The 72089-nt window shown below is 45.7% G+C and overlaps 1 protein-coding gene across 1 annotated transcript; it reads left to right on the top strand.

Moving 5' to 3' along the window:
- Positions 1-15299: 15299 nt before the first annotated feature.
- On the top strand, positions 15300-52225 carry LOC146009417 (transient receptor potential cation channel subfamily V member 6-like). The gene is made up of 15 exons (XM_083149749.1): positions 15300-15509; positions 38760-38857; positions 38948-39070; positions 39545-39685; positions 41219-41317; positions 41545-41717; positions 42938-43084; positions 43187-43399; positions 43488-43574; positions 43663-43739; positions 44442-44607; positions 45510-45576; positions 48030-48298; positions 49308-49414; positions 50741-52225. The coding sequence occupies exons 1-15, from the start codon at positions 15379-15381 to the stop codon at positions 51033-51035; spliced, it is 2193 nt and encodes a 730-aa protein (XP_083005875.1). The 5' UTR covers positions 15300-15378; the 3' UTR covers positions 51036-52225.
- Positions 52226-72089: the final 19864 nt, after the last annotated feature.

Raw genomic sequence — 72089 nt, 5'->3', positions numbered from 1 at the left:
CGGTCACTGCGATGGTTCCTGCATTATATTGCAGTCACTGTGATGCTCCATGCATTATATGTCGGTCACTGCAATGGTTCCTGCATTATATGGCGGTCGCTGCGATGGTTCCTGCTTTATATGGCGGTCACTGCGATGGTTCCTGCATTATATGGCGGTCACTGCAATGGTTCATGCATTATATGGCAGTCACTGTGATGGTTCCTGCATTATGTGGCGGTCACTGCGATGGTTCCTGCATTATATGGTGGTCACTGCTATAGTTTCTGCATTATATGCCGGTCACTGCAATGGTTCCTGCATTATATGCCAGTCTCTGCAATGGTTCCTGCATTATGTGGTGGTCACTGCGATGGTTCCTGCAATAAATGCCGGTCACTGCGATGGTTCCTGCATTATGTGGTGGTCACTGCAATACTTTCTGCATTACAGTATATGGTGGTCCCTGCATTATATGACGGTCACTGCTATGGTTCCTTTTTTATATGGCGGTCACTGCAATAGTTCCTGCACTATATGGCTGTCACTGCGATGGTTCCTGCATTATATGTCAGTCTGCATTATACAGTATGGCGGTCACTGCGATGGTTACTGCATTATATGGTGGTCAATGCGATGTTTCCTGCATTATATGGCAGTCACTGTGATGCTCCCTGCATTATATGGTGGTCACTGTGGTGCTGCCTGTATTATATGGTGGTTACTGCAATGGTTTCTGCATTATGTGGTGGTCACTGCGATGGTTCCTGCATTATATGGCGGTCACTTCGATGGTTCCTGCATTATGTGGTGGTCACTGTGATGGTTCCTGCATTATATGGCAGTCATTGCAATGGTTCCTGCATTATATGGTGGTCACTGCAATGGTTCCTGCATTATATGCCGGTCACTGCGATGGTTCCTGCATTATATGGCGGTCACTGCGATGGTTCCTGCATTATGTGGCGGTCACTGTGATGGTTACTGCATTATGTGGCGGTCACTGCAATAGTTCCTGCATTACAGTATATGGTGGTCCCTGCTATGGTTCCTGCATTATATGACGGTCACTGCTATGGTTCCTGCATTATATGGCGGTCACTGCAATAGTTCCTGCACTATATGGCTGTCACTGCGATGGTTCCTGCATTATATGGCAGTCTGCATTATACAGTATGGCGGTCACTGCGATGGTTACTGCATTATATGGTGGTCACTGCGATGGTTCCTGCATTATATGGCAGTCACTGTGATGCTCCCTGCATTATATGGTGGTCACTGTGGTGCTGCCTGTATTCTATGGTGGTTACTGCAATGGTTCCTTCATTATGTGGTGGTCACTGCGATGGTTCCTGCATTATATGGCGGTCACTGCAATGGTTCCTGCATTATATGGCGGTCACTGCGATGGTTCCTGCATTATATGATGGTCACTGTGGTGCTGCCTGTATTATATGGTGGTTACTGCAATGGTTTTTGCATTATATGGCGGTCACTGCGATGGTTAATGCATTACATGGTGGTCACTGCTATGGTTCCTGCATTATGTGGCGGTCACTGCAATAGTTCCTGTACTATATGGTGGTCACTGCGATGGTTCCTGCATTATATGGCGGTCACTTCGATGGTTCCTGCATTATGTGGTGGTCACTGCGATGGTTCCTGCATTATATGGCGGTCACTGCAATGGTTCCTGCATTATATGGTGGTCACTGCAATGGTTCCTGCATTATATGGCGGTCACTGCAATGGTTCCTGCATTATATGGCGGTCACTGCGATGGTTCCTGCATTATATGATGGTCACTGTGGTGCTGCCTGTATTATATGGTGGTTATTGCGATGGTTTTTGCATTATATGGCGGTCACTGCGATGGTTAATGCATTACATGGTGGTCACTGCTATGGTTCCTGCATTATGTGGCGGTCACTGCAATAGTTCCTGTACTATATGGTGGTCACTGCGATGGTTCCTGCATTATAAGGCAGTCACTTCGATGGTTCCTGCATTATGTGGTGGTCACTGCGATGGTTCCTGCATTATATGGTGGTCACTGCAATGGTTCCTGCATTATATGGCGGTCACTGCAATGGTTCCTGCATTATATGGTGGTCACTGCAATGGTTCCTGCATTATATGGCGGTCACTGCGATGGTTCCTGCATTATATGGCGGTCACTGCGATGGTTACTGCATTATGTGGTGGTCACTGAGATGGTTCCTGATTATATGCCGGTCACTGCGATGGTTCCTGCATTATGTGGTCGTCACTGCAATCGTTCCTTTATTACATTATATGGTGGTCACTGCTATGGTTCCTGCATTATATGACGGTCACTGCTATTGTTACTGCATTATATGGCGGTCACTGCAAGAGTTCCTGCACTATATGGGTGTCACTGTGATGGTTACTGCATTATATGGCAGTCTGCATTATACAGTATGGTGGTCACTGCGATGGTTCCTGCATTATATGGCAGTCACTGTGATGCTCCCTGCATTATATGGTGGTTACTGTGGTGCTGCCTGTATTATATGTTGTTTACTGCGATGGTTCCTGCATTATATGGTGGTCACTGCGATGGTTCCTGCATTATATGGCGGTCACTGCAGTGGTTCCTGCATTATATGGTGGTCACTGCAATGGTTCCGGCATTATATGGCGGTCACTGCGATGGTTCCTGCATTATATGGTGGTCACTGCAATGGTTTCTGCATTATATGGTGGTCACTGCAATGGTTCCTGCATTATATGGCGGTCACTGCAATGGATCCTGCATTATATGGTGGTCAATACGATGGTTCCTGCATTATATGGCGGTCACTGCGATGGTTCCTGCATTATATGGCGGTCACTGCAATGGTTCCTGCAGTATACGGTGGTCACTGCGATGGTTCCTGCATTATATGCTGGTCTCTGCAATGGTTCCTGCATTATGTAATGGTCACTGCGATGGTATCTGCATTAAATGCCAGTCACTGCGATGGTTCCTGCATTATGTGGCGGTCACTGCAATAGTTCCTGCATTACAGTATATGGTGGTCCCTGCTATGGTTCCTGCATTATATGACGGTCACTGCTATGGTTTCTGCATTATATGGCGGTCACTGCAATAGTTCCTGCACTATATGGCTGTCACTGTGATGGTTCCTGCATTATATGGCCGTCTGTATTATACAGTATGGCGGTCACTGCGATGGTTACTGCATTATATGGTGGTCACTGCGATGGTTCCTGCATTATATGGCAGTCACTGTGATGCTCCCTGCATTATATGGTGATCACTTTGGTGCTGCCTGTATTATATGGTGGTTACTGCAATGGTTCCTGCATTATGTGGTGGTCACTGCGATGGTTCCTGCATTATATGGCGGTCACTGCAATGGTTCCTGCATTATATGGCGGTCACTGCGATGGTTCCTGCATTATATGATGGTCACTGTGGTGCTGCCTGTATTATATGGTGGTTACTGCGATGGTTTTTGCATTATATGGCGGTCACTGCGATGGTTCCTGCATTATGTGGCGGTCACTGCAATAGTTCCTGTACTATATGGTGGTCACTGCGATGGTTCCTGCATTATATGGCAGTCACTTCGATGGTTCCTGCATTATGTGGTGGTCACTGCGATGGTTCCTGCATTATATGGCGGTCACTGCAATGGTTCCTGCATTATGAGGTGGTCACTGCAATGGTTCCGGCATTATATGGCGGTCACTGCGATGGTTCCTGCATTATGTGGCGGTCACTGAGATGGTTCCTGATTATATGCCGGTCACTGCGATGGTTCCTGCATTATGTGGTCGTCACTGCAATCGTTCCTTTATTACATTATATGGTGGTCACTGCTATGGTTCCTGCATTATATGACGGTCACTGCTATTGTTCCTGCATTATATGGCGGTCACTGCAAGAGTTCCTGCACTATATGGGTGTCACTGTGATGGTTACGGCATTATATGGCAGTCTGCATTATACAGTATGGCGGTCACTGCGATGGTTCCTGCATTATATGGCAGTCACTGTGATGCTCCCTGCATTATATGGTGGTCACTGTGGTGCTGCCTGTATTATATGTTGTTTACTGCGATGGTTCCTGCATTATATGGTGGTCACTGCGATGGTTCCTGCATTATATGGCGGTCACTGCAATGGTTCCTGCATTATACGGTGGTCACTGCAATGGTTGCTGCATTATATGGCGGTCACTGCGATGGTTCCCGCATTATATGGTGGTCACTGCAATGGTTTCTGCATTATATGGTGGTCACTGCAATGGTTCCTGCATTATATGGCGGTCACTGCAATGGATCCTGCATTATATGGTGGTCAATGCGATGGTTCCTGCATTATATGGCAGTCAAACAATGGTTACTGCATTATATGGCAGGTGCTGTGATTCTACATGCATTATATGTTGGTCACTGCTATGGTTCCTGCATTACTGTATATGGCGGTCACTGCGATGGTTCCTGCATTATATGTCGGTCACTGCGATGGTTCCTGTACTATATGGCGGTCACTGTGTCGGTTCCTGCATTATATGTCAGTCACTGCAATGGTTCCTGCATTACATGGCGGTCACTGCAATGGTTCCTGCATTACATGGCGGTCACTGCAATGGTTCCTGCATTATATGGTGGTCACTGCAATGGTTCCTGCATTATATCGTGGTCACAGCAATGGTTCCTGCATTATATGGTGGTCACTGCGATGGTTCCTGCATTATATGGCGGTCACTGCAATGGTTCCTGCATTATATGGTGGTCACTGCGATGGTTCCTGCATTACATGGCAGTCACTGTGATGCTCCCTGCATTATATGGTGGTCACTGTGATGCTGCCTGTGTTATATGGCGGTTACAGCAATAGTTCCTGCACTATATGGCTGTCACTGTGATGGTTGCCGCATTATGTGGCGGTCACTGCGATGGTTCCTGCATTATATGGTGGTCACTGCAATAGGTCCTGCATTATATGCCGGTCACTGCAGTGGTTCCTGCATTATATGCCGGTCACTGCAATGGTTCCTGCATTATGTGGTGGTCACTGCGATGCTTGCTGCATTATATGCCGGTCACTGCGATGGTTCCTGCATTATGTGGCCGTCACTGCAATAGTTCCTGCATTACAGTATATGGTGGTCACTGCTTTGATTCCTGCATTATATGGCGGTCACTGCAATCGTTTCTGCTCTATATGGCTGTCACTGTGATGGTTCCTGCATTATATGGCAGTCTGCATTATACAGTATGGCGTTCACTGCGATGGTCCCTGCATTATATGGCAGTCACTGTGATGCTCCCTGCATTATATGGTGGTCACTGTGGTGCTGCCTGTATTATATGGTGGTTACTGCGATGGTTCTTGCATTATATAATGGTCACTGCGATGGTTCCTGCATTATATGGCGGTCACTGCGATGGTTCCTGCATTATATGGCGGTTACTGCGATGGTTCCTGCATTAAATGGCGGTGACTGCGATGGTTCCTGCATTATATGACAGTCACTGTGATGCTCCCTGCATTATATGGTGGTCACTGTGGTGCTGCCTGTATTATATGGTGGTCACTGCAATAGGTCCTGCATTATATGCCGGTCACTGCAGTGGTTCCTGCATTATATGCCGGTCACTGCAATGGTTCCTGCATTATGTGGTGGTCACTGCGATGGTTGCTGCATTATATGCCGGTCACTGCGATGGTTCCTGCATTATGTGGCCGTCACTGCAATAGTTCCTGCATTACAGTATATGGTGGTCACTGCTTTGATTCCAGCATTATATGGCGGTCACTGCAATCGTTTCTGCTCTATATGGCTGTCACTGTGATGGTTCCTGCATTATATGGCAGTCTGCATTATACAGTATGGCGTTCACTGCGATGGTCCCTGCATTATATGGCAGTCACTGTGATGCTCCCTGCATTATATGGTGGTCACTGTGGTGCTGCCTGTATTATATGGTGGTTACTGCGATGGTTCTTGCATTATATAATGGTCACTGCGATGGTTCCTGCATTATATGGCGGTCACTGCGATGGTTCCTGCATTATATGGCGGTTACTGCGATGGTTCCTGCATTACATGGCGGTGACTGCGATGGTTCCTGCATTATATGACAGTCACTGTGATGCTCCCTGCATTATATGGTGGTTACTGCGATGGTTCTTGCATTATATAATGGTCAATGCGATGGTTCCTGCATTATATGGCGGTCACTGCGATGGTTCCTGCATTATATGGCAGTCACTGTGATGCTCCCTGCATTATATGGTGGTCACTGTGGTGCTGCCTGTATTATATGGTGGTTACTGCGATGGTTCCTGCATTATATAGTGGTCACTGCGATGGTGCCTGCATTATATGGCGGTCACTGCGATGCTTCTTGCATTATATGGCAGTCACTGTGATGCTCCCTGCATTATATGGTGGTCACTGTGGTGCTGCCTGTATTATATGGTGGTTACTGCGATGGTTCCTGCATTATATAGTGGTCACTGCGATGGTTCCTGCATTATATGGCAGTCACTGCAATGGTTCCTGCATTATATGGTGGTCACTGCATTGGTTCCTGCATTATATGGCGGTCACTGCGATGGTTCCTGCATTACATGGCGGTCACTGCAATGGTTCCTGCATTATATGGTGGTCACTGCAGTGGTTCCTGCATTATATGGCGGTCACTGCGATGGTTCCTGCATTATATAGTGGTCACTGCGATGGTTCCTGCATTATATGGCGGTCACTGCAATGGTTCCTGCATTATATTGTGGTCACTGCGATGGTTCCTGCATTATATGGTGGTCACTGCAATGGTTCCTGCATTATATGGTGGTCACTGCAATGGTTCCTGCATTATATGGTGGTCACTGCAATGGTTCCCGCATTATATGGCGGTCACTGCGATGGTTCCTGCATTACATGGCGGTCACTGAGATGCTTCCTGCATTATATGGCGGTCACTGTGTTGCTCCATGCATTGTATGGCGGTCACTGTGATGCTATCTTTATATTACTATGCTTTCTTCCACACCACCTCAGTTGGCTGGCCACACGTCTTCAGAATCATGGTGACGTTTGCATCCCTTCAGTGGGTCCCTACCATTGCAGAATGCAGCATGGCCCCGTCAGTCCCCACCCCACCAACGTCACTTATCACTGCTGACATTGGCAAGTGTGTATGGACGAGGACGTGCCAATACTGACAACCCAGCCAGACCCTGTCACTATTGTCATTGCTGGGTACACACATCGTGTCGTGTGTTCCCAGCTGTATAAATTCTTATTGTCCATTAATCTATATAGAGTAATGAACTGCTAGTGAGGCAGAGAGCAACGGCAGCGATTTCCATTTCCCATATAAATTGGCTTTTATGTTTTATTTTGAGTCAATAAACATTTAATAGTAATCTGTTCTGAAACCTCCACCGTTGTCAGGGGCGATAGCTTGCTCCACTGCAATATGTACTAGACTAACAGATGGCAGCTCCCACTTCTATCTGGACATTTACATGTTTTACCCATAAATATAACGATACAAACGTCTTACAGCCTAGAAAGTGATTTATTCTTAAAAAAAAAAAAAAAAAGTTTGACGTCCCAACAATATTTTTAACATATGGATGTACAGTATCTTATTCTTACGCGCTAGTCTTGGTATAATGTGGCATTTCCATCAATCAGATTTTATTTCTATCATTTTCTAGGAAGCAGAAGAGAAATGAAAGAATCTGATTGGCTGCCAGGGCAACATCGCCTCTTGTTATTTTTAGCGTTAGTATATTTACACCCAGGGGCAGACTGGGCCGCCTAATTGGCCCTGGCATTTGTGCGTGGGATGCATGCGCTGCTGATCCCGGCATGCAGGAGTGAGGGGAATAGCTGAATGTGATACCCCCTCTCTACTGGACCCAATCGGCACACAGAGAGAGCCGCCAGACCAGTCACAAGTCTGTGCACCGATTGGGAGGAGATGCTTCCTCCTTGGTTGATCACATCGCCCCTCTGGCGTTTGCCAGAAGTGCCAGATGGCCAGTCCGTCCCTGTTTATACCTTTGAGTCAAAGGAAGGGATGATCAAGAACCTCCTTTTTCTCCATGTTCTACAGCTGTAGAAGAATATACCTGATCGTTAAAAGTTCCCAGGACTATTATTATCCGAGTGTGCCTTATCTTCTATTATTTATTGTCGGTCCTTTGACACCTTGGCGGAAATTTACTAAGATGGGAATTCTAGTTCGCATGTGATGTTGCCATGGGCAACCATTTAGAATCTACTTATTTATTTAGCACCTTCTGAAAGATAAGAGATAATATCTGATTGGTTACCCATAGCAACATCTCATGTGAAATTGAACCATACTTGCCTACTTTTGGGGCGGGACTTAAATGCGCGAAATGCAGCGATCGCATCATTTAAGCCCCGCCCCCTCAGAGCGGACCGGCGATTTATGGTAATTAAACCAGCGGGCATGGGGGAGCGGGGGCTATCACTAGAAAGCGGGAGACTTGCCCACCTTCCCGGGGGGCCGGGAGAAGGACCCGATTTTCGGGAGGCTCCCGGCCATTCCGTGAGGGTAGGAAAGCCTGAATTGAACTCCCTTCTTAGTAAATTTCCCTCTTTATTTGTTTTTGAAACACTTATACCCCCTTCACACTGAACATCAAATTATCGGGTGAAGCAGTCCTATCCGGTAATTTGTTCAGTCTGAAAGGGTCAACCCAGGTCTTAAATCCGTTCTTTACCAGGGGCGGCAACCCAGGATTTGCGACCCAGGTTGACCCTTTTGCACAGAAGAAATACCCATGTAATTTAGCACATTTCTGGGTTGACATTTTTAACCCAGTAATTGGCTACTCAGTGTGAAAGGGGGGTCAGACTGCACCCGTCAAAATGACGGGCACTCAAAATGCCAGGTAATTGCTGAATCACATGTCTGAAAGTTGTATTATTGGGGGGGAATTATGGAATTGATCATTTTGTGTGTGGCAGTAAATTAAGCATGGAAATCAGCTATAAGGCTAGACTGAAATTTAGTTGTGTACTAAAATCATGATGGATCCAGAATCTGGAACCTGTGCTGTAACCCCTATGATGTGGACTGTATTTTAATACTTATTTAGTTTACTAATGTGACATACCAAATGTATATATACAGTATTTATATGATGATTGTGTCTGAGAAGGGAACATCATATACCAAATTAAAGGTCTTGTTTCATAGATTTGAAACAAGACCTTTACTGGTATTGGCGTTGGAAGTGGCGTTTCAGAATTATGTGTCAAAACATAATGCATCACCATTGTGCTCTGGAAAATACAACACTTGAGCAATCCTCTGCCCAGCTGAAGCTGGCTAGTTTGTGTTGGTTTGTTTTTCGTCTGGGAGGGTTACATTACAAAATTAGAACCATGAATATCTATATCCATATTGTGTAGCAACAAATATTTTGACGTTTTTCTGGAATCTTTTTTTTTTTTGTAGCTTGTGGAGTCCAAAAATGTTTTTTAAAAAGATTTTGACTGTAATGTTGACTGTATTTTAATTTGCAAACCGAATCCCAGCATTTGTAGCATTTAATCTTCCAGAAAGTTCCGGTCTCGCTACACATGATTAATTCTTGTTTATTTCTGTGCTTCTCATCCAATACCTTTTAATCTTTGGGCAGTGTTGTTTTGTTTCCTTGCTGTGGGTTACCATTGTACCTAATCCAGGGAACACTGCGCGGCGGGGATAGTCCCAGACTTAAAAAATAAAATAATTCACTCAACTGATGATGTATAAAGGTTATTGAAGGACACAGGAAAAAAAAGCGATGTATTAAATAAAAGTTGCATGAGTACAGGCGCATGTCATTAAACTGCCGTACGACAAGTATTCAACGTGAGATACAGGCGACAAAAACATAGTAAATAAAGATCTTTCAGTAGATGTTATGTACGGCATTTATATATGTTGGAATGAATTCAAATTTGGAAATTCCTTTGGAAAACTATTAGCTAATTAATAATAACGAAAGGCTCTTAACCCTGACTGTGCTGGGGAAATGCGCACTTAAACCAAGTCTTTGTGGAACAGTTTATCCCAGTTGTAGGAGATGATTCCCGGGATAAAGTGATCTGAGCATTTGTTAATATTTTTGCACATCTATGTTTAAAGTGTTGGGAAATCTTCAATGACTGTGAAGATCAACAACAATAGTTTGTATCTTGCTATTATACTCTTTCCACAATTCGGGATTAACTATTTCACCACTGGAAATCCTAAAACTGTGGGTTCAAAAATGGTATCATCATGATCTATTATATATATAAGAGGCTCAAGGGTCTTTATTGCCAAACATAGAAACGGATGACAATTTACATAGAAACAAATAATAATTGACAGTCTAACACAGACTGCCATATAACGCAGGACCTTACTGGGGTACCTAATTCTGTGCTCAGATTACATGTGCATTGGGAGACTGACCGCGTCCCAAGAGCTTACATCCTACTGGGAATATTGACGTAAAGTTTTTTGAATTGCGTGCTATCTCTATCCTTCTTTTGATGAATCAGTCGGCATATAAATCTGTCATTATTTTAGCTGCTGTGTAATATCCCATGAAACACTAACATTCTCAGGGAAAAATTTACTAAGGTTTTCAAAAATTGCACACAAAAAAAAGGAAATGTTGCCCGTATTAGCCAATCACATTCTCTCTTCCATTTCTCTATTGCATCCTAGAAAATGATAGACAGATTCCGATTGCAACATCGCCTCTTTTCATTTTTAGATGCCTTAGTATATTAATCTATTAAATTATTTTCCATAAATTCCAGGTAATAAAATAGAAATGTTTTACAAATATTATAAATAAATAAAAATGTCAGCTCATTCAGTGGCAAAAAGGTGTAAACTACTGTGTAATGAGCCAGATTTCTCGGCTTCATTCTGTCCTTCTTACCCCAGCCCCCAACTCTCTGCCGATGAAACAGACCAATTCCCAGCTATCTCTGTACCTTGGCTCCTATGTTTGCTAGTAAACAGAGCAGGTATCTCTTTAATTGTGGACAGAGGTGTGTGTTCACACAGGTACAGAACCGCCCTTGGCCCCGCCCAGGGGCGGATTGGCCATTATATCTACCGGGAACTTTCCCGGGAGGCCGATGGTAGTGAGGCCGAATTTATAGCTGCAGGCAGCAGGGGCAGCAGAGAGCACAAATATACAGCAGCTGCTCACAGAGCCGGCTGCTGTCAAGTGTCAGTCATGCGGGCTCTGAGCTTCTGACTGACGCCTCACCCGCCCACTCAACCATGGAGGCGCTGGGCAGGAGAGGCATCCTCTCTGCTGTCCTGCTATTGCTGGTCCGGCTGCTGCACTTGCCTCAATGTGTATGAGTGCAGCGCCGGAAGCATAAGATTTCAATCCGGAAGCTGATCTGTCCTTCCCCGCAGTGCCTCCCCTGCTCGTCCGCACAGGCTGGCAGTAAAAGTCAGCATCTCCCTGCTGCTTTCTGTTCCTGCTACTAAGCACGGAACGCTTCCCCCTGCACTCCAATTACTAGCCCTCCCCTCTACATGCTGCTGCTGTACGGAAGATGGAGAGCCAGACAGATTTAACACTTTGACATCCTGGTTTTCTACTACAGTAAGCTAAAGTACAAGTGTGTGTGTGTTTTTTTTTTCCAAAGACATATAGGGTCTGTGTGTTTGCATGCATGTGTGTAATATATATATATATTACACACACTGTATATATTGCATATTTTAGATATCTTTTGTACCCCAAATTCCATTCTCCTATCACTGTCACCCCCCAAGGTCTCTACCTCTCTCCCACCCAGCCACTGCTGTTGCTCACAGTGGTCTCTACATCTCTCCCACCTAACAACAGCTGTCGCCCCCCATGATCTCTACCTTACCTCTCTCCCACCCAGCCATCACTGTCGCCCCCGTGGTCTCTACCTCTTACCTGCCCATCCACCGCTGTCACCGCCCCATTGATTTCAGACTGACTGCAGTATCTCTGTGGGATTGGTATGAAATCCCGGCACCAGATCCCGACCGTCGAAATCTCCAAAAGGGGGGGGAAGTGGTTCGGGATAATAGTCTCTGTACAGTGCTGCGGAATATGTGTGCACTATATAATAACTGGTAATAATATTCTCTGTACAGCGCTGCAGTATATGTGTGCGCTATATAATAACTGGTAATAATAGTCTCTATACAGCGCTGCGGAATATGTGCGCGCTATATAATAACTGGTAATAATAGTCTCTGTACAGCGCTGCGGAATATGTGTGCGCTATATAATATAACTGGTAATAATATTCTTTGTACAGCGCTGCGGAATATGTGTGCGCTATATAATAACTGGTAATAATATTCTCTGTACAGCGCTGGGGAATATGTGTGCACTATATAATAACTGGTAATAATAGTCTCTGTACAGCGCTGCGGAATATGTGTGCGCTATATAAATAACTGGTAATAATATTCTCTGTACAGCGCTGGGGAATATGTGTGCACTATATAATAACTGGTAATAATAGTCTCTGTACAGCGCTGCGGAATATGTGTGCGCTATATAATATAACTGGTAATAATATTCTTTGTACAGCGCTGCAGAATATGTGCGCGCTATATAATAACTGGTAATAATAGTCTCTGTACAGCGCTGCGGAATATGTGTGCGCTATATAATATAACTGGTAATAATATTCTTTGTACAGCGCTGCGGAATATGTGTGCGCTATATAATAACTGGTAATAATATTCTCTGTACAGCTCTGGGGAATATGTGTGCACTATATAATAACTGGTAATAATAGTCTCTGTACAGCGCTGCGGAATATGTGTGCGCTACATAAATAACTGGTAATAATATTCTCTGTACAGCGCTGGGGAATATGTGTGCACTATATAATAACTGGTAATAGTCTCTGTACAGTGCTGCGGAATATGTGTGCACTATATAATAACTGGTAATAATATTCTCTGTACAGCGCTGCAGTATATGTGTGCGCTATATAATATAACTGGTAATAATATTCTTTGTACAGCGCTGCGGAATATGTGTGCGCTATATAATAACTGGTAATAATATTCTCTGTACAGCGCTGGGGAATATGTGTGCGCTATATAATAACTGGTAATACTATTCTCTGTACAGCGCTGCGGAATATGTGTGCGCTATATAATAACAGTCTGTGTACAGTGCTGCGGAATATGTGTGCGCTATATAATAACTGGTGATAATATTCTCTGTACAGCGCTGCGGAATATGTGTGCGCTATATAATAACTGGTAATAATATTCTCTGTACAGCGCTGGGGAATATGTGTGCGCTATATAATAACTGTTAATAATAGTCTCTGTACAGCACTGCGGAATATGTGTGCGTTATATAATAACCGGTAATAATAATCTCTGTACAGCACTGCGGAATATGTGTGCGCTATATAATATTACTGGTAATAATATTCTCTGTACAGCGCTGAGGAATATGTGTGCGCTATATAATAACTGGTAATAAGATTCTCTGTACAGCGCTGTGGAATATGTGTGCGCTATATAAATAACTGGTAATAATAGTCTCTGTACAGCGCTGTGGAATATGTGTGCACTATATAATATAACTGGTAATAATGGTCTCTGTACAGCGCTGCGGAATATGTGTGCGCTATATAATATAACTGGTAATAATAATCTCTGTACAGCACCGTGGAATATGTGTGCGCTATATAATAACTGTTAATAATAGTCTCTGTACAGCACTGCGGAATATGTGTGCGTTATATAATAACCGGTAATAATAATCTCTGTACAGCACTGCGGAATATGTGTGCGCTATATAATATTACTGGTAATAATATTCTCTGTACAGCGCTGAGGAATATGTGTGCGCTATATAATAACTGGTAATAATATTCTCTGTACAGCGCTGTGGAATATGTGTGCGCTATATAAATAACTGGTAATAATAGTCTCTGTACAGCGCTGTGGAATATGTGTGCACTATATAATATAACTGGTAATAATGGTCTCTGTACAGCGCTGCGGAATATGTGTGCGCTATATAATATAACTGGTAATAATAATCTCTGTACAGCACCGTGGAATATGTGTGCGCTATATAATATAACTGGTAATAATGGTCTCTGTACAGCGCTGCGGAACATATGTGCATTTGTATGTACTGGCATATTATCCATGCCTTATTTAATTGCAATTTTTTTTGCTTTTTAGGCCCTTTTACAACATAATAATTTATATAGTATTTGTCCTATATATGTAGCTTGTTTTCTGGACCAAGCTATAGTTGTAGCTCCTCATTATGTTATAGTTTTAAAAAAAAAAATAGAAAATAAGGATGCATGGAGAATTGCATCACTCAGTTAAGTTACAGTGGTGGCCAATATTGTGGACACTTTTTGAAAATGGCATTGTTACTGTAGGTTGCTTACTTAATGATACAAACACATAGTGTGTAGTTTTGTTACAAATTAGTGGGTAAGTTTTAGGGCCTGTATGTTGTTTCTCTAGTGTGAATGGGTAGATAGTGGTAGTGCACCTTTGAGGGAGGACTGCTGTGTTCATTTAATCCAGCCGATGCTGAGATACCATGACATATCCATCCATCTGAGTGACTAATGTGAGTGACATTTTACAGTGTCACCAACAAACAAAAGTTAATATTAATCAATCTGATATTCAGACACTATTGATGCTTTAGTTTTGCCTGTCAAAGTATAGTGATGTGGTAATCCCGCCTACTGTTATGTTGGCTCCGCCCATTATTGAATTGTTGCCGCCCACATGAGGCCACTTCCAGAAATATTCCAGGGCCACTTTTAGTCCCCAATCCGCCCCTGGCCCCGCCTACTTGCTAATTACAGCATAGAGACATAATTTATATTAATGTGACCTTATATTTAGTCCAGTGTCACTGTTCCCTGGCAGAGGTAGATGCAAGGCTGTGCCGGGTGCCTGCATTTCCTATCAGGCTCCATGAATGCTAACATTTTGTTTTGTTCTTATAAGACAGGTTGAAGACACTTTGCACCCTGATCTAGAACTTTAGAAACCTTTTAATTTTTTTAAAGGTTTTTTTTTAAATTGTAATGTGATTTATTCTCTGTAATCTGGTTTAACTATCTTGCATCCTAAAACCAGTTTATCAGACGTTTGCTTAATTAACCCAACTGAACTGAAGGCTGTGCTAGTGTGTTTTATGGGACAGTCCAAGGGGACGTATTGTGATAGGGAGTTGGTGCTCGGAATCCTGTGATGCATTAACACTCAGATCTTACTCCCTACAACAGGAAGAGTCAGGGGGGTAACTGCAGGGTTTTTAGGATCAACCGTAGGGATTTAAGGGTGAGGGTGATTTGTTTGAATTTTTTGAAAACCATGGGAATATTTTACTGCAATAAGGCATCCGGGATAACCAGCAACGTCTGGAATGGGATTAAAAGTCAGATCCAAAGTCACGCACCTGAGGGATTGGAGATCGATGAGATCCACTTGCTCCAACAGAAATGGTGAGTAGGAACCTTCAATTCTGGTTATTTCTTTTTTTGTTACTTAATAAATTGCTGTAGAGATTGTGGGGGAAATTTACTAAGATGGCAGTTCTGGTTCACATCGGATGTTGCTACGGGCAACTAATCAAATACTATCTATTGTCTTCTAGAAGGTGCTAAATAAATTAGAGGTAGATTCCGATTGGTTGCTATGGGCAACATTCCATGTGGAATAGAACTCCCATCTAATACCCCTTTCACACCAGAAGCAAATTACCGGATTAAAGCTTTTCAACCCGGGAATTTGCTGAAAGACCAGGTTTTCTGTGGTTGTGAAAGAGTCAACACGGGTCTTAAATCCCGGCACTCCGACCCTGCTCTTGACCAGGGTTGGTGAGCCGGGATTTAAGACCCGCGTTGACCCTTTCACACCTCAGAAAAACCCGGGTCTTTCAGCAAATACCCGGGTTCAAAAGCTTTAACCCGGTAATTTGCGGGTGGTGTGAAATGGGGTGGCTGCACTCGGAAAAATGACCCGGCACTCAAAAACCTAAAAAATGCCGGGTAATTGCCGGGTAACCGGTGTGAAAGGGGTATTAGTAAATTTCTCCTTGTGATATTGTAAACGATTTCCCTTGAACCCCGTGCATATTACGATATAGTGCATACACACACACAAAAAGTCTGTACACACTGTACCATAGGCAATACAGCCGATAATGTTAACAATATCAGAAGTGCCGCAAAAACAAACGACCCCCATGTAAACACTGAACTATATCGTTCATTGCCGTCACTGGAACCCTCGCCGAACATGTAGTCACTGACGATATCATCAGGTTGGACGGCATATTCAGACAATCGGGCTTATCGTTAACAATAATAGTGGGTACATACTGAACCATATCGTTCATTAAAATCAGAGAGTGAGTACCCAGCTTGAACGATTTCAAACGATAAAGATAAAGATATATCATTTGCTTTACCAGTTATTGTTTTATGAAAAATGTATCTTTATCGTTAGACAAAATTTGACTGCATGCACGGATGAGAAAGGGGGTCAATAAAGCCTCACAAAAGCGTGCATTGTTATCGTTCGTAAACACTGAATGATATGCACGATATTATCCTTTATCCTTGTTCTATACCTGGATGCAATTCTTGGTATCTTTATTACTCTGTTAGGGGGTAAAGTGAGCAGTATCACTACTCTGGTTATCAATGTCAATCTCTGCATCCATAGTCTGTGGGTTTGTATAATGCACGGTACTACTTCTGTCTGTAGGCTGCAATGTCAATCTCTGCATCCATAGTCTGTGGGTTTGTATAATGCACAGTTCTACTTCTGTCTGTATGCTGCAATGTCAGTCTCTGCATCCATAGTCTGTGGGTTTGTATAATGCACAGTTCTACTTCTGTCTGTATGCTGCAATGTCAATCTCCGCTTCCATAGTCTGTGGGTTTGTATAATGCACAGTACTACTTCTGTCTGTATGCTGCAATGTCAGTCTCTGCATCCATAGTCTGTGGGTTTGTAAAATGCACAGTACTACTTATGTCTGTATGCTGCAATGTCAGTCTCTGCATCCATAGTCTGTGGGTTTGTATAATGCACAGTTCAACTTCTGTCTGTATGCTGCAATGTTAGTGTCTGCATCCATAGTCTGTAGGTTTGCATAATGCACAGTATTACTGTCTGTATGCTGCAATGTCAGTCTCTGTATCCATAGTCTTTGGGTTTGTATAATGCACAGTACTACTACTGTCTGTATGCTGCAATGTCAGTCTCTGCATCCATAGTCTGTGGGTTTGCATAATGCACAGTACAACTTCTGTCTGTATGCTGCAATGTCAGTCTCTGCATCCATAGTCTGTGGGTTTGTATAATGCACAGTGCTACTTCTGTCTGTATGCTGCAATGCCAATCTCTGCATCCATAGTCTGTGGGTTTGTATAATGCACAGTACTACTTCTGTCTGTATGCTGCAATGTCAGTCTCTGCATCCATAGTCTGTGGGTTTGTATAATGCACAGTACTACTTCTGTCTGTATGTATGCTGCAATGTCAATCTCTGCTTCCATAGTCTGTGGGTTTGTATAATGCACAGTACTACTTCTGTCTGTATGCTGCAATGCCAATCTCTGCATCCATAGTCTGTGGGTTTGTTAGGTTTGTATAATGCACAGTATTACTGTCTGTATGCTGCAATGTCAGTCTCTGCATCCATAGTCTGTGGGTTTGTATAATGCACAGTACTACTTCTGTCTGTATGCTGCAATGTCAGTCTCTGCATCCATAGTCTGTGGGTTTGTATAATGCACAGTACTACTTCTGTCTGTATGCTGCAATGTCAATCTCTGCATCCATAGTCTGTGGGTTTGTATAATGCACAGTACTACTACTGTCTGTATGCTGCAATGTCAATCTCTGCATCCATAATCCATGGGTTTGTATAATGCACAGTACTACTACTGTCTGTATGCTGCAATGTTAATCTCGGCATCCATGGTCTGTGGGTTTGCATAATGCACAGTACAACTTCTATGCTGCAATGTCAGTCTCGGCATCCATGGTCTGTGGGTTCGCACAATTCACAGTGCTACTTCTGTCTGTATGCTGAATCGTGCTACCGTGCTGTTAGTTTATATGCATGGATGATGCACAGTATCTCTTCCTACGGTATTGACAATGAGCCCTTCCATACGTAAGATGGGATATTGGGACTGGGTTATTAATGGTTACGTCACTTTGCATCCTTATGACCGGATTATGTTCTGAGGGGTTTGTACCTAAAGAGTTACAGAATGTCCTTTGTGAATTGGGTTCAGTTACTGATGTAGTAGTTGATAACGATGGTGTTTTTTAGTGCTGTAAATTCCTTGTGGTCTCCATAAACTATAGACCAGCCGTGGCCAGTTTAAGGGGGAAGAGGGCGTATCTGTGTAAACTCCTGGTTTAGAACGTACTCGTCTAACGTTGGGTATAAAATCCATATCCGAATGCTAAATCAGGGATCCAGATTCGGGGGGGGGGATGATGTCACGGTATAAGTCTACAAAAGCATGATTGAAAATAACAAGTAAAATCTGCACTTTTGCAAACTGTTATTTAATTAAAATGCTGGAACTTGTAGTTCCCCAACAGTAGGATATGCACAGATTTCTTATTGTCCACCTGATTGAACCAAAAATGTGGTAAAACCCCCGTTATCAGAATTATTACAGCATTTTTGTATGCTCTAATCCCGCGGATGTTAGAGCATCCAACCCTTTATGGGGTATCAAGTTTTGCCTTGTACCCCCTAGAGGGGCAGAGGGTAACAGGCGGTGCATTGTATATGGGTGATATGTGCGCAGTTGAATGCATACCTCAGGGTTGCCGACCCTCCCGGAATTTCCGGGAGTCTCCCGAAAATCGGGTACCCCCTCCCGGCCCCCGGAAGGGTGGGCAACCCTCCCGGATTCAGGGGGGACCCCCGCTGACCCCCGGATCTGGTCTCAGAGGAGGGGGCGGAGCTAAAATGGCAAAATCGCGTCATTTTAGCCCCGCCCCCTCCACGGAGATACATGAATTCGCTGCTTTACCAGCATGGGGGCGGGGCTTAGTGATGTCACTTGTAAGCCCCGCCCCCTGAGCGGCTGCTGAAACTCTCCTCTCCGGGCTTCTCCCAGAGAGGAGAATCTTAAAGTCGGCAACCCTGGCATACCTGCCTACTTCTTTACACTCCTCTCAGGGAGAAGCCCAGAGAGGAGTAAAGGGGGCAGGACGAGGCTACTTGTCAGGGGGCGGGGTGAGGCTGACATCACCAATCCCCGCCCCCATGACAGTTATCCTCTGCAATCCGCAGGTACGCGGATTGAGGGAGGGGCTAAAATGACACAAAATTACGCAATTCGCCCCCTCCCATTTGATGCAGCGAGTAAGGGAGCTGCTGGGGCTGCACAGCCACATAGGCTGACACATGAAAAGATCGACACATGAAAAAAGAGCGACACATTTTATGGTGTCAGTGTCGGCACCTTATATGTATAATAAGGACGAATCAGTTGCTCACCAGGAAGTTATATACAGTTTACCGTATACGCGTGCCTGAGTCCTGGTGCTTTTTATCGATTCACAGAATTCCTCTATAACGTCCAATGGGGAAGATGTAGTACGCCTGGTTAAGTGACAGAGCGGTGATAACGCACCAACCAATCAGCTGTGTTTTAAAAGAACAGGAGTTGATTGGCTGATGCATTATAACCTTTGACATTATCTGCACTTTCTAATTTCGGGACATATTCTCTAAGCTTCAAAAGTGATAAAATGGAGAGTGATAAACAGCCAGCCAATCAGCTCCTGCCTGACATTTTTCAAACACAGTCTGTGACATGGCAGGTAGGAGCTGATTGGCTGGCTGTTATCACTCTCCATTTTATCACTTTTGAAGCTTAGAGAATCTGGCCCTTCATCTGCCCCAATCCCCCATATAATTACAGTGTGCCTCCTCTGCTTATTACAATGTCCTTTTCCTTGTAAAACCTCTACGCTAATCTTTACAGAAAATAAAAAAAAAGTTATGAAATGAATCTAATGTGCAGCGAAATGTATTGAATTGTGCGGATTCTAATCGCACACTAGAGTCAGACGCATATTCTCTGCAGCCCGATGTAACCTCCCCTCCAGTCATTAGCCACTGGCCAGTTAACATCCTCCCTGCGTGACCGCCAGCCTGTGCCAGCGTCCCCATGAGAGCAGCTGAATCAGAGTTATTGGGATGAGTTTCATGGGAGAATAAAGATGGTGTGATAACAAGTAATACTCTACCCGGAATGCCGCCATTGTAAGGACATCCTTACAATCGAATATTCTTTCATCATCTTCTTTCAAGCTGGTGCTTTTTACCCAGGCCCGGGTCTCCTGGAGGGACCAGAGGCCCGCTTCCACCTCCCACTTTGCAGGGTGCCGGGCAGTGGGGAGAGGGATCCTGCCATCTCTCTCCCTCTTGTTTATTTTTTTACACTGGAATGTGGCCATGCCCCTCGGAGGTCACACCCCCTCCCTGTAGCCACGCCCCCTACTTAATTTACCGGAGCTGTTGGTGCCCCTGGTCCGAGCCGAGTGCTACGATCTGTAGATGAAGGACTTATAGCAGTACCTAGAATCTCCCGTAATTCATCCGGGGGTCCAGCTTTTATCCATGCGGCTCACTTCCCTGCACAGCCCGAGAGGCCCCCACTATAAGACTTTCCTGTTTACTCAAGCATTTCCGTAATACCCTTAAGTATCGATTATGAAAAGCTTTTCTGTACTTCATTGTTCTTATACTGTATTACTTTGATCTTATCAGTTAAGCGCCTTGCGTCCAAGGGGAGACCAATTTTAGAGCATTCATTATTATTGTTGTTATTTATATTATTATCAGTTATTTATATGGCGCCACAAGGGATCTGCAGCGCCCAATTACAGAGTTTATAAACAAGTAGAACAGTAACTTACAGTTCAAGACAGTATAGGACAAGTACAGGGTATATAAACATTCTGTTTCAGCAGCCGATACCGAAATAAGTATTAGGGTAGCGTAAAATGGAGGGATTAGATGCCATCAAAAGGAAGTATGGAGATGGTGTAGGTAAAAGAAGGAAGGGCACATGAGGGAAGAGGGCCCTGCTCGTGAGAGCTTACATTCTAAAGGGGGGGGGGGGAGGGGGCAACACAGGTGGCAGAAGTGAGCATGTAACAGCGAGTTAATAGGAGAGCTGGTTGGGTTTGGTGAAGAAGTTAGGTCTTTAGAGCCCACTTAGAGTCTTGTTGGGAGGTCGGCAGTTTCATGGATGAGAAATATGACTTATTCCACCTGTCACAATGTGGATTTACGGCTGATTGCCTGGGGACACTTAGGTGCTTGTAGAGATAAGAGGGAAGTATACACACACATCATGTAGAACTCCTGTAATAATTGCTTGCAATCACCCGTGTGATTGGGGAGCTGCTCTGTGGTTATGAGAGGAGAGCGCACACACAGAAGCTGACAGTACAGTCAATAGATCTGTATCTACTGTACACACATTCTCAGGTGACCCGCGGCCGTCTGATTGCCGGAAACCATTGCACGCCGCGTTCCTGAAAGATGAACAATAATTAGTATGACAGTCAACAGGAAAACCAGTAGGTCAACAATCTGGATCGACAGTGAAATGGTCAACACACTGAAATGGTCGACATTCACTAGGCCGACAATGGTGTCTATCTGTCGACATTGGACCTTCCATTAACGCCACGCTCGCCATGCTTTAACTTTCTCATTAGTAGTCGACATGGATCGCAAAGTCGGTTAAAACTCTTGCCGACCGATTCGTATGACTTTTGCTTGTGGCGACCTGTTGGCAAATTTGATCTAGTGCATGTCGACACTTTTCATGTGTCGACATAGTTCATGACTGTCGACCTAGACACTGTGTCGATCTATCAACCGGAACCATGTCCAGTTATAGACCTCCCATCTGCCCGGATATGGGCAGGACAGTCCCGATTTGAGGCATACATGCCTACCTTTAGAGCAGGGGTGGGGAACCTTTTTTGTGCCAAGGGCCATTTGTATGGGGAAAAAATCCTTCGGGGGCCATATGTAAAAATGTATTTTACAAATTGTCCTGCTGCAGCCGTCCCACGCTCCGGCGGCTGCCGCTGAATAGGACTGACAGTCTCCGGCTGCTGTTGATTAAGAGGAATCTTGCGAGAAATACCGACCTCTCGTGAGAATTCCCCTGTACTTGACTCCTGGCAAAGCCGCCTAGCGGGTGGGAGGGCCACTCAGACCGGCTATGGGGCCTGCTTTAGAGTCTCCTTTCCAGGAGAAGCCCAGAGAGGAGACTCTCTGGAGCTTTTCCAGGGCTTGCCGGCATTAAGCCCCACCCAGGGCCAGCTCTACCACTAGGCAGCTTTAGGCAGCTGCCTAGAGCGCCAGGTTCTAGGGGGCTCCACCAAGTCTGCCTATTCAAAAAATGAATGATGTTTGTGACGATCCTTGTTGTACTTAATGCAGGTGGCAGCTGTGGAACTTCTAAGACTTCACCTACATACTTTCTCTAGAGGCATACTTCCTTACGTTGCTGCCCTCCCTTCCTGTACTCTGAATGCAGGAGGGGAGGTAACTATGGTAACAGTGTAATGTGGGCTAGGTGAAATGAGGGAGATTGCTAGACTAATGTGGGAGAGAGGGAGATTGCTGCTATTTCAAGGAGTCTCCTGCAGAATGCAGGAGGGGAGGTAACTATGATGTAACAGTGTAATGTGGGCTAGGTGACATAAGGGAGATTGCTAGACTAATGAGGGAGAGAGGGAGATTGCTGCTATGTCAGGGAGTCTCCTGCAGAATGCAGGAGGGGAGGTAACTATGATGGAACAGTGTAATGTGGGCTAGGTGACATGAGGGAGATTGCTAGACTAATGAGGGAGAGAGGGAGATTACTGCTATGTCAGGGAGTCTCCTGCAGAATGCAGGAGGGGAGGTAACTATGATGTAACCGTGTAATGTGGGCTAGGTGACATGAGGGAGATTGCTAGACTAATGAGGGAGAGAGGGAGATTGCTGCTATTTCAGGGAGTCTCCTGCAGAATGCAGGAGGGGAGGTAACTATGATGTAACAGTGTAATGTGGGCTAGGTGACATGAGGGAGATTGCTAGACTAATGAGGGAGAGAGGGAGATTGCTGGGTACTTGTTTCCTAGCACGGCCACAATCTTCTTGGTCGTGTGCCTTAACTTTAAGGCACACGATGCCCACGATGGACCCGATTTTCTTTCAAATCAGGTCCATTTTACCGGCAAATGGAAAATCGGGTCCATCGCGTCGGTCGTGTGCCTTTAATAAGGCACACGACGCGACCGACGCGATGGACCCGATTCTCCATAGGCTTCAATGTTAAAAATATTTTAACATTGAAGCCTATGGAGAAATCGCGTCCATCGGGTCCATCGCGTCGGTCGCGTCGTGTGCCTTAACATGGCACACGACGCGACCGACGCGATGGACCCGATTTCTCCATAGGCTTCAATGTTAAAATATTTTTAACATTGAAATCGTGTCGGTCGTGTCGGTCTTGTGCCATTATAATGGCACAAGATAAGATGGACTTGATTAAGTCCATCTTCACATAGTAATCAATGGGAAAGGGGCCAATATGGGCCATTTCTCATTGTATATGGCCCCGTCATGCCCCCACATTTTAAACGCCACCCCACTATTGACGCCAACCCGAAGCGTGGCGAGCGTCGGCGGTGCGCGTCCTCCGACCTTTTCATACCCCTACTATCCACGTCGGCGTGGAGTTGAGAATAGAATAGTGTGGCGAGCGCAGCGAGCCCCGCGAGGGGACGCGTATAACTTCACAGGTATACGTGTCCCCTCGCGGGGCTCGCTGCGCTCGCCACGCTTCGGGCTCGGTGGCTCGCTGCGCTCGCCACACTATTCTATTCTCAACTCCACGCCGACGTGGATAGTAGGGGAATGAAAAGGTCGGAGGACGCGCACCGCCGCCCCTCGCGGGCTCGCTGCGCTCGCCACGCTTCGGGTTGGCGTCTATCGTGGGGTGGGGTGGGGTGTACGCCGTGACATTTGGGGGGGTTGGGAATATTTTACATTGAATCCAATGTAAAATCGGGTCCCAGGGACCCGATTTACATTTCATTCAAAAAAAAAATCGGGTCCAAAATCGGTCGGTCGCGTCGATCGCATCGCATGCGACCAAATCGCATGCGATGCGATCGACCCGATTTTTCCGACACGACCACCCCGATGTAAATCGGTGTGGCCGTGCTAGGAAACAAGTACCGATTGCTGTTATTTCAGGGAGTCTCCTGCAGAATCCAGGAGGGTAGGCAACTATGGTCAGGAGGTACCGAGGTGTCTCTCATTCAGTGCTTCTCTACAAGAAATGAACAAGTGCTGTGCCAGAAGCTTATTATTAACCTAATGCACCACTGGTCGCAGAGTGTACAAAATTGCTAGGTGATTAGGTGATTGTTGCTAATCTGTGCATGTGCGGTAGTGTATGCGTGAGCCCTGAAACTGCAGTCACATTCTGCAACCACAGTCTAAGTGCTGGTGGGGTGGGGGGCAGTGATGCAGGGCTTTTGTGGCATTGACAGCGTTGGGGGGAAGCAGTCTGGACAAGGCAGGCGTGTCTGGACTGTGTGGGGGGGACACCCCAGCTGTGTGATGTCACATGCAGTCACAGGTTGCTTTCACTTTCTGTTATGACTTCTTTTAGCACACAAAGGAATAATTTGGCCCATCGAATGGCCTCTAGTGGTCAGTGACGGTCCTGCACCTCATACAGATGAGGAGTACTTAGTCTTTTTTTATATACTATATATAAATTATGTTGTAAATGGTCCTGAACAAACTGCTCTATGTGACATTTAAGTCCCTGAATAACACCCGAATCACTGGAGAGTAATTACATTCTGTGTTCGTTTAGGCCAGGGATGGGGAACCTTCGGGCCTCCAACTGTTGTTGAACTACAGATCACAGCATGCCCTGCAACAGTTTTAGCATAGCCAAATAACAAAACTGTAGCAGGGCATGCTGGGATGTGTAGTTCAACAACAGCTGGAGGGCCGAAAGTTCCCCATTAGGCATTGTGCACATTCACTATCTTCTGCTGAGATTACGTATGGCTCCGATTCACACGCGCTGACGCTTGTAACACAGCTGAGGGATTATTTGCAGCTGAGTACACACAATGGTGCAGTTGCGATGAGGACAGCCACCGGATTTTCAGGGGTCTCCCATCAATTAACCAGAATGTTATAGCATGCTGTAGATGGGGTGGCTGGTTTGCTTAAAGGCTTTTGAACTTTCTTGCACTTGTTCATGTTCACATGAGAGCATCATCTTTTGGGGGGACTGTCCCGCTGTCCCATCCTCGGGCTGCAGTGTCTCCCCATGGTGGCTGGCGGATGGGAAGTTAGGAGGCTCCCAGTGGGAGAATTGATACAGTGTGCGTCTATTCCTAGGGCTGGGGACATGCCAGCATCTCACAGAATGTCCCTTTGGTAGAGCCTCTTGCTATATAAACCCCAGGTGTTCCTCCTATAACTTAAGGCCAGTACTTGCACTGGTAGGGATGGCTATTGGTGGTGGTTACCTTCAATGGTGCTGTTGGCGATAACAATCAATGGCGCATAAAACTATTTGGGTTAAACTCTGCCATGAATGGCAAAACCATCGTCCACTGGTACTTGACCGTCGATGTTTGGGAATGGCCGTCAATGGCCATCCCCATGAACTTGCTTCAACAACCACCTCAAGCACAATGCACATGGGAAACGTCTCTGGACTCGGAGGCAGCACAGAGATTTACGCAGCCCCAGGACCTATGTACTATTTTGCATTCACACAGGATTTATCCGCTTAGGTAATTTGTTGGCACAGGATGATTCATAATCCGCGATAATTGTAATTATGTCATGTGCATTTTTATCTTTTTTTCCTGTACAATAGTCCAGAATGTGGTTATTGCTGCTTGTACATACACCGACTCCGACCTTCCTGTCAGAGGGGTGATGCAGCTGGCTGCAATGCTGGCACCCCCCCTCTGCTGCCGTCACTGCCGCCCCCTCTGCTGGTCTCTGTCCCTGCCGTGGTCACGCATAGAAGCTAAATCAAGCACATGTACATACCCCTGGTTCTATGTCAAAGCAGCCAATAGAGGCATCCCGCAGGAGGGAACGCCTGCCAATGGGACTGCTTAGGTGACTGGCAGATCAGACTTCCAATAGGAAGTCACCACCAGTCACAGTGAAGCCAGTACAGTCTCACACCTGGCTTCACTTAGGGGGTTATTTTGGTTCACTCTTTCTGACAAAATCCTTCTTAGATGGACAAAACCATGCTGCACTGCAGGGGGGCATATGTAAAATGTGCAGAGAGAATTAGATTTGGGTGAGTTATTTTGTTTCTGTGCAGGGAAAATACTGGCTGCTTTATTTTTACACTGCAATATAGATCTCACTTTTAAGTAAAACCCCCACCCAAATCTAATTCTCTCTGCACAAGTAACATCTGCCCCACCTGCCGTGCACATGGGGGGGGGGGGGGGGGACGACACACGAGACGTAGCCGAAGATAATCAGTGGACGGTTTCTCCTACATGGCGTGGATAGAAGCCGTAACTCCTACCTTACCTCTGCTCGCTGTTTGTTTTAATTACCAGCATAAAACCAGTTCAGGCTCCTTAATATTTAATTATGTCTCATAATATTTGCATACAGTAGCTTAGTTGGATGCCGTTCAGATCAGGTTGTGTTATGCGCTGGAACTGGCAGTAAAGTGCTTTTAAAGGGCAAGGCAACCTTTGATGTCATAATGATGTCAGTGACGTATTTCCAGCTGAACTTTGTCATATTCTTTTTACTGTCTGTTTATGTTCTGTACTGACCGGCAATGCCTCCGGTGCGAGGTGCCTCTTCTGCAATGCTGCTTTGGAATAAGGCAAATCTTGCTAAATCTGCTTGCACCAACAGTTGCACTATGGCATATTCACCCCAGGTCGCCCACTTCACAGCACCCAAACATGGCGAGAAGCGACACATCACCACACCCACATTTGCTGATGTCATCAGAGCTGGATTAAAGGAGATTTGCCTAAACTTGGAGAGATAGTAGCAAGCACTCAGCTCCTGTCAGTATTCAACAAAAAGCTTGTAGCATGACAAGGAGCTGATTGGCTGCTGATTTACTTTATCTCTCTCCAAGATATGATAAATCTACCCCAAAGAACCCATGGCAAGACGCTGGCTTGGGGTCCCATATTAATTTGTTTGTGGGTGTGTAAGTCATACTTGTCTACACTCCTGGGAGTTGTGGGGTAATCCCCGGACAAATGTCTCCGGAAGGGGGTGGGGCGAAAACCATGCAAATGGAGTCATTTTAGCTCCACCTGCTACCTGTAAATCACAACACTTTGCAGAGGTGGGGGCGGGACATGATTATTTATTTACAGTTATTTATTAACGTTTTATTATATAGCGCAGCATATTCCGTCGCGCTTTACAAAAGGAGACAGTGATACAACAAACAGGGTATTTACAGACAGTCAAAAGGTAGGAGGGCCCTGCAGTTTGGCCAGGGGTCAGGAGGATGGAAAATGTGTGGCCTGTACAGTGGGGATGTGATTGGATAGGAACGGTATATGAAGGTTAAGTGGTTGGTTCTGGAATTTGGTAAGCTGCCTGAAGAGGTGAGTTTTCAGGGAACGCTTGTAGGTTTGGAGACTGGAGGAGTATCTTATTGTGCTTGTTTTCTATATAGCGCAGCAGATTCCGTTAAGTGTCTTATATAGCGCAGCAGATTCCGCTACAGCATCTTATATAGCGCAGCAGATTCCGTTACAGTGTCTTATATAGCGCAGCAGATTCCGTTACAGTGTCTTATATAGCGCAGCAGATTCCGTTACAGTGTCTTATATAGCGCAGCAGATTCCGTTAGTGTCTTATATAACGCAGCAGATTCCGTTAGTGTCTTATATAACGCAGCAGATTCCGTTAGCGTCTTATATAGCGCAGCAGATTCCGTTAAGTGTCTTATATAGCGCAGCAGATTCCGCTACAGTGCCTTATATAGCGCAGCAGATTCCGTTACAGTGCCTTATATAGCGCAGCAGATTCCGTTACAGTGTCTTATATAGCGCAGCAGATTCCATTACAGTGTCTTATATAGCGCAGCAGATTCCGTTACAGTGTCTTATATAGCGCAGCAGATTCCGTTACAGTGCCTTATATAGCGCAGCAGATTCCGTTACAGTGTCTTATATAGCGCAGCAGATTCCATTACAGTGTCTTATATAGCGCAGCAGATTCCGTTACAGTGTCTTATATAGCGCAGCAGATTCCGTTACAGTGTCTTATATAGCGCAGCAGATTCCGTTACAGTGTCTTATATAGCGCAGCAGATTCCGTTACAGTGTCTTATATAGCGCAGCAGATTCCGTTACAGCGTCTTATATAGAGCAGCAGATTCCGTTACAGTGTCTTATATAGAGCAGCAGATTCCGTTACAGTGTCTTATATAGCGCAGCAGATTCCGTTACAGTGTCTTATATAGCACAGGAGATTCCATTACACTGTCTTATATAGCGCAGCAGATTCCGTTACAGCTTCTTATATAGCGCAGCAGATTCCGTTACAGTGCCTTATATAGCGCAGCAGATTCCGTTACAGTGTCTTATATAGCGCAGCAGATTCCGTTACAGTGTCTTATATAGCGCAGCAGATTCCGTTACAGTGTCTTATATAGCGCAGCAGATTCCGTTACAGTGTCTTATATAGCGCAGCAGATTCCGTTACAGTGTCTTATATAGCGCAGCAGATTCCGTTACAGTGTCTTATATAGCGCAGCAGATTCCGTTACAGCGTCTTATATAGAGCAGCAGATTCCGTTACAGTGTCTTATATAGCGCAGCAGATTCCGTTACAGTGTCTTATATAGCACAGGAGATTCCATTACACTGTCTTATATAGCTCAGCAGATTCCGTTACAGCTTCTTATATAGCGCAGCAGATTCCGTTACAGTGTCTTATATAGCGCAGCAGATTCCGTTACAGTTTCTTATATAGCGCAGCAGATTCCGTTACAGTGTCTTATATAGCGCAGCAGATTCCGTTACAGTGTCTTATATAGCACAGCAGATTCCGTTACAGTGTCTTATATAGCGCAGCAGATTCCGTTACAGTTTCTTATATAGCGCAGCAGATTCCGTTACAGTGTCTTATATAGCGCAGCAGATTCCGTTACAGTTTCTTATATAGCGCAGCAGATTCCGTTACAGTGTCTTATATAGCGCAGCAGATTCCGTTACAGTTTCTTATATAGCGCAGCAGATTCCGTTACAGTTTCTTATATAGCGCAGCAGATTCCATTACAGTCTTCTATAGCGCAGCAGATTCCGTTACAGTTTCTTATATAGCGCAGCAGATTCCGTTACAGTGTCTTATATAGCGCAGCAGATTCCGTTACAGCGTCTTATATAGTGCAGCAGATTCCGTTACAGTCTCTTATATAGCGCAGCAGATTCCGTTACAGTGTCTTATATAGCGCAGCAGATTCCGTTACAGTGTCTTATATAGCGCAGCAGATTCCGTTACAGTGTCTTATATAGCACAGCAGATTCCGTTACAGTGTCTTATATAGCGCAGCAGGTTCCGTTACAGCGTCTTATATAGCGCAGCAGATTCCGTTACATTGTCTTATATAGCGCAGCAGATTCCGATACAGTGTCTTATATAGCGCAGCAGATTCCGTTGCGCTTTACAACTGTAGACAGTGATAAAACAAACTGGGTAACAACAGACAGACTTGGAGGTAAGACGGCCCTGCTGCAAGCTTACAATCTATTGATTATGTAGAGACTCATCTTCTGAAGTTCCCAACAGCGTCTCCTCCCTGGGCTTCTTGTTGGAGGAGCTGTCCTTTGTGAGGCACCCCCGTCACTGCATTTTGTAGTCTGCGACAGTGACGCTGGTGGCTGCAGGGTATGCTGGGTGGGATTAATGTTGGATCCTTCATCCAGCTCTGTAGAGTGAATCCCTAAAGCTTCTACTGGGTAACGCTAGCTTCTGCAGGCATTACCCTCCGCACCGAAGGGTAAAAACCACGAAAACTGGGGTTTTATTGTATTTCTCCTTTAGTGCATCCCGCACTTTGTCTGTTTGTCCATTTTTGCTTAATTTGGTCATTTGCTCCCATACATTACCAGATTCTCATTCCAACCAGAAAGATTGGACAGATAATCGTATAGTATTTATCTAGTGTAAGAGACCTATCAACCCCCCCCCCCCCCTTCGTAATTTTGCTGTATAATCCTTTCACAGGTCTATGAGTGGGCACTCACCTGTATCATCAGACAATCCTTCCAATTCCCCGGCAAGTTCATGAGATATCATTAGTGTGTACCTACAGTTATATTGTATTTCAACAACAGGTGTTATCGGGGTCCTGATGGGACAATATATGAAGTGTGTACGGACTATCGACTGTTCTGTCCAATAGTTCTGCTGCTGATGGATTGAATAGTTGTGTATCAAAGATCTGGCAGATTGTAAACAGATGTACGCCCTTTGGTGGCGGTGGCGGTGTGCAATAATGCTCGCCGGGGGGGGGGGGGGTGGGCGGCTCACCTGCTGCTTCTTCAGTACTGCCGGGCGGAGGGGGAACGGGTACTGGAGGCCTAGGAGGTGCTGTGCACGCATGCGCAGCAGCCCTCCCACGGCCATTTTGGAAGTGGGCAAAGTGCCCAGCCAGCCCAGGGGGGAGTGCGGCCGGCCCCTTTTTAATGACTTTTGGGCCGGCCCACCGGGAAATGGCCCGGTTTCCCGGTGGGCAAATCCGCCCCTGGACATGGCCCTGGGTAATTAGTATCCCCCCCTCCTCTTTCGGCACCGTTGCATACCAGTTTGCAGACTGAATTTGGTGGTCATTCCACCCAGTCGGCCACCTTGATACCCTGTAATCCAGACATGTCCAAACTGTGGCCCTCCAGCTGTTTTGAAACTACACATCCCAGCATGCTTTGCTATAGTGTAAGTATTTGCTAATAGCAAAACTGTGGCAAGGCATGATGGGACTGGAGGGCCAGAGAGGCAGAAGGGGGCTGGCTGGGGAGATGCTGGGGGGCCAGAGAGAGATAGAAGGGGGCTGGCTGGGGAGACGCCGGGGGGCCGGAGAGAAAGAAGGGCGCTGGCTGGGGGGCCAGAGAGACAGAAGGGGGTTGGCTGGGGAGACGCTGGAGGGACAGAGACAGAAGGGGGCTGGCTGGGGAGACACTGGGGGGGCCAGAGAGACAGAAGGGGGCTGGCTGGGGAGATGCTGGGCGGCCAGAGAGAGACAGAAGGGGGCTGGCTAAGGAGATGCTGGAGGGCCAGAGAGACAGAAGGAGGCTGGCTAAGGAGATGCTTGGGGGCCAGAGAGACAGAAGGAGGCTGGCTGGGGAGACACTGGGGCGCCAGAGAGACAGAAAGGGGCTGGCTGGGGAGACACTGGAGGGCCAGAGACAGAAGGGGGCTGGCTGGTGAGATGCTGGGGGGCCAGAGAGACAGAAGGGGGCTGGCTGGGGAGACACTGGGGTGCCAGAGAGACAGAAAGGGGCTGGCTGGGGAGACACTGGAGGGCCAGAGACAGAAGGGGGCTGGCTGGTGAGATGCTGGGGGGGACCAGAGAGAGAGACAGAAGGGGGCTGGCTGGGGAGATGCTGGGTGGCTAGAGAGAGACAGAAGGGGGCTGGCTGGGGAGACACTGGGGGGCCAGAAAGACAGAATGAGGCTGGCTGGGGAAACGCTGGGGGGGCTTGCAGGACCGGATTAACATATTGGGGGGGGGGGCTCGGGCTATTTAAGGGGGAAGGGGGCGTGTATGTTTATATTGTAATGTTTTCTATTTTGACTTCCATCTTATATAAGATTGGTGTCACCTTTTTTGAACTAATTAATGTATAATAAAGGAATTTCAACCCATGTGATTGTAATAATAAATGAAGAGACCAGTCCAGGTAGAGAGGATTTTGTCCCTGGAATGGGTCATGTTGGGAGGTATGGGTTGCGTATATTACATTGAAGTCACAGTGGTATAATACATATGGAGCGCCTCTCATTCTGCTCCAGCGCTCACCAAATCCCCTCCGTTGGCGAGCGCTGGTGGAGAGGCACTCCATCTGACTGGGACAGGCGAGCATCTCACACGCACGCGCGTCCCAGTCACTCGGCGGCAGGGACCGGAAACCCTGCCCACATCCGCTTCAGGGAGATGGGCAGGGTTAGGTGGGGTACGGGGAGGTGGCGGGGACCAGCAGGGAGGCGACGGACAGCTCTGTCAGAACGGGGCACATGAGCGTTTCATGCGCACGCCCCCTTCCAGCGGCTATTCTATCACACGCCCCCACGAGCAGTAACCAGCTGCTGGATGGCTGATATCTCTGGTTCTGGGCACAGTAGAGACAAGCTGCTAGCGTCCGTCAAAGGGGGAGAGTCCCAGCTTTTGGAATATACCCTCAGAAAAACTCTAAGTCAGACAGAACCTGAAATATCTGACTGGGAAAAGCAATTAACAGGCTTGGATGGGGACCACTGCTCTGAAGTCAGATATCTCCGGTTCCCAAGGGCCGATTTTTAAAATTCTTGTACCTATGGAAAGAGGGGACCCTCAGCTTTCAGCCTAGGGGGGGGGGGGGGGGTTTCTGGGTACTCAGAACCCCCCCCCCCCCTTCGTGTGCTACTGGGTTCCGGAGAGACAGAAGGTGAGTCATTGGAGAACTGGAGAGACACTGGAGGACTGGAGAGACAGAAGTGGGCTGGCTGGCTATAGAGAGACTCTACAAGGCTTCAGAAATATGGTGGGGGGGATGAGGCTGAAGAGACTGGCGGTGGTGGACATTACCCAACACTGTCACAGTTACTGGCTTTACGCCCTCAGCTTTTCTACTGCTTATGTGACAACTTCGGAGGTCGGGTGGAAGCTTCACTGTGTATTTCGCCGTTGTGGTCCTGGTGTGAACGTATGCCCCTAACTGCAGTTGTGTGTGTTTGTGTTTTTTTAATTATATACAATATATATATATATTTTTTTATTATTATTTTTTTTTTATTACACGTTAGGTAACAGTAAGGGCTGGGACGTATATTGATGCATTTTACTTTAGTAATCAGGTACAAAACTTTCTTCCTATCTGAATATATTATTATAATTCTGATATAAAACTGGCATAAAGGTTTTATAATAAAATGTAGCAGTTGTAAGCTAAAAACAAATGCAGAATATTCCGCACACAAATAAATGCACAAGACACTGACGGAACAGCTGATGACACCGCCGCTCTGTCCACATTATACCTGCCCTTCCCATGTACATGGCAGTGGTTGCGTCATCTGCAGGCACAGTGCTATTTATAGCAGGGTTACTGATATATCCTGTGTGCAATCAATTGGAGGAATGGGAGGAGATAAGATTTTATAGAGCTTCATCACCGCATGCCAAAAGTGCCGACATGATGGTACTGTTAATAGCAATGATTAAAACACAGCGGCGTGACTGAGCAGGTTGCCAGGGCCGTATTAACAATGAGCCTGATTTAGCTTCAGCACCAGGCCCACTCTCCAAATAGGCCAGATTCTGTAGCTGAGAGCCGTGGCATTCCAACAAGCCTGGCCAGGCTTTGGTAGCCCCACGGAAACCGGAGATATCACCAGGCAAAGCTGCAACGGTTTCCCAATAGGATAACATGGGACCCGCTAATTCGGACCACCATCCGGTTCCAACGGCTGCCAGTTCCCCCTTCCGGCATCACAGAAGCTTGCGGTTGATCTCAGTCAAGCCCAAATCGCTGGGCCAGGCTGATACCAGTCTGGTCCATATGGTTTCATTGGATCAAAAGATACAGTATTGCAGGTAAACTGATTTTTTTATTTCTGAAATGTAATTTCATGACTGTTTATGTACTTTGAGGGCAGATTTCTCTGGAACCAAACAGCCCAGTTTCACTGGACCAAAATTATTCGAAGCCCACTCAAAAGTTATTCAATATGATACTGGTCTCATGTAAATGGACCAAGGAAAACAAATGTTGCCAAGCAACAATAATGGGCGCTGGTATGGGGTGCGTGTGCGAAGCAGCTACTTAGAGGGGTGAGCAATCCCTTACAAGGTAGATACAAAAAAAAGGAAAAAAAGTAGCGCTAATAACACCAATGAACATTAATAATATTTAATGACAAGAATTTAAAAACAAATAGCAGTAATGAATAAAACCACAGGATCCGTTCCTATAAATGCCACCGCTGATAATAATTTGTTCCAATGATATCCAAAGGAAGGTGTATGATAGGAACCAGTTAGTTGTATGCTGGTAATAGATGGTTTTGAATAGTTACCACAGTTGCCACAATTGGATCACCAGGAGGAATTGTTCCATTCGGAGTGCATGTCAGCACTGTCTCTCCAAAGTAGGTGAAGGTGCCAGAGTCCAGTGGAAATGAATTGAAAGGAGTGCGCGGTAATGGCGCAAGTGGTGGCTGGTCCGGATCCAGTGAAGTAAAAGTGCTGGGTGCAATGTCCAGGGCTCCTGACGCGTTTCCCTGCAACTAGGTGCAGCTTTGTCACTCCGAATGGAACAATTCCTCCTGGTGATCCAATTGTGGCAACTGTGGTAACTATTCAAAACCATCTATTACCAGCATACCACTAACTGGTGCCTATCATACACCTTCCTTTGGATATCATTGGAACAAATTATTATCAGCGGTGGCATTTATAGGAACGGATCCTGTGGTTTTATTCATTACTGCTATTTGTTTTTAAATTCTTGTCATTAAATATTATTAATGTTCATTGGTATTATTAGCGCTACTTTTTTTCCTTTTTTTGTATATCTCATGTAAATGGGTCAGTTGGTTCCGAAGACATAGCTCACACCAGAAAATGCAGGAACTAGGCTGGTTGTAAATAGGCCCAGCTTGGGAATGTCCCTGCATGATCCTGGGTCCATATTCCCGGGTAAATCCCTACATTTTCTGGTGTGAAATGGGTATTATTTCAAATAGCCGGGACCTGCAGTGCTCTGAATTCAACCGGGCAGCCCCCTTCTCTCTGCCTGGCTGTCAATGGCTGTCTTTCTGCCCGGCGGCTGTCCCCCAGTTACTTCGAGCATGTATTCCCCCTTGGCGACGAGCATGGAACCCCTGGCAATGAGCATGTAGGTAAGCAGCACTTATGCATACCCCCCAACTTCTTGAAGGACAGAAACAGGAAACTCGCGCGGCGTAGCTGCACGGCGCACCGAAAAGTGTGTGTGTGTGGGGGTCTATGCAAATAAGGGGTGTATCATATGCAAATGATGCCACCACTGGGCCACACCCCCTTTTAGTCCTCTTTACTGCTGAAAAGATGCTGTGTGCAGCGCCTATTCCTTCAGACTGGGGGACTACCAACTGCCCCTGCCCCGGGACGATCCCCCCACAAAACGGGACTGTTGGGAGGTATGCTTATGTAGTATAATTTTTCATGGGCATTATGGTGTTTGGCATAATACGTAATGGACATTATGATGTGTGGCTTAACATGGTGTAAATTTTTAATGCGCGCCCTAGGCGCGCAATGCCCCTGTTTATGAAGCATATTGTGCATTATTGCTCAATCCGTTTGGTATAGTTTGTATTTTGGCTCAATCCATGTGGCAAAATGTGAATTTTGGCTTAGTCGGTGTGAATTTTGGCTCATTCCATGTGGCATAATGTGTAAGAGGCAAGTACAGTATAAGGGGTATAAGGTGTGGTAAACTTAGGTGACCACATAAAAGGTGCTGAAATGTTGTCTACCAAGTTTTCGGTTTCAGTATTTATTTTATGACCGGAGTGCCACCTCACCCCGCAAGTATCTTCAGCTTCCTGCGGGTGCACCTTTGGAGGGCACCCGCCAATATATCTCCCTGTATTTTTCCTATGCCAGCCCCATGCCTTTTCCAGGCATATATAATTAGTTGAAAGTATCTACACAAATACAGACACACCCATGAGCAGACCACCCAATCAGAACACTGGTCACGCCCCCCACATTATTAGGTGCTTATTTTCAATGCTGGTAATATCAGCTTTGTGTAGCAGGGGGCGTGGCCTTGATTACACACACCTCCCCCGCACTACTCCCTTTGCAGCTCCACCCCCCCTCCTGCTCCATCCCACATTAGCAAGCCACACCCCCACTTTGCCCCCCTCGCTCCCCTAACACTGCACTTGGCAGACTTTACCTTTCCCAATTGGAGCCCACATACTGTACATGGTAAAGCATGGCAGTCCATAAAATGGGGGGGGGGGGGGGGGGAAGCATGTTGACATTTTTATGTCAACCATTACCGTGTCAACATTTTGTCAGTGTCGACATTTGTACAGTACATCGACTGTTGACAGTTTGGCTGTCACAGTGATCGATGATTCCTAATCCTACCCAAATATGTAGGTTTAGTATAATGTTTATACAGCAATTTACTATTATTATGTGTCCATGTCCTTCATACAAGCTCCCGATTATTCTCTCATCACTTATTACTTATTTATTAGTCATTGTGTGTTGTGTACTAGGATATAACAATGGCGCTGCAGTGTGCCTCTAAGGCAGATGATGGATGAGGAATCTGCATGCGCTGTGAGAGATTACTGCACCCGCTATGTATTCCAGGTCTGTGGTTAGTACGAGCGTCCGCCTGTTCCAGCAGAACAGAAATCTGGCAGCTGCCCTTCTGTTGTGCAGTGCAGTCCAGGTTCAAATTCGGACGCTGGCTGATGGTCTGGCAACTGCGCATGCCTGTTTTCCATAATGCGCATGTGCTGGCCCGGCTGCGAGGGCCTTGTGGCGGGTGGACAACCGAAGTTTCATGGGCACGCCCACAAAAACGGTGGGTGCAACCATAGAACTGCTGCGATTGGCCGGGGGAACATGCTAGGGGTGGGCGTATGACATCAGTACCCAACCCAATGTTGCTTAAATCTTAGCAGCCGCTGAATGACTACTGGGTGACACGGCGGCTACGAGCACCAGAGACAGGAGGAGAAACCATTAGATAATAAGTAACCATTGAATAATTTCTCATCTGTGCAGCCACTTGCCGTACACATCCATTTGCAGCCCTGCACAGGGGCAAGGATGGCGTGGGGGAGTGCATTTGGCAGGGCGGTGTCAACCTGCTCATTGGGCTTGGAACACACGCAGCCCAGGGAGCAGGTCTGAATAGGGCCCTTATTACGGATGTGTATATGCAGCAAAAACATTGTGCCAAATTCTAGTCTGTCTTTGTGAAACCTCTGGAAAGGAGGTTGTGTGTCTAATTTGCTCCCTCATCTCATTAAAATGCACTGAGCACCTTGGGTACGAATTTGTCACAACAAACAAGCACGAGCGGCCGGATCGCCGCCACAATGAGCGAGGCTACTTCAGCATGTTGACCTATGATTGAGTCAACTTTTTTGTCTGTAGACTTTGTCCAAGTAAACCATATAATGTTGACTTGGACATTTTTGACCTATGGATCGGATACCTGGAAAGTGACAGTTTACTACTGTAGGTCCAGTGGTGACAGATGGGGTTACTTACAGCCAAGCATACACTAATCATAGCCCAACAGTTAGGGAAGCCTGCTGAGATCACCAACTGATTCTTCATTACATTGCTATGTTCTGAAAGAAAACGTAAAATGTAGCGTTATCAGAGATGTCATTATGGAGAAGTCATGGTTTTATGGCAGTCGCTGTAAAGGAAATCGATTCTCGGTTGGTGTATGAGAAGATATAGTAAAGTCTACTTTGTTGTCCTTTTGATCTGGTGGGTTCTCCTTGATGCAACAACTGTCCATGGCTTGGATAAATGAGTGGAGGGGTTTTATTCACCACCACCATGATGGATTGTTTTAAATTATTGAACATTCAAACATTGGTCCTTCCTGTCCTCCATCTCTTGACTTGGAAGCACATCAATGTCCAATATGGTTCCTTTGGATGGACCCCAAACCTCCTAACAGAGCTATGTAAAAAAATCTGTCTCACCTCGGAAAACACCCAATGCACGCTCGTGTTTGATTTCCCACACCCAGAAGGTCAATCATGACTAATGGGCTACAGTATATATTCGTACTAAGTCCAATCCATCTTCAATCACTAAATCTTTGTACCCTTTGCACATCCGATCCACTTACCAACGTAGGTCTCATTTACTTTTATCTTACTCCAAAGTTTGCTGTAGAATGTTTATGTTGAATTGTGCCTCCCCATGAAGACATCTAGTTCTGTTGACTGTATCTAAGCAACCATAGTGAAGCTGCCCTTTCTCACAATACTGTAGGTGTGTATAACCATTATTTCTAGAAAATGGTTACAAACTCCCAAGCAAATTTTTTGACACCTGCAGTGTTCCTTTATGTATTTATTACCAGTTTCTTATATAGCGCACACATATTCCGCAGCGCTTTAGAGAATATTCGAACAGTCCCTGCCCCAGTGGAGCTTACAATCTACAGTATATTCCCTAACACATGTACACGCAGATATTCTAGGGTTAATTTTTTAGGAGTCTATTATCCCAGTATATTTTTGGATTGTGGGGGGAAACCGAAGTACCCAGAGGAAACCCACACAAGTACAGGGAGAATATACAAACTCCGCACTGTTAGGGCCATGGTGGGAATCGATCCCATGACCTCAGTGCTGTGAGGTAGTAATGCTAACCATTACACCATCTGTCCTTTCCCAGGATCCGGGAGTCTCCTTTGCTCAATGCTGCTAAAGAGAATGACGTAGGAGCAATTAAAAAGCTACTGGACTGTCCGTCAACTGACCTGCATGTTAGAGGTGAGCAGAATTTTGCGCAGGATTATTAGAAATTAATTGTTTAGTGAGCTTGATAGTTGACAATGTCCATACATTATTCCCGTGTGTCAGGGGCTGTGGGAGAAACTGCTCTGCACATTGCCGCAATGTACAACAATCTGTCAGTGGTGGAATTACTGCTGAAAGCTGCTCCGGACCTCATTGACCAGCCATTCACCTCCGCCTTATATGACGGTAAAATATTCACATTTTGTTGCATGGATTTTCTTAGTTTTCCCTTTGCCTACAGACACTGGAGGTAGCCATTTTGTGGCATGGACCGAGATGGTAGCCATTTTGAGACCGGGATCTAGTAAAGTGGCTTAAAATGTCACAGATTAATATTGGTAATGTCTGCTTAGCTTGAATATATAAATTTAGATTCTGAAATATATATATATTCTGTTTGGTGACCTATGGATTTAGCCCATCAATTGTCATTAAATTATAATTAATGCTAAAAAAAGTCTTGACTTAGTTGACGCGGCACAACACCAGATGAGAAAACCCCATCTAGATGATGTATGTTTTGGTCAACTTCTTCTAGAACCGCCATTTCATTTCTTCATCCCACTTTCTCTACATATTTTATTATGGCTTCGTCATTGGATGTCATCTCTTCATCCCACTTTGTCTTCATATTTCATTATGGCTTTTATTCTATTACAGGACAAACTGCCCTGCATATTGCTGCTGCCAACCAGAACATGGAACTGGTGAAGCTGCTGATTCAGAAAGGTGCTGACGTCTCATCCCCTCGCGCCACCGGGAGCTTCTTCTCTTACGGCACTGATAACCTATTTTACTTTGGTTAGTGACCACCTTCAAGAAGTTACTGACGTGAGCAACTGTACAGAGAATTACAAGTTACCTGCCCTAGGATCAACAGGTCATTGTGTTGTTGGGGGTGGGAGTGTAGGTGGAGGTACTAATACAAACTTCATAAATACATGTATAACTATACTTGTTGGATGGAAATTGGTTTAAAATCCATGACCCCTGTTGCCAACCCAGTTAGGGGGCTCCACAGTAATCTAGGTATGATGAAACAAATGCATGTACAGTATGACTGTAGGCAGATTTTCTGAGGGAACTACATGCTTGTTTCTGGTTATGTTCCTCAGATACGCAGTCAATCATGGCTGATACCTGTTTAAGTGTCAGTCACCATCCAGCACACCGAGATTCCATAAATGTTCAAAGTTTTGCAACTCTGAACCTCCACTCGTAAGTCCAGCTGGTTGGATAAGCTGCAGCCTTGTCCTTTGATGATGAGCTCCTACCATAAGGACCTCTTTATCATTATTCCATTGCAGCCAACTGAAGCTCATCCAGTAATGAAGCTCAGCTAGTCAGACAGGTACAGTTGTGTATAATTGTATGGCAGTGGTAGAACAGGAGACGTATCGGATGAAGATAGAACAAAGGGTCTCCATCTGAATCGTGTTAGTTAGTGAGTTGTGACCATCTTTGGATACCTGGACCTGGCTTCCATCAAGGAGCATGGGTCATTGGGTTGACCCATATTAGGTCAACATGCATTAGGTAGAGCACTGAAGGTCGACATGGATTAGGTTGGAACATGATATACAGTAGGTCGATATGGCTAAGGTTGACAGAGTCGGAAGGTCGACTTTAGCATTAGGTCGACAATGGGAAGGACCACAGTCAAAAGGTCAACATGAGCTTTTCATGTTTCTTTGTCTCGAATGACAATATAGTCAACATGGACACCATCAAAGTGTACCATGTACCACTGCACTCACCATGCATGGGGCATTGCCATTGCTCGGACACACCTACGGGTTAGGGGCCACTCCCATAAAACTCTGCCCCCCACAGGAATAGGACACTGCCCCGTTGTATCGCCATCACACTCCATTGGAACATAAACTGTGATCGCGAGGCAATCGCAGTTAGTGTTCTCACACAACACAGTGTTAGACTGCGATCGCCATGCGCAGAGATGTAAAAATTGCAGGGTAGTACATTTTACAGATCTGCGACCGGGTCGTATTCAGACCCCTGTGGTATAACATTGCCTCTTCTCACACACAGGTTTTCCATATATATTTGTATCTGTCAAAAATGTCCAAATAGAGCATCCTTTCAATCACAAGATACATTTTTTTCATTGTCGGCAACAACATGACCAAGCTTTGGAATTGGGAGATGCAATGTTAAAAATATGATCATTGTTACCATAATGGATACGGTATTATGACTCCAACATGTTCAAATAAATGGTTCCTCCCTAAAAAATAATTTTAGATCATACTTTAGTTCCATTAAGATTAGCGAAAATCTCCTAAAACCAACTATTTTTGTCCCCGTTCTTTCTAGGAGAACACATACTGAGTTTTGCTGCTTGTGTTGGCAATGAGGACATTGTCCGACTACTCATTGAGAATGGAGCCAGTGTCCGAGCTCAGGACTCCTATGGTGAGCAGTGGATTGAGAGATGGTTTTAGTAATGTAGGTTAGCTTGTCCAGCTGTACCTTATATTAGGTCCAACAGTGGTTATAAATAGTTGGGGCTTCTGTTATTTGATGTGTTCCATGTATCTGAAGCACCATTTGTTGACCATATCAACAGCTACGGAGATGGTATACTGATGGATTAAATAAAATGAATTCAATAAATAGATTAAGGCCTTCATATTTTACAGGCAACACCATCCCCCACATCCTCGTTCTCCAACCCAACAAGACCTTCTCCTGCCAGATGTTGGACCTTATATTGTCCCGTGATGAAGAACAAGATGATGTGGACCTTCTATTGGTCCCTAATTACATGGGACTTACTGCCTTCAAATTATCAGCAGTAGAAGGAAACGTTGTGGTGAGATTTTTTTTTTCTATTTTGTAATCTGCATTAAGCATCCACAGTTTTCTGTGTTGAATTTTTTAAGATTATATCCTGCCTTAGAATGTGAGACATTCAGAGCTGGCATCTCCAAGGTTCCTCAAACATTACCCTTGCAGATTATCCCTAAACTAGATCCCACCAATCACTTTGTCCAATCTACCCTATAGAAGTATTGGCCAAAAGCCCACTGGATATTTCTGTTTATTATATTTTTTGCAAAGTCGCCCAATAATCGGATGACGAGTAACAGCCCTGTCTGCAATGGCTGATTTCTTAAGGAGTCTGTCTACTACAACCTGTCCCATCTAATGCTTGGAAACATTCAGTGGCTGAAAATACCTTTAAGCATGTTAGGCCTGATTGTACATGGTCCTGAAGTTGTCTAGATATTACGTGGACACTTAATTACGTCAGCTTGTGACTGTTACAGGTTTTACAAATTGTAAAGAAAGCAATAATTGTTCAACTATAGCTTATCATTTTAAGGGGTCCAAAATAAAGCACACCAGATCAAATAGACACATTGGGGTATATAACTGCTCCTGTATGGGTAGTCTTTAATTTTTTTATTTCTACATAATTAGAAGTCTTTCAAGCTGGCCCCATATTGGTTCTTTGGAGGGGTCCCTTCCCTGGGTTCCATAGTAATTGCTATGTTCAGTAGGGTGCTGTTACTTAGGCTAACTATGACCTAGTGGATGCTTGCTATATACAGTACAGTCACAAGTAGTGGTGTACTACTTAGTGGTGGACCTAGTGGATGCTTGACATATACAGTACAGTCACAAGTAGTGGTGTAGTTAATGGTAGTATGAAAAAAGTTGACTTATACCCCTTTTACACTGCACCTCGGACTTGGGTAATTGCCTGGATGCTGACGTGTCGACCCGGGTGCAGGGTGAAAGCACCAAAGCTTATGAGCAAGGTTGACCAACCCAGCATTTCAACCTGGGTTATAAGAAGGGTTAAACCCGGGTCGCCCATTATAAATAATGTACATAATTTGTATAATGGGTGACCCGGGTTTAAAGTGAAAGCGCCGGACCGATGTCAGACCGAAAAGGGGCATTAAAGTAGAAGACATTTTAATGGCTGAATGTTATAGCGCTTTCTAAAGTTGGGTCTCTAAAGGAGAGTTTTGAAGACTGCACAGTTTAAGAGGTGGCTCTTTCCTTCTTGACTCCCTTCTTCAGATGTTCCAGCATCTGTTAAACAAACGGAAGACTGTCCAGTGGACTTTTGGTCCAGTCAGTTCCATTTTGTATGACCTTTCAGGCATCGACTCCTGGGGAGAAGACCAGTCTGTCTTGGAGCTAGTGGTGTCTTCAAAAAAAAGAGAGGTAAGCACAGTAGGTTGTCAATATCTGAAAGATTATTTTGGCTTATTGACCCGTGAGAAAGTGACTGACTCAGTAACTCACTCTACACAACATTTATTTTAGGCTCGGAATATTCTACATCTCACCCCTGTGAAAGAGCTAGTTAGTCTGAAATGGCGGAGCTGTGGCCGACCGTACTTCTGGTTTTTAGCGGCAGTCTACCTGCTGTATATGATCTGCGTAACGATGTGTTGCACCTACCGGCCTCTCAAGCCTTTTCCAGTCCCTCTTAATAGTTCTCGTGATGCAACTATATTGATGCAACGATCTCTTCATGTAAGTGACTAAGGCAAGAGGGTCAATTAAAAAAAAAAACCCTGTATTTAATTATCTTTGACTTAACATTTTGTTTAAATGCAAACAGGAGGCATATGTATCCTATCAAGATAAACTCCGTCTGGTTGGCGAGCTAATTAGCGTGATTGGGGCACTTACCATTTTACTTCTCTTGGTAAGGCACTTTAATTTTTTACAATATCTTATTTCTTTAATTTAAAAAAAAAAATTGGGGGATAATTTTTTGGTTTGACTATTTTTAGATTCCAGATTTATTAAGAGTTGGAGCCACCAGATATTTTGGACAGACTGTTCTTGGAGGACCGTTTCATATTATCATGTAAGAATCTTAAAGGCAGATATGGTAAACAAATCAGTAACTCCAGTCCCTACACTTCTCATATCCTTTAAAACTCCATAAAATATGATGGCCCAACATTAGTTTAACTATAAAACTAGATCTGGCATATACAGTATGTAATAGTTATTGCCTTACAGCACTGAGGTCGTGAGTTTGATTTTCATGGTGGAAATCAAACTCATGACCTCAGTGCCGTAAGGCACCTAACTGTTTGGAATTTGTAGGTTCTCCTTGTCCTTGCGTGGGTTTCTTTCAGGTACTCCGGTTTGCTCCAACACTCCAAATTCATTCTGGTAGATTAATTGGCTCTTGTCAAAAAAAGTATCCCTATTATGTAAGTTTCCATATATGTTTAGGCCAAACTAGATGCCCATGGGACCATTTAATTAGTGTTCCCATGCTAATGGTGTCGTGGCCCGGGTATCGGGGCTGGGCAGCTGATACCAAAGGATGTCAGCTGCCCGGCTGTTCACGTAGATAGGCACCGCAAATCACCAGAGAGTGACTTAGATTTGTGAGCGCTTAAGACATCGGCATTCGTGCGGGCGGCATTTAGTTGGCTCGCAAAGCTTCAAAATTTGCAGCGTTGCGAGTCAACCAGAATGACCCCCTTGGTCTCTTGTTTTCTCTTGTGTGTCAATTATCCTGTGCCTAATTTTTTCCCTTTCTGTTTCTCTCCAGAATAGTTTTTGCCTGTATGGTGATGGCGGTATTGGTCATGAGATTGACCAGCAGCGATGGGGAGTTAGTTCCCATGTCGATGGGTCTGGTCCTCGGATGGTGCTATATAATGTATTTCACAAGAGGTTTCCAGATGCTTGGACCCTTTACCATCATGATACAAAAGGTTAATAAAGTCCAGCAACTGAGCATAAAATGTTCTGTACCAACTGCAAATATATTGAGAATTCTATAATGCAAGATATCGTTAACAGGGGCGATCTGTCAGAGTATTTCCCTCTATGTAGTAGAAAGGTTGTGGTGGTGGTGTTCCTCTAAAATTCCCGTATCTGCTTTCATATTTCCATAAGTGGATTTAGAAAATAAGACAGTGCCGGGTTTGGTGTTCACAATATTCAACATCGGCTACGTGAACTGCAGGCTGCAGTTATAATTTGCCTAGGGGACCGGGACACTACACGGCCCCTTTGCCCAAGCTTGTACAGTACAGTTCAAGCCGCACCAATCTTCGCGGGAATGAGGAACAGGTGCGTCTCATATGTATGAATACAGTTGGAGCCGCAGTGATGTTCACGGTAATGAGTCTCTACAGTAAGCGCGCCTCATACATAAGCACGTCCCATTCTTGGTGAATGGCGCGGTTCCATCTGTATATCAATCCGCTGCTGGTGGAGCATTAGCCACCCAGCAGTGGCGATATGTATTGTATGTATATTGTATGTCGTGCATCCATGCACCTGAGCGCACAACGAAAGTGGTGCACCAAACCCCTTGCCAAGGCGCGCTGGCGGAAATGCTGAGTTGGAAACAAAGGTAGCATCCAATTGGGCAGATGTAACGCCCATCCTGGCCCATATCCTCAAAAACCAGGCTCAACAATTTAGCATCTCTTGCTTGAGTAAAAAAGTGACAGAAGACATATCGAGGAGACTGTGGTGCCTCCAGTGGAGGCACCATTGTCCATCTACTGCCCAGTAATAGGAGAGGGCTATCTTAGTTGTACAATGTATATCTGGTTTGCTCTTCCAGCAGCACTGATCCTCATGACATATGATCCTGGTTTTTCAGATGATCTTCGGGGACCTGCTGCGTTTCTGCTGGCTAATGGGCGTGGTCATTCTCGGATTTGGTGCAAGTAAGGATACCTATGGAACAAGAAGTGTGGAATGGGTTTGGGATTATTTCTACAAATGCCAATGTGTTGTTGTGATGTCATGTGCATTGCCGCTATTTTTGTCTTATTGGGAGCGAAGATGGCAAGGTGTGGAATTTCCAAAAGAGATTTTATTTTGTGTGGACGGGAGTTGGAGAAGGTGCATTAATGGATGTTGCACACATGGTTTTAAGCTGAGAACTAAAGTTCTTGCCCCATTAGCAGATAGTCACACTTGTGTTGCTGCTGGATGCTGCCGTTTGTCCAGCATTGGCTGACTGGAGGGTTTGCCTTGCAGCTGGGGACTCCATGACCCTAGATGTATCAGTTTGTGCAGCCTTAATTGACCGATGTTTGCTTTGCAGTTGGGGACTCCATGTCCCATGAGGCCGCCTGTCTAGCAGCATTGGCTGACTGATGTGCTTATCTTGCAGCTGGGGACTCCATGGCCCTAGATGCTGCATGTCTAGCATCATTGGCTGACTGATGTGCTTGTCTTGCAGCTGGGGACTACATGGCCCTAGATCAGGGGTGGCCAACCGGTCAGAGGTTTAGAGCCGAAAACTATCTGTAGTCAAGCTTAAGAGCCGACATCATGCGCGCGCCAAAAAAGGGGCGTGGTCTATTTTGACCCCTTGGGTGGGTGTGATACAAATATGCCTCCAATAGTGCAGTGCCATATATACATATGCACCCAATAGTGCCAGATACACATATGCCCCGCACAGTGCCAGGTATGCCCCACACTGTGCCAGGTATGCCCCCACGTTGCCAGAAAGCTGGTATGCCCCCACAGTGCCAAAAAGATGGTATGCCCCCACAGTGCCACAAACTGCTATTCCCCCACAATGCAAATTTCCCAGCAGCAGCACTCACCATTGTTGCTGCTGCTGGGCGGGGAGAGGACAGTCTGGCATCCCCCTGCAGTCCTCCTGTCATGTCACCGAAGGGAGGAGAGCACAGCACAGCACACCGAGCGTCTCCTTCCCCCCTCACTTCCCTGTGACTGGGCCATCCAGCAATCAAAGCTCGCGGGCCGGCTCCTGATTGGCTTCTGGCCTGCGACCTCTGATTGGCGGATGGCCCAGTCACAAGGATGCACAGTAAGGGGTAGGAGAGATGCGCGATGCACGCTCTCCTCCCCTCAGAAGGAGAAGGGATTCGGGGAACCGGCAGAGGGGGGACAGGGACGGACGGTGGGCAGCAGTGGGAGCAGGAGATGCACTTTACAAAGGGGAAAGAGCCGCATGCAGCATCTAGGCCACCCCTGCCCTAGATGCTGCATGGCTACCAACATCGGCACATTGGCGAGCTAGCCTTGCCTAGAGAGATTCTCTCTCTCCAGTGGCTAGGAGTCTCTTGTTGAGGTGCCAAGCTTGCTTCTACTTCATGTCTATTAACTCTTACTTCTAGCATCTGTGGCGCTGAGTTCAGAAATTAATAGTTGTTTTGGTGTCGTGGCTTTTACCGAACTTAGGGCCTAATTCAGACCTGGCCGCTGGGCTGCAAATCTTCGCAGCCTAGAGATCAGTTAGCCGCCTTTCCATGAAATCCTGACCCTGTACATGGCTGCAAATGTCATCGCAAATCTATTCGCAACCACTCCACCATAGAGTGATTCCCCCACTCCTTGTGGGAAAGCTTTGAAAAGTAACACAATAGTAATTGACACCTGGATAACAATAAAAGTTAGGAGTAAATGACTGTGTAGCAGGTGTATACTCTGATCATTTGGAATGTGGTACAGTATATCAAGAGCAGACTGACCTACTGAACCAAAATCATTATAACTTCCAAAATCTCTACAGAACAGAAAATGTCTGCAGACCAAACTTGGAGACCATGGTTAGTAGCTATCAATGCCGGCGAAGTTTGACCATTGGCCCTCTGATTCACTGCTCTTCTGTAGGAGTTCTTCCTGACCCTGACTGGTATATATAAGCCAGTGCCTTCAGATTCGGGCCGTATTCAGCACTGGGAGACATCCTGAGCAAAGTTGTGTAACAGAAATTTGAGTTCAGATTCTCCATGGTCTAGTTGGTGACCACCATGGTAGACTTCCATGGCCCTGGCAAAGTTCAAAAAGAACCAAAAACCTAATCCTGGTCAAACTGTACCACCACAACAAATTTGGTGGAGCTTCAGTAGGTTATCAAGGCAGAAACATTTACCCCACTCTACCATGATGTACTGTACAAGATACCAATATACTACAATATCTCCTGATTCTTTTGCCTATTTTTCAAGAATTTAGAGCAGCTTGGCCTGTAAACATTCCACTAGAGTTTGCGCGCCGGCCAAAACATTTCTAGAAAGGGACCAGATCAGTAACAGACAAAAAGTGATTAGGGGAAAGTTTGGGGCTTTTTCTTTTTTAGATGGACTTTTCCAATCATTAAACGACACATTTCTGTTTTTGCTTCTGTTCTTCGCAGGTTTCTTTGTGATATTTGACACCCAAGATCCAGGAAAATTGGGTCAGTTTATGACCTTCCCGATGGCCCTGTTTAGCACGTTTGAACTTTTCCTCACAATCATTGATGGTCCGGCCAATTACGATGTGGATTTACCGTTCATGTTTAGCCTCCTATTCTCAGCCTTTATTGTCATTGCAACCCTTCTGATGCTAAATCTTCTGATTGCCATGATGGGGGACACCCACTGGCGTGTGTCCCATGAAGGAGATGAATTATGGAGAGCACAGGTGAGGGCAATAAGGGTGATCCACTTTCTGACTGCCCATCTATACAGCATTATTAGAAAGGTCTATGAACATCAAGCCCAGGGGTGGACAAACCGGTCCTCGTAAGCTACAAACGGTTCAGGTTTCCCTGACCGCCTGCGACACTGTAGAATGTGGGGGTTAGGAACGAATGCAGCACATGTTTGAAATTGTGAGAGTTATTGATGACTGTACCTGTGCACCAGCTATACAGTCTGGGAAATGTGACAGTAATGACTGCACCTGTGCACAGCTAGGGGACTGAGAATTGTGACAGTTAGTAATGACTGCACCTGTGCACAGCTAGGGGGACTGGGAAATGTGAGGTTAGTATTGACTGCAACTGTGCACAGCTAGGGGGACTGGGAAATGTGACAGTAAAGACTGCACCTGTGCACAGTTAGGGGGACTGGGAAATGTGACAGTTAGTAATGACTGCACCTGTGCACAGTTAGGGGGACTGGGAAATGTGACAGTTAGTAATGACTGCACCTGTGCACAGTTAGGGGGACTGGTAAATGTGACAGTTAGTAATGATTGCACCTGTGCACAGTTAGGGGGACTGGTAAATGTGACAGTAATGATTGCACCTGTGCACAGTTAGGGGGATTGGGAAATGTGACAGTTAGTAATGACTGCACCTGTGCATAGTTAGGGGCACTGGAAATTTGTGACAGTAATGACTGCACCTATGCACAGTTAGGGGGACTGGTAAATGTGACAGTTAGTAATGACTGCACCTGTGCACAGCTAGGGGGAATGGGAAATATGACAGTTAGAAATGACTACAGCTGGGCACCAGCTAGGTGATCTGGGAAATGTGACAGTTAGTAATGACTACAGCTGGGCACCAGATAGAGGGACTGGGAAATGTGACAGACAAAATACTTTAACTTACACACAAGGCCATGAACCAAACTACACAGATACATACAGAATTATTGACGGTTGGCTTTACATACACTTATGATCTTAATTTGTATTGCTACAGGTTGTTGCCACCAGTATAATGCTGGAACGGAAGATGCCAAAAGCCCTCTGGCCTCGTCTGGGGATCTGTGGGAAGGACTATGACTTGGGAGACGCCTGGTATCTCCGGTGAGCGACCTCTCTGTCTACAGGAAGTGTGGCTTAGTACTTGTTAAACAGGAAGTGAGACTGAGTGCTTGTTATACAGGAAGTGAGGCTGAGTGCTTGTGATACAGTAAATTAGGCTGAGCACTTGTGATACAGGAAGTGAGGCTGAGTGCTTGTTATACAGGAAGTAATGCTGAGCACTTGTTATACAGGAAGTGAGGCAGACCGCTTGTTATAGAGGACATGAGGCTGGTCACTTGTTATGTGGCAAGTGAGGCTGAACACTTGTTATACAGGAAGTGAGGCTGAGCACTTGTTATACAGGAAGCGAGGCTGAGCACTTGTTATACAGGAAGCGAGGCTGAGCACTTGTTATACAGGAAGCGAGGCTGAGCACTTGTTATACAGGAAGTGAGGCTGAGCACTTGTTATACAGGAAGTGAGGCTGAGCACTTGTTATACAGGAAGTGAGGCTGAGTGCTTTTTATATGCATGCTGGCTGCTTCTTTGCTATGCGGTACTGTTGTGGGATGCGGGTAGGTTTGGTTAGCCTATAGGATGGAAGCAGAGGGTTTCACGGCCATTTGTAAATGGCCTCGAATGGATATCTCTCTGGTCATCTGTTTCCTACCTTGTTCTTTGAATTGCTTGGTGTTCGCTTTTCTTGTGGTGGGAAAGAAGGGCTACAGCCACCATCTTTGAAGCTTAGGGTGCTCTCCCCTCCAATACATTGCTTAGGCTGGTACTACCATACTGGGGTAAGTGGCACCACCGGCTTCACTGGGCCTCATGTTGTGTCAATGGGGTTGGTGGTTCACCCTGCACTGGTAGCAGGATAAACCACCAAGCAATGGGCAGTTTATTGCTGCTGCAGCCATTGTTCACTATGACTTGCAGCTGGATAAAGACACACTTCTGCAGCTCTCCATAGTCCTTTGGTGTGTTGTACTCAGTCTACAGATCCACATTCATCGCACACATGACAGAACACATGTGGCATGCCATCATTGTACCTTCATACCCCTGGCTGCGACACACCTCATCCCCATGCTTTCCAATGGTGGAGCATGCATCATAGTCCATTGGCACACTTGCCGAACAAGCTTTGCTGTGATTAGGGTGTTTTCCCCCCTAAATAAATCATGTCCCAAACTATGGTAGCAAAGTGTTGCATACTAGCTATTCCTATTTAAATAATTTCTTAACCTGTCTTGAAGGTACTTCAGAAATTACTAGTTAACATTTGGCCTCAGAGTTTCTGAAAAACAAAGCAATCTGATAGGAGCTACTGTAGATGTGTTTTTTTTAATTCATGGTTTAACAACTTGTCCTCTTTGGTTGTTGCAGAGTCGAGGAGCGAAAGGACTTGGACAAGAAGAAAGTCAAAGACTACGTGGATGCCTTTCAGAGCAGTGAGGAAAATGATGACCTCCCTGAGAAACTCTGTATGAAAACTGACTGCAACGAAGAAAATCCCGCCTCGAAGAAAATATCCATAGCGGAGACCCCCAATTTGCTCCGAAGACTATCTCAGAGCAAGGCCAGTAGAGGTTGGAATATCCTTCGGAAAGCCACACTTGCCCAGCTTCAAGGCAAAGTGAACTACGCTCTAGACATTGAAGAGGAGGTCCATGAAGTGTGAATCCATGGCCAAAGGTGTATTCCTGCCGCTGAGAACAAATTCAGGGATCAGTTTGATCTGCGATTTAATCCTTTTTGGATGCTGCTGCTCTATTGGGTTCTCTACTGCATCAATCTTGGATGATCCTGGCTATCCTGGAGAAAATGTGCCCTTCTAACAAGGAACAGCCATACAAGCCTACTGTAAAGCATTCCAAGAGCAGCGTTCCGCAATACATATGAACAATCGATTCAGTGGTTTCAGCCGCTCGTGAGCTCGTCGTTCAAGCCTGCCCATCCCTGTAATCTTGCTGCTAATTAAACAGATTCTGACATTTTCTTTGTTTGATGAAGACATCCGATGAGCTCTCCCGGTGGATTAACTTCTGCCAACAATCCAGGGACACAGTGAATTCTTCATCGCCACAGTCTTATCGTCTTCGTTAGATAAACATTTACTAGCGTCGGTAAGCCCTGGAAGGAACTTGGCCATGCAGCTGTTGGCACTTTAGTGAAGCTCTGAGATTGCTTTTTTTTATTGAACGTGCTCCTGAAATATCTCAATTGTTTGTATTTTCTGGTTATGGAAGTTCTAAACTTATATCCGTCAACAGCTAGTTGGATCGGTTGACGTTAAGAAGAGGGGGTGACTTTGCTGCAGGCCAAACCTACGTTATTGCTCACCCTGAAACATATGTAATTATTTTTTTACCAGTGGGCTACACACAGGACCGAGTTCTTTACGAATCTGTCTACTCATGGGACCTTAAGTTTGCTCAGACTGTAATAAATGTACCCTATCTTTTCTCAAGTAAGAAGACACTCTTCTAGGAACTTTTCTTTTTAACATTCCATGGCTTCTACAAAACTTCTTGGGAGTACCCCAATGAGACCGGATCTTCTGCTCAGGGCACATTAAAGGGCTTATTTATCAATGAGTGATAAAACTCATTGTAAATTATAAAATTCATTGTGTGTAATAAATGGTGCTTCGGCCAATCGGATGCCAATTGTAATTTTTTTTAAACACATGACAGTTAAGGGCTGATTGGCTGGAGAACCATTTATCATGCACACGTTTTATCACTGAGATCATTTTCTGGTCTACGCTCTCCGAAGAAGGCTCCTTAAACTATCATACTGTATGTCTACATTTAAAGGAAGTCCGAACTATCCGTGGCGGTGCAAACATTACAATAAGGTGTCAATCCAATCAGGTTTTGTGTGTTTTGGTCAAATGATGCCTTTTCAACCCCTCCAAGTGCGTGATTTTTCATTAGGAGGGGTGCACCATAGGATTTTAAATAACTGCTTTTTTTCCCTGAAGGGTTCTCCCATACGTGTTATCTAGAAGTGCGTTTCAGGCCTAAAAAGCAGACATTGTAGGGTATATGGGCAGCCTTTGTAAAAATGTATGCTGTTTATCAGAGCCTTAAGTAGATTTTTTGTTACCCTGTGCTATAAATAGTATTGGCGCCCCACACACACATTTTTCAAACAGGAAAATAGCGGCATAATGCCCTTGTGAGGAAGGGGCTTGACAAAACTGTTCCCAGAAGAAGCCCATTCTATAAAATGTAATATAGCTCAATGAGTTTTGTGACTGACTGCAATGTTGCAGGTTATAGGCGTGAATCCCGGGTCAGCATTTTTAAATGTAATTAAGCACAGTGTGACTGAATAATAAAGAGCTCTCCTGTTGTACAGGTATTAGAGAAGGAAACAGGAGTGGTCAAGATATAGCGAGTATCACCCTAGTTACGACTCTGCTTTCTAAGGCCCGCGGTGGTGCAATTCAAGTCTATTTCCCGGCGTGGCCACGGTGATCTTGGGAACATCCACAAATGCTGATCTTGAAGGGGATGCGACAACGTGGCTCGACAGGTAACTACCGGCCCATGCAGACACGGTTCAAATGCTTAATCGTGATGCAGCATGGAATCTAGTATATAGCCACAACGGTACTTGTGTAGTTTCATGGCGCCACCCGATAGCACATGCGATTTGCATGCGATTCGATATGCGATGCGATTTAGTACCTGTTCATACCCCCACTATCCACTACGGCATGGAGCTGATTTTATATAGTGTGGCGAGCCCGACACGTGGCTAGCAGCCATGGAATGCATGTCAAGTAATCCGTAATCCGCCACTACTGATAGCTGGTGACCGCACATAGAGACTTGGACCTGAGGAAGTTGTGTGGCAGTCAGAACGTAACTTACCCTGTCAATCATGCGTTGTCTAACGTAAGTGAATCCCCAACACACTCGCTATGTTGTCGCGTGAGGGACCGGCTCCAAAAATCCACATACAATGTTTCCTGAGCTAATATTTACACAGGGCTGTTCTTGGAGACGTCGAGCGATACAGGAATCTGTGTACTCAGGGCTTCATTTCTTGGCTCTCTGCAAACTCTGTCTTAAGTATAATGTGTGCGAAAGGGAAAAAATCCCTATACACACATACATCGCAATTGGATACAATAGAGACACACTGTGACACACTGTGATACATTCATCTTTTTATTCTGCTCTTCCCAAAAATGTTTGCTGAACTATCTTTATGAAGGATACCGGGAGTTAAAGGGAAATTACACCTTTTCTTTTAAATATCTATTCTATATATACAGCCTGCAAGCACTGAACGGTTATTGTATGGTGCTGCCTTCAGGAGCTCTAGTACCAGACTACCTCAAGTCCACGTCCGCATCGGGGGTCTGTATTGTTAAAGCCATGGGTCTCCCAGGGGTTTACTGTAGAGTGGGTCGACAATATCTAGGTCAATAGGTTGACCACTAATGGTGGACCACTAATTGACACCTGAAAATGGTCAACATACCATACAGTAGGTCAACATTGCTGGAAGGTCGACACAAGCTTACGGACATGATCGACACTCAAAAGGTCGACACAAGTTTGTCCCGGTTTTTGGTGTCTATGTCGACATATGCGAGATGTGGTATGCTTGTACGTTGTCAATGTCGACTAATGTCGACAGACACCAAAACTGTGAAACACGTGTTGACTTTTTTCTGTGTATCGACCCTTTCAACGTCGACCCTTTGCTCGTGTCATTGTCAACGTAGACCGCGTTGACCTTTTTCCATGTTACGACATCATGCCTGTAGACCAATAGCTGTCAACCTCTTCTAGACACTGTCAAGCTTATAATCTACACCAGGGATGGGGAACCTTCGGTGCTCCAGCTGTTGTTGAACTACACATCCCAGAATGCTTTGCTACAGTTCTAGCATGGCCAAATAGCAAAACTGTTGCAGAGCATGCTGGGCTGTGTAGTTCAGCAACAGCTGGAGGGCCGGAAGTTCCCCATCCCTGATCTACACTCTTCATAACTGGCACTAACAGTGTGTTTCCCAGCTTTCAGCAAAGTCTTATCTATAGAATTCCAGTAAGCTACAATACATTTATATAATGATTTTAATCGACACAGTAAGTTTTGGGGGTAACTTTCAATTTAAAAATCAAAGCTAATCAGGACTGTGGCAGATTCCTTCCTCTAACCTAGCTCTCACTTAGGGGGATATTCTGGTTTACTCCATCTGGAAAATTCCTTCATCTAACCTAGTTCTCACTTATTGCCGGCAAATTTCCTATTAGTTCTGACTACTTTTCTGTTGAATGATCGGTGCTAGGGAAAGATGTATTTTAGCCATAAGGCAATGTATGAATGACTTGTAACAAGGGAATTTGATTGACAATTTAAGAAGCGCTGCTTATTATGCACTTTTTTAATTCTGTTGACTGTGGATGACTTTATTTAGTAATAAAATTGTATTTTGTGATAAACCAAATGTGCGGTCTCACACTGATGTTCTTTAACACTAATGGAAATAATAATAACAAAAAAACAGAATACATGGAACATACTGATACATACATATAAAGATGGGTGTTCTAGCAGGGTGTAAGCGGGTTATTCTGGTTCACTGGCAAAGGCAAAATTATTCTCTAATACAGGGCATTTCCACGGCCCAGCACTACCACCACCCCTCCTCACTGCAAACTGCATGTGGCTGTAGCAGAGATTTTGTACACCCCAGCGGATGTATTACACCTATGGCGAGCCCAGTGGAGTGGTTTTAGTGAAGGTAAAGCATAGCCGTACTCACTGTTATACACACTGGTAGACAGAACTGAGCAAAGTGTCCTACAGCTCCCCAGGCAGTGAGCGTCGATACCGTGCAGCGATGTAGGATGTTGAAACAGCAGGTAATTACAGGTCTCACTGGAGCGGAGTGGAAGAATACTGTCTTCCATTGTGGAACATTTAAACAGACTCAAGATGGCTCAACACATGCTCAGTACTAGTAGAAGCAATGGTGGCCATGTTGGTACAGGGGATGAAGCTTCCCCAGACATGGAGTATCAGCATTGACCCTCTATTTGTAAACTTTTCTTAATTGCGTGCAACACGTTGACATCCCCTAGTGTCATTAACAACAACTTACACATTTTTCAACTTTAATTATAAACCGTTCATGCTCCACCCAGGACCAGAATTACCTGTACACAGTAATTAGCATCCAAAGAACATGCTACCAATACTATTAATGCTGTAATGCACAATGTACAGAACAATGTGCGAGCCAAATAAGGACAAGCTGATCTGCTGATCTGCAATTAGACGTTGCAATGCTGTATAAGTTCTTATGTTGTAACAGTTAGGATTTGAATTCGTATTGTAGAACGATGTCGCCAGGTGCCCACACACGGTGCGACGGTCGGATGCGTTTCTGTAGGCTTGCGATGGGACATATTGCGAAGTACAAAAAGCATGTGCAGGCGGAACTTATTGTGCTAGATCGCATCGCATCTAGTTCAAATTGCACCCTGTTGAGCGCATTGCATGCAATTTGTACTAGATGCGGTGCGATCTAATACAAAACGCATTGAGCATACATTGCATCGTGTGTGGGCACCTTTATACAAGTGACTGAGACATAGAAATAGTGTCCCCCTGGGTGGGTAGGGGCGGGAGGGGGGGGGGGGAATTACGCAAATCGTGTCATTTAGTACCACCCCCTCCCGGAAGAGCTGCGAATCATGGCATTTAGATAAAAGGGGTAGGGCTTAATGAAGCAAGCCCAGCCCCCCATAATAGCTGCAGAGTCTGCTCTCCGTGCTCTGGAATGGCCCCACTCCACTCTACCCCACCCCCGCTGCTCCCCATCTCCAGCAGCAGCCTTTTGGGTCAAATGTTTGACTTTGGAGCGACTGTCGCTAGCCCGCGAAGCACGTACAGTTATCATGTAACATGCTGGGCGTGGATTATTAGATAGTCAATGGGTTCGCCCTAAAAAGGTTGAGGTGCAGTAGGTTGACAAGGTTAAAAGGGTCAAAAGGTTGACATGGGAAAGGTTGACAGGGTCAAAATGTTGACAGGAGACGCATGAAAAAGTTTATTAACCTCCTGAAGAGCTATAAATTATTATTTTTTTATTCAATCTTCCTAATAACCGAAAAAAATGCCCCTTACACAATATACCACCCACCACAATGCCCCTGGCACAATATGCCACACACTGCAATGCCACTGACTCAATATGCTGCACACCGCAATGCCCCTGGCAAACAATACCACACACCGCAATGCCCCTGGCACAGTATGCCACACACTACAATGGCCCTGGCACAATATGCCACCCACCGCAATGCCCCAGGCACAATATGACACATGTCATAATGCCCCTAGCACAATATGCCACATGTCATAATGCACCTGGTACAATATGCCACACCGTAATGCCCCACGCACAATATTCCACACGCTGCAGTGCCCCTGACACAGTATGCCACACACCGCAGTGCCCCTGACACAATATGCCAGACACTGCAGTGCCCCTGGTACCATATGCCCCTGGTACTACAATGCCCCTAATGCAAAATGCCCCTGGTACCACAATGCCCCTAATACAATATGCCAGACACCACAATGCCCCTAATACAATATGCCAGACACCATAATGCCCCTAATACAATATGCCGGACACCACACTGCCCCTAATACAATATGCCAGATACCACAATGCCCCTAATACAATATGCCGGACACCACAATGCCCCTAATACAATATGCCAGACACCACAATGCCCCTAATACAATATGCCAGACACCACAATGCCCCTAATACAATATGCCAGACACCACAATGCCCCTAATACAATATGCCAGACACCACAATGCCCCTAATACAATATGCCAGACACCACAATGCCCCTAATACAATATGCCAGATACCACAATGCCCCTAATACAATATGCCAGACACCACAATGCCCCTAATACAATATGCCAGATACCACAATGCCCCTAATACAATATGCCGGACACCACAATGCCCCTAATACAATATGCCGGATACCACAATGCCCCTAATACAATATGCCGGACACCACAATGCCCCTAATACAATATGCCAGATACCACAATGCCCCTAATACAATATGCCGGATACCACAATGCCCCTAATACAATATGCCGGACACCACAATGCCCCTAATACAATATGCCAGATACCACAATGCCCCTAATACAATATGCCAGACACCACAATGCCCCTAATACAATATGCCAGACACCACAATGCCCCTAATACAATATGCTAGACACCACAATGCCCCTAATACAATATGCCAGATACCACAATGCCCCTAATACAATATGCCAGACACCACAATGCCCCTAATACAATATGCCAGATACCACAATGCCCCTAATACAATATGCCAGACACCATAATGCCCCTAATACAATATGCCGGACACCACAATGCCCCTGACACAATATGTTGCATACAGATGGAGTACGGCTCAGCCTTGCTGGCGGATCGCCAGAACGTCCCCGCTGGCGATCCGCCAGCAGCCTCGCCATCCAACATACTGAGACGCGCGTGCGTCTCACCCGCACGCGCGTCTCAGTCTCCGTCGCCAGCGCAACGGAAACCCTGTCCGTCTCCGCCTCAGGGAGACGGACAGGGTTAGGGGGGGGGTGCGGGCAGGCGGCGGGGACCCCGGGTTACCGCCGGCAAGCCGACGGGGACCCGGGGGATCGGATAGAAGCGCCGTCGGAAGGGGACGCGCGCGCCTCTCGCCATCGATATGGCGTCGCCAGCGCCATCCCCTGCCAGGATGAGCCGTACTCCATCTGTATTGTGTCCCACAGTAAGGCTTCTAATTAATTTACCTGCTCGTTGCCAGGGGTCAATGTTTACTGCCAGGGGTTAATGCTCGTTGCCCGGGGTCTATGCTCATTTCCTGGAGTGTACTGCTCATTGTCAAGGTTTAATGGTTGTTGCCCAAGGAGAATGCTCGTTACCAGAGGTAAATGTTTGTTGCCTGATGTCAATGTTCATTGCCAGGGGGTTAAATGATATTAGAACTGAACTCCCTTTTCATATGATAGAGGTCAAATATGACCTCTAGTGCCTGTCTCTTCCAAGGTGGAGGAGTTCGGGAGAAAACAGTGGGGGAAGGATGCGGGTAAAGGAGAGGTATGGATTGGCACTCCGTGTTCGAGCTACCGGGATGGTTCCAGCGAGATACCACTAGCTTGCAAGCGACGGGTTGGCAAACATGGATCTATACACTGTGGGGGAAATTTACTAATACCACGTTCTCATTGCTGCCCCTGCAAAAACCTGGGTTTTTGTTGCTGTGTTTTTGGAGGGGCACAGATCATCTCAGCTCTACAGAACCCATTCATATTGCACCTTAGACCCGGGAAATTCCCATGTCTGCCCCGTTCACACTTCTACCCCTGGTATGCCTGCCAACAAGTGTGTGGAATTTAAGAGCAGCTTTGATTGGCTGTTAAAAAAGTATCTTTGATTGGCTGTTTAAGAACAGCTTTGAGCAATGCAATGAACTTGTTTTTTTGCAGCTTGTGAGAAAAACCCGGGTCAAACCTGTTCACACTGCCACACACCCGTGTATTTCCCAGGAATAACCCTGCAAAAAACCTGTGTGTAATTCCCGGGGCATTACACCCAGGAATTTTACTCACACCTGTTCACACTGAGACAGGACAGACGCTTGCCCTGGTAATTACCTGGGTTTTTGCGGCAGTGAGAATGGGGTAAAAGATGGGATTTTTCACATGGGATGTTGCTATGGGCAACAAATCAGAATCTACTTATTTATTTAGCACCTTCTAGAAGATAATAGATAGTATCTGATTGGTTGCCCATAGCAACATCCAGTCATAAACAATCTTAGTAAATTTCCACCTGTTAATCTATCAGCTGGCACCCTGGGGTGATGACTGAGTGCTCAGAATCACACACACACACACACACACACACACACACACACACACACGTAGTTACATCTGCAGCCACTGGGCATGCTCAGCAGGAGGTGAACCCCAAAAAGGAAAATGGAAAATGTTGACACAAGAAAAAGTAGATGTGGGGTTTTCACATTCTTGTGTGTCAATGTCGGCACCTGAACATGTGAACCCCCAAGTACCACGTCCCCTCGCATGTCTCCCTTCACTGGCCATGTATTTGGCCACATTACTGTTCCCAACCGGATTCCATGACAATAATAAGGACATATGAGAAAGTCGCAGGGATGATAAAAGAAATAAATCTTGCAACACTCATGTCGACCTTTTTGGTGTTCCTACCCTTTGACCATGTCAACCACATGTATGTCGGCCATATGTTGACCTGTCAGGAATCAGGATGTCATGTGCAGCACTCCATTCTGTGCTATATAATTCATGTGGAGACTGCTGGGCAGGCTGTGAGGAAGGGGGAGGGGGTTCTGGGCAACTGGAACACCCCCCGTGTTTGCCCCAATAGCAGTTTGAGTTCCTGCATCTGAGTCAGGGGGTACAGGTTTTTGTGTTATATACTGTATATATACAGTAAGTGGGAACTGTACAGCCTGGCTGATGCAGACATCAGAGATGGCCCAAGTCCTGAAAGCCACTGAGTCATTGTGGGCCCAATTCTTTATCAATTCAAATCCATTTCAAAATAAATCATTGATTTTTAGACAGCCAATAAACGCACCACAATGTGTTGGACTCTGGGATGAATCCAAAACTCCCATTGATTCCAAACATCTGACTACACTAATGTTGCCGGGTTTGGATAGTTTGGTCTACAGCAAGTTCGTCGACAGTCGTTAGGTCGACACTATTAGGTCGACATGGGATAAAGTCGACATGTGTCTAAGTCGAAGAGTCAATAGGTTGACACAAGCATTAGGTTGACAGTGTCTAGGTTGACAGTCAAAAAGTCGACATTGGGTTTTTCACAGTTTTATTACCCGAATGTCAACACAGTCAACATGGACACAGTTTCCAGTGCACCGCATCCCCCGCTTCGCTCACGATGCTTTGGGCATGATGCCTCACTATGCTCGGCACACTATTATATTCTCCCACCACACCCTAGTGGATGGTAGGGCATGAAATACTGCCTGTCGGCACATGTCGGCTCAAAAAAACAGTGAAAAACCTCATTTCGACCTTTTGACTGCCGACCTAGACACTGTCAACCTAATGCTTGTGTCGACCTAAACCCATGTTGACCTAGACCCATGTCGACCTAGAACGATTGGACTGATTATATATACTGTATATGTATTTGTAATCCCAGGACTTACTTGGCGTTGCGATGGATACAGGCGGATCAGGCCTGGAGCTGACATCACACTCCCTCCCCTATAACGCTCAGGCACTCCTGCGTTATCCTGGACACTCCCAGCCATATCCTAGGCACGCCTCCATTTTTCTTAGCACTCCCGCTAAATGGCCAGTTACCACCCCCAGGAGCCTACTACCTGTCAATCACCTTGGGAACAGCGTGCAAATAGAAGCAGGATTTCACTGCAGGACAGCCTAGCGCATGCGCAGTGTATCGATAATCAGAGCCACCGTGTGAATTTGCACCCCCCCCTGTTTCTGTGGTGGGAGTATTATTGGTTAAAGGATCCAAACCCAGATCCTGCCAGAGTCTCCCGCTCCTGGCGGCTCATCCATAGCAGCAGCATCTGTCCGCTCTAAGCTCCTCCCAGTACGGGGGGGGGGGCACTTTGAATGGTCTGGCTCTCCCGGTACCTTCTCCCTGGAACCGGCACAACAGAAGACCGATGTGCCTGAGCCTACGTGTGAAGAGCAATGAGCGGGAGAGTAGGTGTCCGGAGGCTCCCACTTGTGGCCACTTTCCATAAGCCTTCCCGAGACTTTATTGCATGTGATACCTCCTTTATTTGGTACAGCAATTTATAAGTCACCCAATCCGGTATATTCCAGAACTCTCCATACCTTTACACAGGCAGCTGTCCTATTACACAGGTTGGTGTTCTATTAATACAGGCATAATGCAAATATACAATAGTAATTCATGGAATGCAATCTGGGATATGTAGATTGACTTCCTTGTGTTGTGTCATGAAAATCATGTCCAATTACTGATGGCATCTCTTATCTAATTACAGTAATGATCAGTAGGGTTATACACAGGTTGAGTATCCCGTATTAAAAATGCTCGGGACCAGGAGAATTTTGGATAACGGATTATTCCGTATTTCGGAATATTTTAATATTTCAATGATGTGTTTTGAAGTATCTTGCATTTATGTTGTACAAACACATCAGACACATGGAATGCACACAAATAGATTTTATTTGTTCAAAAAACAAGGTTTCAAAACATGAAACAAAATTTGTGTACTATCTCAGATATTGAATTTGAATGCTAAGCAATCATTTTCTTGTACAAATATAGTGCCAGTTACATACCATGTCCTCAGTAGTGCCAGTTACAGATGTCCCCAGTAGTGCCAGTTACATATCATTTCCTCAGTAGTGCCAGTAACAGATGTCCCCAGTAGTGCCAGTTATATATCATTTCCTCAGTAGTGCCAGTTACAGTTGTCCCCAGTAGTGCTGTTACATATCATTTCCTCAGTAGTGCCAGTAACAGATGTCCCCAGTAGTGCCAGTTACATATCATTTCCTCAGTAGTGCCAGTTACAGTTGTCCCCAGTAGTGCTGTTACATATCATTTCCTCAGTAGTGCCAGTAACAGATGTCCCCAGTAGTGCCAGTTATATATCATTTCCTCAGTAGTGCCAGTTACAGTTGTCCCCAGTAGTGCTGTTACATATCATTTCCTCAGTAGTGCCAGTAACAGATGTCCCCAGTAGTGCTGTTACATATCATTTCCTCAGTAGTGCTGCTACAAATGTCCCCAGTGAGTTTTTAGCAAAAAAAAATTTTTTTCACTTTCTGATATGTATGGTTTTCGGAATAATTCGGATATTCGGATACGGGATACTCAACCTGTATTGTCATCTATGTATATGTCTAGCGTCCGAGTGATTCCAAAAAATACTGCCTGTTGGCAGCAAGTGAAAGAAGCTTTCGAAGCACTAGCTTTGAGCAGACTTACTAGTACTATATTATAAATCACAAATTCAGCAGTCCAATGGGAAATGTTGATGGGAAATTTGCAAACTATAAAATTATATTAATAAGTTCAATTCAAAAGATCTTTTTAATTACGTATTTGTTGGTATGGATAAATGGCTGTCCATGTAGGGCATGGGTCATTGGGTTGAACCACATTAGGCAGTGCCGGTGCAAGCACTTTCAGCTCCCCAGGCAAAATGGGGGGGGGGGCCCAACTGCTCAAGTGCCCGGGGCATACAGGCTCCACGGGGGGTGAGGCAGACCTGCCGCTCACAGGCTCCAGCGAGGAAGGGGGGTGCGGGCAGGCGCCCGGCAGCTCAGTTATTCAGTTACCGCCGTGCGCTGGATTCATTTGCCCAGGGGTGGGACTTTGGGGGGGTGCGGGCAGCCGCCCAGCAGCTCAGTTACTGCCGTGCGCTGGATTCATCTGCCCAGGGGTGGGGCTTTGGGGGGTGCGGGCAGCCGCCCAGCAGCTCATTTACTCAGTTACCGCTGTGCACTGGATTCATCTGCCCAGGGGTGGGGATTTGGGGGGTGCGGGCAACCTCCCGGCAGCTCAGTTACTCCATGGGAGGTGAGGCAGACCTGCCACTCACAGGCTCTGGAGGGGGAGGGTGGGAGTGTGCGGGCAGCCACCCGGCAGCTCAGTTACTCAGTTACCGCTGTGCACTGGATTCATTTGCCCATAGGTGGGACTTTGGGGGTGCGGGCAGCCGCCCAGCAGCTTTGTTTACTCAGTTACCGCCGTGCGCTGGATTCATCTGCCCAGGGGTGGGGCTTTGGGGGGTGCGGGCAGCCGCCCAGCAGCTCAGTTACTCAGTTACCGCCGTGCACTGGATTCATTTGCCCATAGGTGGGACTTTGGGGGGTGCGGGCAACCGACCGGCAGCTCAGTTACTCCATGGGAGGTGAGGCAGACCTGCCACTCACAGGCTCTGGAGGGAGAGGGTGGGAGTGTGCGGGCAGCCACCCAGCAGCTCAGTTACTCAGTTACCGCCGTGCACTGGATTCATCTGCCCAGGGGTGGGGCTTTGGGGGGTGCGGGCAACCGACCGGCAGCTCAGTTACTCCATGGGAGGTGAGGCAGACCTGCCACTCACAGGCTTTGGAGGGGGAGGGGGGGAGTGTGCGGGCAGCCACCCGGCAGCTCAGTTACTCAGTTTCCGCCATGTGCTGGGTTCATCTGCTCCAGGGGGGTGGGGGGGGGGGGGGCGAGTGAGGTCATCCTCACACCACAACGCCGCCGCATTACCCCCATTCCAGCTCCCTTCATGCAGCCCTCCATTGGCGTCCCTGGCGTTAGGTCAACAGGTTTGGAAGGTCAGGTTTGTCACGGTTTTTGTCCCGAATGTCGTGATGCACACCGGTAAAGTGTACTGCTACGTTCGTCATGCTTCGGGCGCGTTGCCTCGCAAGAATTTTATTCTCCACCCGCGCTGTAGTGGATGGTAGGGCGTGAAATACCGCCTGTTGTGTAAAAAAAAAAACATGAAAAACTCATGCCAACTTTTTGACTGTCAACCTTGCCATTTTCAACCTAATGCTTGTGTCGCCCTATTTCAGGTGTCGACTTCAGTCCTGTTGACCTTCAGTGAGACTACCTAATGATCATATCCCATCCCTGCAAAGGGGAGTACTATATGACACCACATGGTTCCCAAATTATAGTTTATATTAAATGGGAATTTGGGACATCATAGCGCTTCCGGGTCTGAACTTCCAGCATGGGACGGCGTCGCCGCGGCAGTTGCCGGGCAACCTGGATGCCTCCCTCCACCTGCAGACCCGCTTCCGCAGCGGTTGCCTAGGCTACGGGCACGCCAGGCAGCCGCTGCCACCACAGGTTAGGCTGGCTTCTGATGCAGCGTGCAGCTGCACTCACTAATTACCTCCAGCAGGTCACTTTTTGTTTTTGGTCAGGGAAGCCTTTTTAAGACACTCTATGGGGCAGTCCAGTGCCGGTTATAGAGTTTGGTGTGGAGAACTCTCTGTCGGCCCTGCATTTGTATCCAGTCCCTGTTGCAGATTACTCCTGGTTTGCTCCGTCCAGTGTTATTCCTTGCCTGGTTGCCAGCAGTGCTAAACGTAAGTAAAAGCATCTGTTTATGCCGTCCGTTTATATCTTGCTTAATAGAGTGTCCAGCATTTCTCTGTAGTATTGCCTGTGTTCGCTGCTGTAACTACGGAGGTTATTCTGGTTCGGGCGGCTGGGTCGTAAGCGTACGTTCCTGGGTTTTTTTTAATCTGCGCATGCGTACCTTTCGCAATGCGCAGGCGCGACGACTCCACAACGCTCACGGACGGGTCTTTCAGTGCGAAAAAACCTGTCCGCAAGAGTACGGTCACTGTGGGCGGCATAGGGGCGTGTTGAGGGGAGCGGCCAAAATAATGAGGGAAACTGGGCGTAAACATGGGCGTACACGGGGGTGTGCACAAAAAAGTACGCTGCTACTACCGCTCGTTTGGAGAAAGCACCGTTCATTTCAGACACAAAACAGGCAGACGCCAACCGCCACCTCAGACCACTTCTACAGATACCGCATCAGGACGCCTGTGTCTGCTAATTAACGCTGATTACTACTCAAACACATACACCCGAATGTAATAAGCAATGCTGCAGTCTATTAAGTCCAAACCATTATTTCACTACCTGCAAGCCACACACAGCCCTCAAACACATTGGAAGCATATCTTTTTACACTTCTCTACATGTAAAGGTTGGTTTAATTTTAGTTAAGATTCTTTTTAATACCTGCTTATATCAGGGTTGCCGACCCTCCCGGAATTTCCGGGAGTCTCCCGAAAATCGGGTACCCCCTCCCGGCCCCCGGAAGGGTGGGCAACCCTCCCGGATTCAGGGGGGACCCCTGCTGACCCCCGGATTGCGGCATTAAAATGCCGCAATCCTCGGGTCTCAGAGGAGGGGCGGAGCTAAAACGGCACAATCGCATCATTTTAGCCCCGCCCCCTCCACGGAGATCACTAAATTCGCTGCTTTAACAACATGGGGGCGGGGCTTAGTGATGTCACTCGTAAGCCCTGCCCCCTGAGCGGCTGCTGAAACTCTCCTCTCCGGGCTTCTCCTGGAGAGGAGAATCTTAAAGTCGGCAACCCTGGCTTATATATGCTAAGGTAGTTATTTGGAAATCATTTACACACATTCAGAAAGTGTTTTCATATACTTTAAACAGCAGCACGCTCAATCTACACAAGTCGACATGTGTCAACCTTTTCATTCTAATACAAACATATGTTTTGTATTTATGATACAAATACATAAACCACATTTAACAGCTACAAAGGATGTTTCTGCAATGTTTTCAGCCCATGCCCACTATTTTGCACACAATCTTTGTATAGCACCCAAAATACAGAACTGTACCACTATCTGATCTGCTATGAATTTAATTTTACTACACTCTGGATGTAAAATGTCACCAATCACATTATTGCAATCACATCTCTTTAACAAAGGATTGCTACATCTGCTTATGACACTGAGAAATCATTTTTATGAAAATGTGTTAACATGTTTGTTCACAAGCAATTTCATCATGTTTGTTCGACTCACACATCTTTAACATACCTGTACCAAGACATTACTGGTTTTTTAGGGAGGACACATATGCATTCCTACACAAATGTACATTTTGATCCCTGTTTGCCTACCTCACCCACTCCATGACGAGATCATTGTTCTGGACCTGCTTTTACCTACTAATGTTGGAGTTCCCTCACCTGCACAGAAACTGCTTTCTCACCTATTAAGTTGCTCTGCACATGTGCTGACACAAACTAATTAGCTGGGAAAAGTTGGATATGAACATGTGAATGGCCATGGAGAGGGTTACACATGGGAAACTTCTACAACACTTCAATAAATGCACAGAAATACCCTGGTCAGTAAGTACACATAAATGTATTATTTGTTTCACACAAGAAATTACACATACAACAATTGTGTTTTAATTCTTTAAAAAAAAAATGTATTTGCTGTTCAGCATCACAGCTTAGTTCACAATTTAAAATCAGAACGAAAAATTAAATATAACATATTGTCAAAAATAACAATCAACAACAGGTTGCATATCTCCAAACATGTGTTACCCTGCAAATGCAATGGTGAGAGAAATGTGGTCACCAGAATACGTACTGCAACAACCAGGGTGAATACTAAGCAAGATACACACCACCAAAAATAAAACCTGCATTTCTAGAGGTCAAAATAAGGACTTTAATGCCCATGGCACGAAAATGGATAGATGGCCAACTCAGGAAGTGGATGTCCAGTACAATTTAAAAATTTGGAGTCCAAACACAAAGGAAGTGAACCAGGTGTCATTCTTTTGGCCCTTTTTTCCCCTTTTTGGATGGGGCCTTGGGGACAGGGGCCTTTGGCAATGAAGACTTGCGGCCTCTTCCCCTAGTGGACACAGGAGGGTCAGCAGAGGTGGAAGATTGGGGAGCAGCTTGGGGTGGCCCAGCAGATGGGGGATTGTCCCTTAGGGACCTGGCGGTGGTCGGCAGCTCAGCCAGAATGTCATTCTGGCGGCTGAGTTGTTGGGCAATGCTTTGCATGCCAGCCGCCAGAATGTCAGTCTGGTGTTGCATGGCCTCAATATGCTGGGTGTTGCTCTCCTTCCAATCCCCCATGAATTGCACACACTGCTGGTGACGGCCTGCAGCCTCCAACCCTTGCTGCTGGATCTGGTCCAGCATCTCGATCCACCTGGCATCAGCTGTGGCCTGTGGCGTGTTGGTGGAGGCTGGACCACTTGCTCCACCTGTGGCCCTGAAGAGGAAGATGCTGCCGGTTGATCAGCTGGTTCAGCTTCATCTAGGATAATAATTTTAAACAATGTCACCATCACATACACAAAAAAAATCTCACTAACCAAATACAATGCATTACTGTGACTTACCAACAAAAGAAGCAAAAACCTCCACCGGGAGCTCACTATCCATATTGGATATCCCCCTGACCTCGGCAACATCAATTACATCCAAGGCCTCCTCCTCCAGGGGGGTATATTCCAAGTTGTCTGGGATAGGCCCCCTCCCGGTGGACATGCTGTGGTTGTACCGGTCAGTCATCTTCCTCTTCAGTGTTGTTTTAAAGTCTGACCACCTACAAGTTAAAACATACAAATATCACCATGAGATATGTGCACCACTGTGCTAGTGAACATCATGACTACGTTACATTTCCTAGTGTGGGTGACCTTATGTTTTTTAGCCATATGTTTCCCACACACACATTAATGTCTCCATTATGAGGCATTTCAGTGTCTCATCTAATTCATTAGCCCACTAAATGCACATACATATATCACTATGCAGAAATGACATCATCCTTGGACAAATTATGCACCTCCACCTGTAGTGAAACTACACATCCCACCATAGCTTGACAGTGTGGATAATATGGAGTTATTTAACTATGGGAAGACATGCTGGGATGTGTAGTTTCACACCAGCGACATGTGCACAGTTTTAACATCATTGTTTCAGTAGCATCATCTGGAACTTGTTACTACAACTCTTTAACAACTACACACTTTCTGTTGTCCCATCACATACTTCACATGAGCAGAAGTGTGCCCATGACCTCACATCACACCAATGGTGCATGTTTCATATATAAATGTGGGTTATTAGACATCGTTGTGTTCACATGTGACATTGAAGTGTAGCAATATCTACAAACACACCTTCCTATTACTATCAAAACATACATGTAACATATGTACACACATATGACATTATCAGGGGGAGAAAAACACTTGCCTTTTCTTCACTGATGCCATATCTCTGACCATTGTTGACACCTGGTTCACTTCCTCTGTGATCTTCTCCCAAAGGTTTTTTCTTGCACTGGCACCCGACTTCCTGGTTGGCAATTCTATCCATTCTCGTGCCCTGGGAACTAAAATGCTCAATTCTGCCTCTAGAAATGCAGGGTTTCTTTTTTTGGTGGTGGTATCCTGCTCAGTACTCGGCCTAGATGGTGCAGGTCGTTTTCTGGTGGCCCCAGTTCTCTCACCATGCACCTGCTGGGTCTCACATGTTTGGAGAGATGCTACCTGTTGTTGTGGCTGGTTGCTTGGCCCTTGTGGAGCTGGTGGCGTTGTTAGTGAGGGGCCCCCTTGGTCTTGGGCCCTCCTTCTCCACTCCTGCTCCCTCTGCCTCAAACTTTCAAGCAGGGATTCTGCTTGTGCTCTTCGTAGGGCGTCCTCAGCTGCGGAATCATCTGAATCAGACATGTTAGCAGCAATTATGGCCAGCATCTGACTGGATATTTATATGGTAATTTCCCGCCTGGATCAAGAGGGCGTATATTTTTACCGCAATGTAGTAGCTAATTTTCGCCGTTTTTCCCGCCGATATTTCCCGGCGATAATTTCCACGTTTATGACCGCGGAAATTACGCTGGTCTCAACGCACCTGAGCATTCACCTGTACATGCACATGCACAGGTTGTTGACCATTGTGTGCTACATGGTGAAATGTGTGCACATGTTATTCCAATGATGAGTGTTTTCAGGTGGTCTCTGTTGGGAGTACATGTATGCTTTTTAACACAAATGTATAAACATACCAACATAACAATGCTTTCCCTACATTTGTTATGAGGATAAATGTGTCATACACCAACATGTTGTATGTGCCTTGTTATCAGCGTATGTATTAGTAGATGGTTGCGTGTATTATTTTTCACACTATATATACAGTACGTCTCTACATTGAAAGCATGTTGAATGTGCCTTGTTATCAGCGTATGTATTAGTAGATGGTTGCGTGTATTATTTTTCGCACACTATATATACAGTTCGTCTCTATAAATTAAAAGCATACTGTTTGTTATGCTGTGTGTATATCGGAACGGTCCGCGTAAGTTTCTATTCGCATACATATTGTTAATGTAAGAAGGATTAATAAAGTTAATAATAAACAGACAAGTTTTTAGACCAATCAGCAACCACCAAAAGTTATATATGTACCTGCAATTAATAACTGCGCCATTGCCAATATGTCTTCAACCAGGGCTAACTCCTTTTCTATCCAGGAGCTGGTGGCCTTGGTTGAGGTGATGGACCGGCGCCTGGGGCCCATATGTGTCCAACAGGGAGAAGCGGCGGGCATATAATGCTGCCCGCCACTTAATCTACGCCCAGACCGATGTCTGCAGAAGCCTGGCCCAGGTGGAGAGGCATTGGTCAGACTTGCGGCGGAGGCAGCCAAACCTGCTATGCAGCATAAAGCGCCATATTGCCCGCTGTAAGTATATAGTTTACACATATTTTTGCGTTTTGTAGCAATGAGTTCTGTAGTTTAAAAACAAGTACATGAGTATGTGGGGGTGTATATGGGGGTATATGGGGGGTATATGTAATCCCTCTGTTTTTGGGTGTAGCATATCATTTAGTTAGCTTGTTAAATTTATTAAATATAGCTGCAATGATAATTTGTAAGGTTATGAGCATGACTAATGTGAGTTTTTCTATCCCCCAAATTTATGAAACCCAACCTTCGATTGCTATGCCATCAACATGAACATTTCAGCACGCGCAAGGGCACGCATGGAAGCCCGGTAGGAGGCAGCCCGGGAGGAGGCAGCCCGGGAGGAGGAAGTGGAGGCGGAGGAAGGGCCTGAGGAGGAAGAGGAGGCAGCGGAAGGGCCTGAGGAGGAAGAGGAGGCAGCGGAAGGGCCTGAGGAGGAAGAGGAGGCAGCGGAAGGGCCTGAGGAGGAAGAGGAGGCCGAGGAAGGAACTGAGGAGGAAGAGGAGGCAGAGGAAGGCACTGAGGAGGAAGATGATGATGATGATGAGGAAACATTGGGGCCTGCTGGAGCCCACCCCATATCAACCTCCCCTTCCACCAGCCACTCCCCTACCCCCACCCCCACCCCATTTCCAACCCCCCTACACCTCCCCACCACCCACCCCCCAACCTCTCCAATCCCCACTCCAACCCACTACCTCTATCCAAACTCCAATCCCATCCCCCTTGCTCCTGACCCCCCCAACCACCGGACACCCAACCAGCGGCGAGCAGGATGTCTCATCTAGCCGTAAGTAAATAATGTGCCTAATGTTTACCTACACATTTCTACACATAAACAATCACAACAACCACATATGTCTATCCAACATCATCATTATTTGCAACATATCACTGCAGGTCGACCATGAGGTGTAGCCTGTTCTTCTCCAGGAACAAGGGTCCCCTTGGTGGTTTTCTTGAGTGTGGCCATGTCTCACCCCTTAAATAATTGACATAACAGTACATCCAATGAGATATCCGACATTAGTGGTGTTGTAGTTATGTGGGTCCAGGTGTTGTGTAACTCCACTTCCCAGCATGATGTGCAATATTAATTTATAGATTGTTTTGTTAATAGTGTGTGAGGCCATGCAGATGCATGCTTTACAAACATAGCTTTAGGCCTATAATTTGAACAGCAATGTCCTAAATTTAAAATAGTAAGGAGTGCTTAAACCTCAACAATGTCATAACCCTTAAATAGCACAGCCTAATTGTGAGGTTAGAGGTGAGTCCCCCAAAACAAAACTACCAATTGGGATACAGCATACATTCATCCAAGAAGGAGTAATTTAATTAATGTTATTTACTATGTACAGTATGTGTGTGTTAACATATTATACTGCTTTCACATTGCAGAAATGTGTAATGACACGGTATTCTTAAATGGGACTTTAAAGCGGGTCTGAGCCTTGAGACCTTTCACATTGCAGGTGAAAACCCTTTTAAAAATCATTTAATACCATTCAAAATTCAACCCGTTTAACCCCCATGGGACACGTTTCAAGCCATTGAAATAGAGCCATTCACACTGCCTAAAAAACGGCTTTAAAACGTGTAGGACTGCTTTTTAACCGTGTTGAAATACCGGTTATCTTTAACCGGTAAATCAACTTTGGCACTTTCACATTGCAGCCTTAAACGTTTTAAAATGGGAAAAAACGGCAATATACCGTTTTAAAAGTGCAATGTGAAAGGGGTATTAGTTTTTAGTACCGTGTTTACATCAGACCCATCTTCAATGTAGTTAAAAAATGTATGTGGCCTTCACACATAACTCACAACTTCTTATTATGTACAAATACAACAAACATTTGTGTATATTATATATATATATATATATATATATATATATATATATATATATATATACGGTGTATATATATATATTTTTTTTATCCCTTCACTACAGACACTGAACAGCACCAGGAGGAGGTGGCAGCGATAATTCAGGAGATCTTCCTGACCCTCCTGTATTTGCACATCCTTTTTGCCCAACTGGAGGCCCGCATTTAAGTTTAAAATTTTTTTTTTTATGTTTGTATTTAAAAAATAAAAATTTCTGTACAGAGAGAAGTTGCCTGTGTTGTTAATCAAAAATATGTTTGCAGGTTTGTAAGGGCAGGTACATACAGATGTGTCATGTAAGTTATATTTGTAATTTGAGGTGAGGGGTAACGATTGCTGTGTGAATGTGTGTGTTTTTGAGTTAAATAACACATAGGGGGTTATTCTAGTTCATTCTTTCTGACAAAATCCTTCTTAGATGGACAAAACCATGTGCACTGCGGGTGGGGCAGATGTA

This window comes from Crinia signifera, chromosome 6, assembly GCF_055691185.1.
Source record: "Crinia signifera chromosome 6, ASM5569118v1, whole genome shotgun sequence".
NCBI classification, from domain to species: Eukaryota; Metazoa; Chordata; class Amphibia; order Anura; family Myobatrachidae; genus Crinia; species Crinia signifera.
Note: the sequence above shows the minus strand (reverse complement) of the source record. Positions and strands in the feature narration are given on the sequence as shown.

What these genes read in the sequence shown, in the direction of transcription:
- LOC146009417 (XM_083149749.1), top strand. Translation starts at nt 15,379, where the DNA reads ATGGGAATATTTTACTGCAATAAGGCATCCGGGATAACCAGCAACGTC. An exon ending in GGACCGTTTCATATTATCAT is followed by an intron (nt 43,740 to 44,441) that starts GTAAGAATCTTA and finishes GTTTCTCTCCAG; the next exon opens with AATAGTTTTTGCCTGTATGG. An exon ending in GGAGACGCCTGGTATCTCCG is followed by an intron (nt 49,415 to 50,740) that starts GTGAGCGACCTC and finishes TGGTTGTTGCAG; the next exon opens with AGTCGAGGAGCGAAAGGACT.